Source organism: Wolffia australiana, chromosome 3 (assembly GCF_029677425.1).
Source record: "Wolffia australiana isolate 7733 chromosome 3, ASM2967742v1".
Lineage (NCBI taxonomy): Eukaryota > Viridiplantae > Streptophyta > Magnoliopsida > Alismatales > Araceae > Wolffia > Wolffia australiana.
The window spans coordinates 5,514,118-5,586,206 of record NC_135837.1 but is presented as its reverse complement, the minus strand read 5'-3'; the positions used below and the strand labels follow the sequence as shown (position 1 = coordinate 5,586,206).

General features: G+C 36.6%; 3 protein-coding genes and 1 non-coding gene across 5 annotated transcripts; 1 reads left to right on the top strand and 3 right to left on the bottom strand.

Annotated features, from left to right (window-relative positions):
- Window positions 1-29,943: 29,943 nt before the first annotated feature.
- LOC144700741 (GDSL esterase/lipase At5g62930-like) lies at window positions 29,944-34,469 on the bottom strand. 2 transcript variants are annotated; one of them, XM_078572233.1, is made up of 6 exons: window positions 34,259-34,468; window positions 32,461-32,538; window positions 31,956-32,096; window positions 31,608-31,684; window positions 31,367-31,531; window positions 29,944-30,385 (listed from the first exon to the last, which is right to left on the bottom strand). In XM_078572233.1, the coding sequence occupies exons 1-6, from the start codon at window positions 34,379-34,381 to the stop codon at window positions 30,034-30,036; spliced, it is 936 nt and encodes a 311-aa protein (XP_078428359.1). In that variant the 5' UTR covers window positions 34,382-34,468; the 3' UTR covers window positions 29,944-30,033. The 2 variants fall into 2 exon arrangements, with proteins under 2 accessions (XP_078428359.1, XP_078428360.1); XM_078572234.1 differs by lacking the exon at window positions 29,944-30,385 and adding an exon at window positions 30,792-31,128 and having other exon boundaries at window positions 34,259-34,469.
- Window positions 34,470-42,185: 7,716 nt separating this feature from the next.
- TRNAS-GCU (transfer RNA serine (anticodon GCU)) lies at window positions 42,186-42,267 on the bottom strand. Its single transcript has one exon. It is a non-coding gene; the product is annotated as a tRNA-Ser (tRNA).
- Window positions 42,268-42,363: 96 nt separating this feature from the next.
- LOC144700566 (pentatricopeptide repeat-containing protein At3g09040, mitochondrial-like) lies at window positions 42,364-44,046 on the top strand. The gene has a single exon (XM_078572001.1). It carries the CDS (start codon window positions 42,364-42,366, stop codon window positions 44,044-44,046), a length of 1,683 nt encoding a protein of 560 aa, XP_078428127.1.
- A 6,613-nt stretch (window positions 44,047-50,659) lies between these two features.
- PDF1B (peptide deformylase 1B) lies at window positions 50,660-54,199 on the bottom strand. The gene is made up of 6 exons (XM_078572231.1): window positions 53,975-54,199; window positions 53,046-53,184; window positions 52,262-52,454; window positions 51,542-51,652; window positions 51,330-51,392; window positions 50,660-50,869 (listed from the first exon to the last, which is right to left on the bottom strand). The coding sequence occupies exons 1-6, from the start codon at window positions 54,174-54,176 to the stop codon at window positions 50,774-50,776; spliced, it is 804 nt and encodes a 267-aa protein (XP_078428357.1). The 5' UTR covers window positions 54,177-54,199; the 3' UTR covers window positions 50,660-50,773.
- Window positions 54,200-72,089: the final 17,890 nt, after the last annotated feature.

Here is a 72,089-nt window from a genome sequence, read left to right as displayed (position 1 = left end):
GTTTCTCTAAATCCTTCTCTCCTCTTTATCTTGTTCACCTTCTATCTCACCAGTCACCCCGTGAATTTCCCTGTAATCTTCTTATTTACATTCCTATTCTTCTTGTTTCTTCTCTTATGCCCATTAATTCATCGTCTTCTTCTTTTGTTTCTCATCTTCCTCTTCTTTATTTACTTATTCTACCTTTTTAGTATGTTCTCTTCTCTCTTCCTCCTTTTTCTATTCTTTGTTTTTTTTTGTCTTCTTCCTCTTCTCTATTTATTTTCTCTTCTTCTTTTTCTTCATTTACCTACTCTACGGTTTTATTCTCTTCTTTTTTCTCATCCTCGTTTTTCTCTTCTTCCTTTTCTTTAACCTCTTCCTCTACCCAACTCTTCCCTTCTTCCCCATATGCTTCTTTTTTCTTCACTTCTGGCTATTAATTTATCTGCTTTGTCTTCTTTTTCTCTTCTTCTTATTCTTTTTTCATATTCTATATTTTTATTCTCTTATTTTTTATCTTCTTTGTTTTATCCTCTTTTTTCACTTTTCCTTCTTCTACAATTTCATATTCTACGTTATTTTCCCCAATTCTTTTCTCTCCCTCCATTTTTCTCTCCTTCTTCATCTTTAATCTCCTCCTCTACCCCTTTCTTACCTTCTTCCCCATATTCTTCTTCTACTTTCTTATCTTATGATTATTAATTTCTCGTCCTCTTCTTTCTTTCTCCCTTTCTTCTTCTTTGATTTCCTACTCTACCGTTTTAGTCTCTTCTTTTTTTTCTTCCTCATTTTTGTCTTCTTCATTTTTCCCTCTTACTCTATCCCTTCTTCTTCATCGTCTTCGGTTTTTCTCTCTTTTCCTTCTTCTGTACTTCAATTTTCCACGTTTTTTTCCCCTCTTTTCTCTCCCTCGATTTTTCGCTCCTTCTTCTTCTTAAGTCTCCTCCTCTACGTCTTTCTTCCTTTCTTCTCCACATTCTTCTTCTTCATTTTTCTCTTTCCCTTCTTCTACAATTTCATATTCCACGTTCTTTTCGTCTTTTTTTTCTCCCCCTCGATTTTTCTCACCTTCTTCATCTTTAATCTCCTCCTCTACCCCTTTATCTTTTCCTCTTACTCTATCCCTTCTTCTTCATCTTCTTTGGTTTTTCTCTCTTTTCCTTCTTCTGTACTTTAGTTTTCTATGTTTTTCTCCCCTCTTCTTTTATCTCCCTCGATTTTTCTCTCCTTCTTCTTCTTTAATCTCCTCCTCTACTGCTTTCTTCCTTTCTTCTCCACATTCTTCTTCTTCTTTTTCCTCTTTTCCTTCTTCTACAATTTCATATTCCACGTTCTTTTTGTCTGTTTTTCCTCCCCCTCGATTTTTCTCACCTTCTTCATCTTTAATCTCCTCCTCTACCCCTTTATCTTTTCCGCTTACTCTATCCCTTCTTCTTCATCTTGTACTTCGTTCTTTTGTACTTTAATTCTCTACGTTTTTTACCCCTCTTCTTTTTTCTCCCTCGATTTTTCTCTCCTTTGTCTTCTTTAATCTCCTCCTCTACATTCTTTCTTCCTTTCTTCTCCTCATTCTTCCTCTTCTTTTTTCTCGTATCCTTCTTCTACAATTTCATATTCCAGGTTCTTTTTGTCCTTTTTCTTTCGCCCCCTCTATATTTCTCACCTTCTTCATCTTTAATCTCCTCCTCTAACCCTTTATCTTTTCCTCTTACTCTATCCCTTCTTCTTACTCTTCTTCCATTTTTCTCTCTTTTCCTTCTTCTGTACTTTAATTTTCTACGTTTTTTTCCCCTCTTCTTTTCTCTCCCTCGGTTTTTCTCTCCTTCTTCTTTAATCTTCTCCTCTACCGCTTTCTTTCTTTCTTCTCCACATTCTTCTTCTTCTTTTTTCTCTTTTCCTTCTTCTACAATTTCATATTCCACGTTCTTTTTGTCCTTTTTTTTTCACCCCCTCTATTTTTCTCACCTTCTTCATCATTAAACTCGTCCTCTAGCCCTTTATCTTTTCCTCTTACTCTATCCCTTCTTCTTCATATTCTTCGGTTTTCCTCTTTTTTCGTTCTTCTGTACTTTATTTTTCTACGTTTTTCTCCCCTCTTCTTTTATCTCCCTCTATTTTTATCTCCTTTTTCTTCTTTAATCTCCTCCTCTACCGCTTTCTTCCTTTCTTCTCCACATTCTTCTTCTTCCTTTTCTCTTTTCCTTTTTCTACACTTTCATCTTCAACGTTCTTTTTGTCTTTTCTTTTCTCCCCCTCATTTTTCTCACCTTCTTCATCTTTAATCTCCTCTTGTACTCCTTTACTTTTTCCTCTTACTCTATCCCTTCTTCAACATCTTCTTCGATTTTTCTGTCTTTTCCTTCTTCTGTACTTTAATTTTCTACTTTTTTTTCCCATCTTCTTTTCTCTCCCAATATTTTTCTCTTCTACTTCTTCTTTAATCTCCTCCTCTACATCTTTCTTCCTTTCTTCTCCACATTCTTCTTCTTCTTTTCTCTCTTTTCCTTCTTCTACAATTTTATATTCCACGTTCTTTTTGTCCTTTTTTTTTCTCCACCTCGATTTTTCTCACCTTCTTCAACTTTATTCTCCTACTCTACCCCTTTATCTTTTCCTCTTACTCTATCCCTTATTCTTCATCTTCTTCGGTTTTTCTCTCTTTTCCTTCTTCTGTACTTTAGTTTTCTACGTTTTTCTCCCCTCTTCTTTTAGCTCCCTCTATTTTTTTCTCCTTTTTCTTCTTTAATCTCCTCGTCTACCGCTTTCTTCCTTTCTTCACCACATTCTTCTTCTTTTTCTCTTTTCCTTCTTCATTTTCATATTCCACGTTCTTTTTGTCTTTTTTTTTGTCCCCCTTGATTTTTCTCACCTTCTTCATCTTTAATCTCCTCCTCTACCACTTTACCTTTTCCTCTTACTCTATCCCTTCTTCTTAATCTCCTTCGGTTTTTCTCTCTTTTCCTTCTTCTGTACTTTAATATTCTAGCTTTTTTTCCACTCTTGTTTTCTCTCCCTCAATTTTTCTCTCGTTCTTCTTCTTTAATCTCCTCCTCTACCGCTTTCTTCCATTCTTCTCCACATTATTCTTCTTCCTTTTCTCTTTTTCTTCTTCTACAATTTCATCTTCCATTTTCTTTTTGTCTTTTCTTTTCTCTCCCTCGATTTTTCTCACCTTCTTCATCTTTAATCTCCTCTTGTACTCCTTTACTTTTTCCTCTTACTCTATCCCTTCTTCTACATCTTCTTCGATTTTTCTGTCTTTTCCTTCTTCTTTACTTTAATTTTCTACTTTTTTCCCATCTTCTTTTCTCTCCCAATATTTTTCTCTTCTACTTCTTCTTTAATCTCCTCCTCTACAGCTTTCTTCCTTTCTTCTCCACATTCTTCTTCTTCTTTTCTCTCTTTTCCTTCTTCTACAATTTCATATTCCACGTTCTTTTTGTCCTTTTTTTTTCTCCCCCTCGATTTTTCTCACCTTCTTCAACTTTAATCTCCTACTCTACCCCTTTATCTTTTCCTCTTACTCTATCCCTTATTCTTCATCTTCTTCGGTTTTTCTCTCTTTCCCTTCTCCTGTACTTTAGTTTTCTACGTTTTTCTCCTCTCTTCTTTTAGCTCCCTCTATTTTTCTCTCCTTTTTCTTCTTTAATCTCCTCCTCTACCGCTTTCTTCCTTTCTTCACTACATTCTTCTTCTTTTTCTCATTTCCTTCTTCTACAATTTCTTATTCCACGTTCTTTTTGTCTTCTCTTTTCTTCCCCACAATTTTTCTCACCTTCTTTATCTTTAACCTCCTCCTCTACCCCTTTATCTTTTCCTCTTACTCTATCCCTTCTTCTTCATCTCCTTCGGTTTTTCTCTCTTTTCCTTCTTCTGTACTTTAATATTCTAGCTTTTTTCCACTCTTGTTTTCTCTCCCTCGATTTTTCTCTGTTTCGTCTTCTTTAATCTCCTCCTCTACCGCTTTCTTCCTTTCTTCTCCACATTCTTCTTCTTCCTTTTCTTTTTTCCTTCTTCTACAATTTCATCTTCCATTTTCTTTTTGTCTTTTCTTTTCTCTCCCTCGATTTTTCTCACCTTCTTCATCTTTAATCTCCTCTTGTACTCCTTTACCTTTTCCTCTTACTCTATCCCTTCTTCTACATCTTCTTCGATTTTTCTGTCTTTTCCTTCTTCTGTACTTTAATTTTCTACCCTTTTTTCCCATCTTCTTTTCTCTCCCTTTATTTTTCTCTCCTACTTCTTTAATCTCCTCCTCTACATCCTTCTTCCTTTCTTCTCCACTTTCTTCTTCCTCTTTTTTCTCTTTCCCTTCTTCTACAATTTCATATTCCAGGTTTTTTTTTGTTTTTTTTTTGTCCCCCTTGATTTTTCTCACCTTCTTCATCTTTAATCTCCTCCTCTACCGCTTTACCTTTTCCTCTTACTCTATCCCTTCTTCTTCATCTCCTTCGGTTTTTCTCTCTTTTCCTTCTTCTGTACTTTAATATTCTAGCTTTTTTTCCACTCTTGTTTTCTCTCCCTCGATTTTTCTCTCGTTCTTCTTCTTTAATCTCCTCGTCTACCGCTTTCTTCCTTTCTTCTCTACATTCTTCTTCTACTTTTTTCTCTTTTCCATCTTCTACAATTTCATATTCTACCATTTTTTTGTCTTCTGTTTTCTCCCCCTCGATTTTTCTCACCTTCATCAGCTTTAATCTCCTCCTGTACTCCTTTACCTTTTCCTCTTACTCTATCCCTTCTTCTACATCTTCTTCTATTTTTCTCTCTTTTCCCTCTTCTGTACTTTAATTTTCTACATTTTTTTCCCGTCTTCTTTTCTCTCCCTCTATTTTTCTCTCCTACTTCTTTAATCTCCTACTCTACGTCTTTCTTCCTTTCTTCTCCACATTCTTCTTCTTCTTTTTTCTCTTTTCCTTCGTCTACAATTTCATATTCCACGTTCTTTTTTTCTTTTTTGTTGTCCCCCTTGATTTTTCTTACCTTCTTCATCTTTAATCTCCTCCTCTAACGCTTTACATTTTCCTCTTACTGTATCCCTTCTTCTTCATCTCCTTCAGTTTTTTTCCCTTTTCCTTCTTCTGTACTTTAATTTTCTACGTTTTTTCTACTCTTCTTTTGTCTCCCTCGATTTTTCTCTCTTTCGTCTATTTTATCTACTCTTCTATGGCTTTCTTCTTTTCTTGTCCACATTCTTCTTCTTCTTCTTTCTCTTTTCCTTCTTCAACAATTTCATTTTCGACGTTCTTTTTGTCTTTTCTTTTCTTCCCCACAATTTTTCTCACCTTCTTTATCTTTAATTTCCTCCTCTACCCCTTTCTCTTTTCCTTCTTCTGTACTTTAGTTTTCTACCTTTTTTTCCCCTCTTCTTTTATCTCCCTCGATTTTTCTCTCCTTCGTTTTCTTTACTCTCCTCCTCTACCGCTTTCTTCCTTTCTTCTCCACATTCTTCTTCTTCTTTTCTCTCTTATCCTGCTTCTACAATTTCATATTCCAGGTTCTTTTTGTCCTTTTTTTTCGCCCCCTCGATTTTCTCACCTTCTTCATCCTTTATCTTATCCTCGATCGCTTTATCTTTTCCTCTTACTCTCTCCCTTCTTCTTCATCTTCTTCCGTTTTTCTCTCTTTTCCTTTTTCTGTACTTTAATTTTCCATGTTTTTTCCCACTCTTCTTTTATCTCCCTCGATTTTTCTCTCCTTCTTGTTCTTTAATCTTCTCCTCTAGCGCTTTCTTCGTTTCTTCTCCACATTTTTCTTCTTCTTTTTTCTCTTTTCCTTCTTGTACAATTTCATATTCCACGTTCTTTTTTCCTTTTCTTTTATCCCCCTCGATTTTTCTCACCTTCTTCATTCTTCATCTTCTCCTCAACCGTTTTATCTTTTCCTCTTACTTTATCCCTTTTTCTTCATCTTCTTCGGTTATTCTCACTTTTCGTTCTTTTGTACTTTAATTTTCTACGTTTTTTCCCCTCTTTTTTTTTCTCCCTCGAGTTTTCTCTCCTTTGTCTTCTTTAATCTCGTCCTCTACATTCTTCCTTCCTTTCTTCTCCACATTCTTCTTCTTCTTTTTTCTCTTATCCTTCTTCTTCAATTTCATATTCCAGGTTTTTTTTGTCCTTTTTTTCCTCCCCCTTGATTTTTCTCACCTTCTTCATCTTTAATCTCCTCCTCTACCCCTTTATCTTTTCCTCTTACTCTATCCCTTCTTCTACATCTTCTTCGATTTTTCTCTCTTTTCCTTCTTCTGTACTTTAATTTTCTACCCTTTTTTCCCATCTTCTTTTCTCTCCCTTTATTTTTCTCTCCTACTTCTTTAATCTCCTCCTCTACATCCTTCTTCCTTTCTTCTCCACTTTCTTCTTCCTCTTTTTTCTCTTTCCCTTCTTCTACAATTTCATATTCCAGGTTTTTTTTTTTTGTCCCCCTTGATTTTTCTCACCTTCTTCATCTTTAATCTCCTCCTCTACCGCTTTACCTTTTCCTCTTACTCTATCCCTTTTTCTTCATCTCCTTCAGTTTTTCTCTCTTTTCCTTCTTCTGTACTTTAATATTCTATTTTTTTTTCCACTCTTGTTTTCTCTCCCTCGATTTTCCTCTCGTTCTTCTTCTTTAATCTCCTCCTCTACCACTTTCTTCCTTTCTTCTCCACATTCTTCTTCTTCATTTTTCTCTTTTCCTTCTTCTACAATGTCATATTCCACATTCTTTTTTTCTTTTTTTTTTCTCCCCCTCGATTTTTTTCACCTTCTTCATCTTTAATCTCCTCCTCTGTCCCTTTACCTTTTCCTCTTACTCGATCCCTTCTTCTACATCTTCTTCGATTTTTCTCTCTTTTCCTTCTTCTGCACTTTAATTTTCTACGTTTTTCCCCCTCTTGTTTTCTCTCCCTCTATTTTTTCTTCTACTTCTTCTTTAATCTCCTCCTCTACATCTTTCTCCCTTTCTTCTCTACATTCTTCTTCTTCTTTTCTCTCTTTTCCTTCTTCTACAATTTCATATTCAATGTTCTTTTTGTCCTTTTTTTTTCTCCCCCTTGATTTTTTTCACCTTCTTCATCTTTAATCTCCTCCTCTACCGCTTTACCTTTTCCTCTTACTCTATCCCTTCTTCTTCATCACCTTCGGTTTTTCTCTCTTTTCCTTCTTCTGTACTTTAGTTTTCTACGTTTTTCTCCCCTCTTCTTTTATCTCCTTCTATTTTTCTCTCCTTTTTCTTCTTTAATCTCCTCCTCTACCGCTTCCTTCCTTTCTTTTCCACATTCTTCTTCTTTTTCTCTTTTCCTTCTTCTACAATTTCATATTCCACGTTCTTTTTGTCTTCTGTTTTCTTCCCCACGATTTTCTCACCTTCTTTATCTATAATCTCCTCCTTTACCCCTTTATCTTTTCCTCTACTCTATCCCTTCTTCTTCATCTTCTTCGGTTTTTCTCTCTTTTCCTTCTTCTGTACGTTAATTTATATGTTCTTTTCCCCTATTCTTTTCTCTCCCTCGATTCTTCTCTGTTTCGTCTTCTTTAATCTCCTCCTCTACCGCTTTCTTCCTTTCTTCTCCACATTCTTCTTCTTCCTTTTCTCTTTTCCTTCTTCTACAATTTCATCTTCCACGTTCTTTTTGTATTAGCTTTTCTCGCCCTCGATTTTTCTCACCTTCTTCATCTTTAATCTCTTCTTGTACTCCTTTCTCTTTTCCTCTTACTCTATCCCTTCTTCTACATCTTCTTCGATTTTTCTGTCTTTTCCACCTTCTGTAATTTAATTTTCTGCCCTTTTTTCGCATCTCCTTTTCTCTCCCTCTATTTTTCTCTCCTACTTCTTTAATCTCCTCCTCTACATCTTTCTTCCTTTCTTCTCCACATTCTTCTTCTTCTTTTTTCTCTTTTCCTTCTTCTACAATTTCATATTCCACATTCTTTTTTTTGTCTTTTTTTTCGTCCCCCTTGATTTTTCTCACCTTCTTCATCTTAAATCTCCTCCTCTACCACTTTACCTTTTCCTCTTACTCTATCCCTTCTTCTTCATCTCCTTCGGTTTTTCTCTCTTTTCCTTCTTCTGTACTTTAATATTCTAGCTTTTTTCCACTCTTGTTTTTTCTCCCTCGATTTTTCTCTCGTTCTTCATCTTTAATCTCCTCCTCTACCGCTTTCTTCCTTTCTTGTCCACATTCTTCTTCTTCTTTTTCTCTTTTCCTTCTTCTACAATTTCATATTCCACGTTCTTTTTGTCTTCTCTTTTCTTCCCTTCGATTTTTCTCACCTTCTTTATCTATAATCTCCTCCTCTACCCCTTTATCTTTTCCTCTTATCCTATCCCATGTTCTACATCCTCTTCGGTTTTTCTATCTTTTCTTCTTCTGTACTTTAATTTTTTTACGTTTTTTTCTGTCTTCTTTTATCTCCCTCGATTTTTCTCTCCTTCGTCTTGTTTAATCTTCTCTTCAACCGCTTTCTTCCTTTCTTGTCCACATTCTTCTTCTTCTTCTTTCTCTTTTCCTTCTTCTACAATTTCATATCCCACGTTGTTTTTGAACTTTTTTTTGTCCCCCTTGATTTTTCTCACCTTCTTCATCTTTAATCTCCTCCTCTACCCCTTTATCTTTTCCTCTTACTCTATCCCTTCTTCTTCATCTTCTTCGGTTTTTCTGTCTTTTCCTTCTTCGGTACTTTAGTTTTCTACGTTTTTCTCCCCTCTTCTTTTATCTCCCTCTATATTTCTCTCCTTCTTCTTCTTTAATCTCCTCCTCTACTGCTTTCTTCCTTTCTTCTCCACATTCTTCTTCTTCTTTCTCCTCTTTTCCTTCTTCTACAATTTCATATTCCACGTTCTTTTTGTCTGTTTTTCCTCCCCCTCGATTTTTCTCACCTTCTTCATCTTTAACCTCCTCCTCTACCCCTTTATCTTTTCCGCTTACTCTATCCCTTCTTCTTCATCTTGTTCGGTTTTTCTCTCTTTTCCTTGTTCTTTAATTTAATTTTCTACGTTTTTTTCCCCACTTCTTTTCTCTCCATTTATTTTTTTCTTCTTCTTCTTCTTTAATCTCCTCCTCTACGGCTTTCTTCTTTTTCCTCTTTTCGTTCTTCTACAATTTCATATTCCACGTTCTTTTTGTCTGTTTTTCCTCCCCCTAAATTTTTCTCACCTTCTTCATCTTTAATCTCCTCCTCTACCCCATTATCTTTTCTGCTTACTCTATTTCTTGTTCTTCATCTTGTTCGGTTTTTCTCTCTTTTCCTTATTCTTCACTTTAATTTTCTACGTTTTTTTCCCCTCTTGTTTTTTCTCCCTCGGATTTTTCTCTCTTTCGTCTTGGTTAATCTCCTCCTCTACCACTTTCTTCCTTTTTTCTCCACATTTGTCTTCTTCCTTTTTTCTCTTTTCCTTCGTCTACAATTTCATATTCCACGTTATTTTTGTGCTTTTCTTTTTCTCCTCCTCGATTTTTCTCACCTTCTTTATCTTTAATCTCCTCCTTTCCCCTTTATCTTTTCCTCTTACTCTCTCCCTTCTTCATCTTCTTCGGTTTTTCTCTCTTTTCCTTCTTTTGTACTTTAATTTTCTACATTTTTTTCCACTCTTCGTTTCTCTCCCTCGATTGTTCTCTCCTTCTTCTTCTTTAATCTCCTCCTCTACAGCTTTCTTCCTTTCTTCTCCACATTCTTCTTCTTCTTTTTCTCTTTTCCTTCTTCTACAATTTCATATTGCACGTTTTTTTTGTCTTCTCTTTTCTTCCCCTCGATTTTTCTCATCTTCTTCATCTTTAATCTCTTCCTCTACCCCTTTATCTTTTCCTCTTACTCTATCCCTTCTTCTTCATCTTCTTCCGTTTTTCTCTCTTTTCCTTCTTCTGTACTTTAATTTTCTACGTTTTTTACTCCTCTTCTTTTCTCTCCCTCGATTTTTCTCTCCTTCTTCCTCTTTAATCTCCTCCTCTACCGCTTTCTTTCTTTCTTCTCCACATTCTTCTTCTTCTTTTTCCTCTTTTCCTTCTTCTCCAATTTTATATTCCACGTTCTTTCTGTCTATTCTTTCTCCCCCTCGATTTTTCTCACCTTCTTCATCATTAATGTCCTCCTGTAGCCCTTTATCTTTTCCTCTTACTCTATCCCTTGTTCTTCATCTTGTTCAGTTTTTCTCTCTTTTCCTACTTCTGTACTTTAATTTTCTACGTTTTTTTCCCCTCTTCTTTTCTCTCCCTCTATTTTTCTCTCCTTCTTCTTCTTTCATCTCCTGCTCTACTGCTTTCTTCCTTTCTTCTCCACATTCTTCTTCTTCTTTTTCCTCTTATCCTTCTTCTACAGTTTCATATTCCACGTTCTTTTTGTCTTTTTTTTTTCCCCCTCGATTTTTCTCACCTTCTTCATTATTAATGTCCTCCTCTGGCCCTTTATCTTTTTCTCTTACTCTATACTTTTTTTTTCATCTTGTTCGGTTTTTCTCTCTTTTCCTTCTTCTGTACTTTACTTTTCCACGTGTTTTCCACTCTTCTTTTGTCTCCCTCTATTTTTCTTTGCTTGATCTTCTTTAATCTCCTCCTCTACGTCTTTCTTCCTTTCTTCTCCACATTCTTCTTCTTCTTTTTCCTCTTTTCCTTCTTCTACAATTTCATATTCCACGTTCTTTTTGTCCTTTTTTTTTCGCCCCCTCGATTTTTCTCACCTTCTTCATCTTTAATCTCCTCCTCTACCCCTTTATCTTTTCCTCTTACTCTACCACTTTTTCTTTATCTTCTTCCGTTTTTCTCTCTTTTCCTTCTTCTGTACTTTAATTTTTTACATTTTTTTCCCCTCTTCTTTTCTCTCCCTTGATTTTTCTCTTCTTCTTCTTTAATCTTCTCCTCTACTGCTTTCTTCCTTTCTTCTCCACATTCTTCGTCTTCTTTTCTCTCTTTTCTTTCTTCTAGAATTTGATATTCCACGTTCTTTTTGTCCTTTTTTTTCTCCCCCTCGATTTTTCTCACCTTTTTCATCTTTAATCTCCTCAGCTACCCCCTTATCTTTTCCTCTTACTCTATCCCTTCCTCTTCATCTTATTTGGTTTTTCTCTCTTTTCCTTCTTCTGTACTTTAATTTTCTACGTTTTTGCCCCTCTTCTTTTGTTGCCCCGATTTTTCTCTCTTTCGTTTTCTTTAATCTCCTCCTCTACCGCTTTCTGCCTTTCTTCTGCACATTCTTCTTCTTCATCCTCTTCCGTTTTTCTCTCTTTTCCTTTTGCTTCTTCTACAATTTCATATTCCACGTTCTTTTTATCCTTTTTTTTTCACCCCATCGATTTTTCTCACCTTCTTCATCATTAATCTCCTCCTCTAGCCCTTTATCTTTTCCTCTTACTCTATCCCTTCTTCTTCATCTTCTTCGCTTTTTCTCTCTTTTTCTTCTTCTGTACTTTAACTTTCAACTTTTTTTTCCCTTCATCTTTTCTCTCCCTCGATTTTTCTCTCCTTCGTCTTCTTTAATCTCCTCCTCTACCGGTTTCTTCCTTTCTCCTCCACATTCTTCTTCTTCTTTTTCCTCTTTTCCTTCTTCTACAATTTCATATTCCACATTCTTTTTGTCTGTTTTTCCTCCCCCTCGATTTTTCTCTCCTTCTTCATCTTTACTCTCCTCCTCTACCCCATTATCTTTTCCGCTTACTCTATCCCTTCTTCTTCATCTTGTTCGGTTTTTCTCTCTTTTCCTTCTTCTTTACTTTAATTTTCTACGTTTTTTTCCCCTCTTCTTTTTTCTCCCTCGGATTTTTCTCTCTTTCGTCTTCGTTAATCTCCTCCTCTACCGCTTTCTTCCTTTCTTCTGCACATTCGTCTTCTTCATTTTTTCTCTTTTCCTTCTTCTACAATTTCATATTTCACGATATTTTTGTCCTTTTTTTTTTCTCCCCCTCGATTTTTCTCACTTTCTTTATCTTTAATCTCCTCCTTTACCCCTTTATCGTTTCCTCTTACTCTCTCCCTTCTTCTTCATCTTCTTCGGTTTTTCTCTCTTTTCCTTCTTCTTTACTTTAATTTTCTATGTTTTTTTCCCCTCTTCTTTTTTCTCCCTCGGATTTTTGTCTCCTTCTTCTTCTTTAATATCCTCCTCTACGGCTTTCTTCCTTTCTTCTCCACATTCTTCTTCTTCTTTTTTCTCTTTTCCTTCTTCTACAGTTTCATATTCCACGTTCTTTTTGTCTTTTTTTTTCTCCCCCTCAATTTTTCTCACCTTCTTCATCATTAATGTCCTCCTCTGGCCTTTTATCTTTTCCTCTTACTCTATCCCTTTTTCTTCATCTTTTTCGGTTTTTCTCTCTTTTCCTTCTTCTGTACTTTACTTTTCCACGTCTTTTCCACTCTTCTTTTGTCTCCCTCTATTTTTCTCTGCTTGTTCTTCTTTAATCTCCTCCTCTACGTCTTTCTTCCTTTCTTCTCCACATTCTTCTTCTTCTGTTTTCTCTTTTCCTTCTTCTACAATTTCATATTCCACATTCTTTTTGTCCTTTTTTTTCGCCCCCTCGATTTTTCTCACCTTCTTCATCTTTAATCTCCTCCTCTACCCCATTATCTTTTCCTCTTACTCTATCCCTTCTTCTTACTCTTCTTCCATTTTTCTCTCTTTTCCTTCTTCTGTACTTTAATTTTCTACGTTTTTTCCCCTCTTCTTTTCTCTCCCTCGGTTTTTCTCTCCTTCTTCTTTAATCTTCTCCTCTACCGCTTTCTTTCTTTCTTCTTTCTCTTTTCCTTCTTCTACAATTTCATATTCCACGTTCTTTTTGTCCTTTTTTTTTCACCCCCTCTATTTCTCTCACCTTCTTCATCATTAATCTCCTCCTCTACCCCTTTATCTTTTCCTCTTACTCTATCCCTTCTTCTTCATCTTCTTCGATTTTTCTCTCTTTTCCTTCTTCTGTACTTTAGTTTTCTATGTTTTTTTCCCCTCTTCTTTTCTCTCCCTCGATTTTTCTCTCCTTCTTCTTTACTCTCCTCCTCTACGGCTTTCTTTCGTTCTTCTCCACATTCTTCTTCTTCTTTTTCCTCATTTCCTTCTTCTACAATTTCATATTCCATGTTCTTTTTGCCTGTTTTTTCTCCCCCTCGATTTTTCTCACCTTCTTCATTATTAATCTCCTCCTCTAGCCCTTTATCTTTTCCTCTTACTCTATCCCTTCTTCTTCATCTTCTTCGGTTTTTCTCTCTTTTCCTTCTTCAGTACTTTAATTGCCTACGTTTTTCTTACCCCTTCTTTTCTCTCCCTCAATATTTCTCTCCTTCTTCTTCTTTAATCTCCTGCTCTACCGCTTTCTTTCTTTCTTCTCCACATTCTTCTTCTTCTTTTTTCTCTTTTCCTTCTTCTACAATTTCATATTCCACATTCTTTTTGTCTTTTCTTTTCTACCCCTCGAGTTTTCTGACCTTCTTTATCTTTAATCTCCTCCTCTACCCCTTTATCTTTTCCTCTTACTCTTGCCGTTTTTTCCTCTTCTTCGGTTTTTCTCTCTTTTTCTTCTTCAGTACTCTAATTTTCAACGTTTTTTCGCCTCTTCTTTTTTCTTCATCGATTTTTGTCTCCTTCGTCTTCTTTAATCTGCTCCTCTACATTCTTTCTTCCTTTCTTTGCACCTTCTTCTTCTTCTTTTTTCTGTTATCCTTATTCTACAACTTCATATTCCAGGTTCTTGTTCTCCTTTTTTTTCGCCCCTCGAAATTTTTCTCACCTTCTTCATCTTTTATCTTCTCCTGTACCCCTTCATCTTTTCCCCTTAATCTCTCCCTTCTTCATCATCTTCTTCGGTTTTTCTTTCTTTGCCTTCTTCTGTTCTTTAATTTTCTACGTTATTTTCCACACTTCTTTTCTCTACGTCAATTTTTCTCTCCTTCGTCTTCTTTAATCTCCTCATCTACTGCTTTCTTCCTTTCTTCTCCACATTCTTCTTCTTCTTTTTTATCTTTTCCTTCTTCTACGGTTTCATTTTCCACGTTCTTTTTGTCCTTTTTTTTCCCCCTCTACTTTTCTTACCTTCTTCATTTTTACTATCCTCCTCTACCCCTTTATCCTTTCCTCTTACTCTATCCCTTCTTCTTCATCTTCTTCGCTTTTTCTCTCTTTTCCTTCTTTTGTACTTCAACTTTCTACGTGTTTTTCCCTCTTCTTTTCTCTCCCTGGATTTTTCTCTCCTTCTTCTTCTTTAATCTCCTCCTCTACCGCTTTCTTCCTTTCTTCTCCACATTCTTCTTCTTCTTTTTCTTCTATTCCTTCTTCTACAATTTCATATTCCACGTTCTTTTTGTCCTTTCTATTTTGCCCCTCGATTTTTCTCACCTTCTTCATCATTAATGTCCTCCTCTAGCCCTTTATCTTTTCCTCTTACTCTCTCCCTTCTTCATCTTCTTCGGTTTTTCTTTCTTTTCCTTCTTCTGTACTTTAATTTTCTACGTTTTGTTCCCCCTTCTTTTCTTTCCCTCGATGTTTCTCTCCTTCTTCTTCTTTAATCTCCTCCTCTACCGCTTTTTCCTTTCTTCCCCACATTCTTCTTCTTCTTTTTCTCTTTTCCTTCTTCTACAATTTCATATACCACGTTCTTTTTGTCCTTTTTTTTTCACCCCCTCGATTATTCTCACCTTCTTCATCATTAATGTCCTCCTCTAGCCCTTTATCTTTTCCTCTTACTCTATCCCTTCTTCTTCATCTTGTTCGGTTTTTCTCTCTTTTACTTCTTCTGTACTTTAATTTTCTACATTTTTTATCCCTTTTCTTTTCTCTCCCTCGATTTTTCTCTCCTTCTTCTTCTTTAATCTCCTCCTCTACCGCTTTCTTCCTTTCTTCTCCACATTCTTCTTCTTCTTTTTCCTTTTTTCCTTCTTCTACAATTTCATATTCTACCTTTTTTTGTCTTCTCTTTTCTCCCCCTCGATTTTTCTCACCATCTATATCTTTAATCTCCTCCTCTATCCCTTCTTTTTCATTTTCTTCCGTTTTTCTCTCTTTTCCTTCTTCTGTACTTTAATTTTCTTCGTTTTTTTACCACTTCTTTTCCCTCCCTCGATTTTTCTCTCTTTCGTCTTCTTTAATCTCCTCCTCTACCGCTTTCTTCCTTTCTTCTCCACATTCTTCTTCTTCTTTTTCCTTTTTTCCTTCTTCTACAATTTCATATTCTACCTTTTTTTGTCTTCTCTTTTCTCCCCCTCGATTTTTCTCACCATCTATATCTTTAATCTCCTCCTCTATCCCTTCTTTTTCATTTTCTTCCGTTTTTCTCTCTTTTCCTTCTTCTGTACTTTAATTTTCTTCGTTTTTTTACCACTTCTTTTCCCTCCCTCGATTTTTCTCTCTTTCGTCTTCTTTAATCTCCTCCTCTACCGCTTTCTTCCTTTCTTCTCCACATTCTTCTTCTTCTTTTTTCTCTTTTCGTTCTTCTACAATTTCATATTCCACGTTCTTTTTGTCTTTTCTTTTCGCCCCCTCGATTCTTCTCACCTTCTTTATCTTCAATCTCCTCCTCTACCCCATTATCTTTTCCAATTACTCTATCCCTTCTTCTTCATCTTCTTCGGTTTTTCTCTCTTTTCCTTCTTCTGTACTTAAATTTTCTACATTTTTTTCCCCTCTTCTTTTATCTCCCTCAATTTTTCTCTCCTTCTTCTTTAATCTTCTCCTCTACGATTTTCTTCCTTTTCTCTCCACATTCTTCTTCTTCTTTTTTCTCTTTTCCTTCTACAATTTCATATTCTACCTTTTTTTGTCTTCTCCTTTCTCCCCCTCGATTTTTCTCACCTTCTTCATCTTTAATCTCCGCCTCTACCCCTTTATCTTTTCCTCTTACTCTATCCCTTCTTCTTCATATTCTTTCGTTTTTCTCTCTTTTTCTTCTTCTGTACTTTAATTTTCTACATTTTTTGTCCCCTCTTCTTTTCTCTCCCTCGATTTTTCTCTGCTTCTTCTTCTTTAATCTCCTCCTCTACCGCTTTCTTTCTTTCTTCGCACCATTTTTTTTCTTCTTTTTCCTCTTTTCCTTCTTCTACAATTTTATATTCCACGTTCTTTTTGTCTGTTTTTCCTCCCCCTCGATTTTTCTCACCTTCTTCATCATTAATCTCCTCCTCTAGCCCTTTATCTTTTCCTCTTACTCTATCCCTTCTTCTTTATCTTCTTCGGTTTTTCTCTCTTCTTTTGTCTCCCTCGATTTTTCTCTCTTTCGTCTTATTTAATCTCCTCTTCTACCGCTTTCTTCCTTTCTTCTCCACATTCTTCTTCTTCTTTTTTCTCTTTCCATCTTCTACAATTTCATATTCCACATTCTTTTAGTCTTTTCTTCTCTCCCCCTCGATTTTTCTCACCTTCTTCATCTTTAATCTCCTCCTCTGTCCCTTTACCTTTTCCTCTTACACTATCCCTTGTTCTACATCTTCTTCGATTTTTCTCTCTTTTCCTTCTTCTGTACTTTAATTTTCTATGTTTTTCCCCCTCTTCTTTTCTCTCCCTCTATTTTTCTCTTCTACTTCTTCTTTAATCTCCTTCTCTACATCTTTCTTCCTTTCTTCTCCACATTCTTCTTCTTCTTTTTTCTCTTTTCCTTCTTCTACAATTTCATATTCCACGTTCTTTTTGTCCTTTTTTTTCCTCCCCCTCGATTTTTCACACCTTCTTTATCTTTAATCTCCTCCTTTACCCCTTTATCTTTTCCTCTTAATCTCTCCCTTCTTCTTCATCTTCTTCGGTTTTTCTCTCTTCTCCTTTTTGTTTACTTTAATTTTCTACGTTTTTTTCCCTTCATCTTTTCTCTCCCTCAATTTTTCTCTTCTACTTCTTCTTTAATCTCCTCGTCTACCGCTTTCTTCCTTTCTTCTCCATATTCTTCTTCTTCTTTTATCTCTTTTTCTTCTTCTACAATTTCATATTCCACGTTCTTTTTGTCCTTTTTTTTTCCTCCCCCTCGATTTTTCTCACCTTCTTTATCTTTAGTCTCTTCCTTTACCCCTTTATCTTTTCCTCTTAATCTCTCCCTTCTTCTTCATCTTCTTCGGTTTTTCCCTCTTTTCCTACTTTTTTGTTTTAATTTTCTACGTTTTTTTCCCCTCTTCTTTTTTCTCCCTCGGATTTTCTCTCCATCGTCCTCTTTAATCTCCTCCTCTACCGCTTTCTTCCTTTCTACTCCACATTTGTCTTCTTCCTTTTCTCTTTTCCTTCTTCTACAATTTCTTATTCCACGTTCTTTTTGTATTTTCTTTTCTTCCCCTCGATTTTTCTCGCCTTCTTCATCATGAATGTCCTCCTACAGCCCTTTATCTTTTCCTCTTACTCTATCCCTTCTTTATCATCTTCTTCGGTTTTTCTCTCCTTTCCTTCTTCTGTACTTTCAATTTCTACGTTTTTTTCCACTCTTCTTTTCTCCATCAATTTTATCTCCTTCTTCTACAATTTCGTATTCCAGGTTCTTTTTGTCATTATTTTTTTCGCCCCGTCGATTTTTCTCACCTTCTTCATCATTAATCTCGTCCTCTAGCCCTTTATCTTTTCCTCTTACTCTATCCCTTCTTCTTCATCTTCTTCCGTTTTTCTCTCTTTTCCTTTTTCAGTACATTAATTTTCTACATTTTTTTCCCCCTTCTTTTCTTTCCCTCGATTTTTCTCTCCTTCTTCTTCTTTAATCTCCTCCTCTACCGCTTTCTTCCTTTCTTCTCCACATTTTTCTTCTTGTTTTTTCTCTTTTCCTTCTTCTACAATTTCATATTCCACGTTCTTTTTGTCCTTTTTTTTTTCTCCCCCTCGATTTTTCTCACCTTCTTCAACTTTAATCTCCTACTCTACCCCTTTATCTTTTCCTCTTACTCGATCCCTTATTCTTCATCTTCTTCGGTTTTTCTCTCTTTTCCTTCTCCTGTACTTTAGTTTTCTACGTTTTTCTCCTCTCTTCTTTTAGCTCCCTCTATTTTTCTCTCCTTTTTCTTCTTTAATCTCCTCCTCTACCGCTTTCTTCCTTTCTTCACTACATTCTTCTTCTTCGTTTTTCTTCTATTCCTTCTTCTACAATTTTATATTCCACGTTGTTTTTGTCCTTTTTTCCTCCCCCTCAATTTTTCTCACCTTCTTCATCTTTAATATCCTCCTCTATTCCTTTATCCTTTCCTCTTACTCTTTCTTCTTCATCTTGTTCTGTTTTCCTTTCTTTTCCTTCTTCTGTACCTTAATTTTCTACGTTTTGTCCCCCCTTCTTTTATCTCCCTCGATTTTTCTCTCCTTCTTCTTCTTTAATCTCCTCCTCTACCGCTTTCTTCCTTTCTCCTCCACATTTTTCTTCTTCTTTTTTCTCTTTTCCTTCTTCTACAATTTCATATTCCACGTTCTTTTTGTCCTTTTTTTTTGCCACCTTGATTTTTCTCACCTCTTCATCTTTCATTTCCTCCTCTGCCCCTTTATCTTTTCCTCTTACTCTATCCCTTCTTCTTAATCTTCTTCTGTTTTACTATTCTTTCCTTGTTCTGTACTTTAATCTTCTATGTTTTTTTCCCCTCTTCTTTTATCTCCCTTGATTTTTCTATCCTTCTCCTTCTTTAATCTCCTCCTAACCGCTTTCTTCCTTTCTACTCCACATTCTTCTTCTTCTTTTTTCTCTTTTCCTTCTTCTACAATTTCATATTCCACGTTATTTTTGTCCTTTGTTTTTTTCTCCCCCTCGATTTTTCACCTTCTTTATCTTTCATCTCCTCCTTTACCCCTTTATCTTTTCCTCATAGTCTCTCCCTTCTTCTTAATCTTCTTCGGTTTTTCTCTCTTTTCCTTCTTTTTTGTTTTAATTTACTTCGTTTTTTTCCCCTCTTCTTTTTTCTCCCTCGGATTTTCTCTCCATCGTCTTCTTTAATCTCCTCCTCTACGTCTTTCTTCCTTTCTTCTCCACATTCTTCTTCTTCTTTTTTCTCTTTTCGTTCTTCTACAATTTCATATTCCAGGTTCTTTTCGTCCTTTTTTTTTCACCCCCTCGATTTTTCTCACCTTCTTCATCTTTAATCTCCTCCTCTACCCCTTTATCTTTTTCTCTTACTCTATCCCTTCTTCTTCATCTTGTTCGGTTTTTCTCTCTTTTCCATCTTCTGTACTTTAATTTTCTACATTTTTTCCCCTTTTCTTTTCTCTCCCTCGATTTTTCTCTCCTTCTTCTTCTTTAATCTCCTCCTCTACCGCTTTCTTCGTTTCTTCTCCACATTCTTCTTCTTCTTTTTTCTCTTTTCCTTCTTCTAAATATTCATATTCCACGTTCTTTTTGTCCTTTCTATTTTGCCCCTCGATTTTTCTCACCTTCTTCATCATTAATGTCCTCCTCTACCCCTTTATCTTTTCTCTTACTCTATCCCTTCTTCTTCATCTTCTTCCGTTTTTCTCTCTTTTCCTTTTTCAGTACATTAATTTTCTACGTTTTTTTCCCTTCATCTTTTCTCTCCCTCGATTTTTGTCTCCTTCTTCTTCTTTAATCTCCTCCTCTACCGCTTTCTTTCTTTCTTCTCCACATTCTTCTTCTTCTTTTTTCTCTTTTCCTTCTTCTACAATTTCATATTCCACGTTCTTTTTGTCCTTTTTTTTTCACCCCCTCGATTTTTCTCACATTCTTCATCATTAATCTCCTCCTCTAGCCCTTTATCTTTTCCTCTTACTCTATCCCTTCTTCTTCATCTTCTTCGGTTTTTCTCTCTTTTCCTTCTTCTGTACTTTAATTTTCTACATTTCTTTCCCCTTTTCTTTTCTCTCCCTCGATTTTTCTCTCCTTCTTCTTCTTTACTCTCCTTCTCTACCGCTTTCTTTCTTTCTTCGCCACATTCTTCTTCTTCTTTTTTCTCTTCTCCTTCTTCTACAATTTCATATTCCACGTTCTTTTGGTCATTTTTTTTCTCTCCCTCGATTTTTCTCACATTCTTTATCTTTAATCTCCTCCTTTACCCCTTTATCTTTTCCTCTTACTCTATCCCTTCTTCTTCATCTTCTTCGGTTTTTCTCTCTTTTCCTTCTTCTGTACTTTAATTTTCTACGTTTTTTTTCCCTCTTCTTTTATCTGCCTCTATTTTTCTCCCATTCTTCTTCTTTAATATCCTCCTCTACCGCTTTCTTCCTTTCTTCTCCACATTCTTCTTCTTCGTTTTTCTCTTTTCCTTCTTCTAGAATTTTATATTCCATGTTCTTTTTGTCTTTTTTTTCTCCTCCTTAATTTTCTCACCTTCTTCATCTTTAATCTCGTCCTGTATTTCTTAATGTTTGCCTCTTACTCTTTCTTCTTCATCTTGTTCTGTTTTTCTCTCTTTTCCTTCTTTTGTACCTTAGTTTTCTATGTTTTGTCCCCCCTTCTTTTATCTCCCTCGATTTTTCTCTCCTTGTTCTTCTTTAATCTCCTCCTCTAGCCCTTTATCTTTTCCTCTTACTCTATCCCTTCTTCTTCATCTTCTTCGGTTTCATTCCTCTTTTTTGCTATGTTCTCTCCCCGCTCTTTAATTATATTATTCTGCTTTCTTCTTCTCACCTCATTCTTATGCTCTGTGACTCAATAATTCTTGCTTGAATATCTGTCGTTCTTCCTTTACTTGTGTATTCCATTCTCCGTTTTTCACTATCTATTAAATTGTTGTATTCATTGCACCCGTTACGTAATTCATTGCTTATATCACAGGTTGGCATCATGTGATGACGTTGTGTTGACTTTTTGCTTACCAAAATATGCCATCAGAAACATGAACCCACTCGGAGGCAATGATCCAGCCCAAGAAAGATCTGGGTCAGGAGCTGTAGGCCCCGAATGTATGGAGGTGGGAACTTCTCGAGCCGTAATGAGTCAGCCTCGTTTGAATCGTTCAGTCATCATTGACTACTTCGAACAGATGGAAGATGGATACTATACATGTTTACTGTGCCAGGAGTTGAACCCGCACAATAAGAGGAAACCCATAAAGAGTCAAGCCGACAAAAGCACAAACGTATTTTGGCGTCACTTCAAATCCTGCCATCCAGCTCATCACGTGGAACTGAAGGGCGAAGCCCTTGGAGACCCTGGTCAGACACGCATCACTAACAGAATGCAGAGCAAACAATAGGGAGAGCCTAGCTGACGGGGGCCGATTAGAGGGCACACTCCAGATGAGACGAAGAATTTCATTACACGATTTGTATGCCTGACAGATTCACCCTGGAGCATTGTTGACAATGTCACCTTCAAGGATATGTGGCGTTACGTGATGCTTATCGACTTGGATCCTCCAAATGCGAAGGTCATAAAGAGGTGGACCATCCGAATGCACGGCCAAATGAAACTTGGTGTGAGGAAGCTCTGGGGGAGTGTGGCCTGAGTGTCACTCACCGTAGATGCGTGGACTACGGAGAATGGGACTAGATTGCTAGGCATCACCGTCCACTGGGTGGACGACACATGGACGCATAGAGAGCGGATACTTGCCATCTGAGAAATTGTTGGCAAGCACGATGGGGAGAACATGGCGTCCATTGTTCTCCAAGCACTAGATGAGTTCTCGCTACGGACGAAGGTCATAACTCAGCGTCTATCTCATTTTATTAGTTGAACTTGTGCCTTTAAATGTGTAACGTAATTATGCAGGTCTATGCCGTTACTACTGACAATGCCTCGGCGAATAAGAGGATGTTGGCATTCATGGCGAGAAAGTTGAAGAGCGTAAACCTGACATTTACCGCCAGGAGGCACATCCCATGTGGGGCACAGATTCTGAATATTGTCGTGCAAACGGCGTTAAAAAGCTTAGGTATTCCTTCGGCCCAAGGTGTGGAACCCGAAGAAGGCGACGTGACGAGGACAATAGAGCACTACGATAGCAACCACGACAATGATCTCGGTGATGTATACTCAGTGTCTGATGACAATGAGGGACCACGCAAGCTGCTATGTTTGGGTGATGCAATTGCAAAGGTACGCACCCCAGTGCGAAGTATTCGGAGCTCTACGCAACGGAGAGATCTCTATACACAGGCCTGTGAAGACGACCCCGAAGTCGGGGACTCCAACATGATCGTCTTAGACTGTCCAACCCGATGGAACAGCACGTACACTATGTTGGCGGCCGCCGTGAAGAAGCGTGATGTACTTGACAAAGTCTCGACGGCTTTTGGCCAGAAGGTAACGTCGTTGAAGTTGTCGAAGGATGAGTGGGAGTTGGTAAAAGAGTTCTGCCGCATCCTTGGCCGTTTCGCCGTATCAACTAATCATGTTTGCAAGACAGTGACGCCGGCGATCTGCAATGTCCTATATCTCATAGACGGCCTCAAGGTTCACATGGAGGAAGTGGTCCAGCAAATTGAAGATGGGACATTCTTCACATTCGTTTGACGCTTGCACGAAGGAGATCGTTCGAACATGGCACATGCGTGTAGAGCGATGCATTGCAAGCTTGCACAGTATGCTGAGATACTATTGGCGAATGAGGCGATCACGGCCGCGGCATTGATGGATCCAATCCACAAAGGGGCAATGCTCCGCCCGGGCGTCCGAGACGCGACCATCGCATACGTACGGTCATTGTTACCTGGTGACTGGTTGAGCCATGGACTGAGAGGGGCCGCTGACGAGGGGCATCCATGAGGTGAAGAGTTGGACGAGTGGCTTAGCAGCACTATGCGGCACGTGCAACCGGCACCGGTGACAACGAGGTCGGCATGGGACGAGTTCAACCAGTTCCTTGCAGAGATTGTGCCAAATGAGGGTGTGTTCACTCCATTATCTTGGTGGGCCACGACGGGGTCGAAGCGTTTCCCCTTGCTTGCGGCCGTTGCGAGGGACCTATTATCCATATGTGCGACGAGCGCCCCTGCCGAGCGCATGTTCTCGGTTGGCAATGCTATTGTCACGTACAAGCGATCGCGTCTGTTGCCAATAAGCATCGAGACACTAGTCATTGTGAAGTGTTGGCTCCGTGCAGACAACAAACGGTGGTACAATGACGTTGAGCTAGATGACGATGCTGACGACGGAGAAGATGGTGTGGTCACATGTGCTCGAGGTACACATCACATAACTCAACTAGATGTTCTTATTTCTACGTAATTATCGTTACTGATCTCTTATCGTCTGCAAAGCAAGTGATGATCAAGTGAGCACAAATCTCTGACAGAGCCGTTGGGACTACATTTTTTTGACAGAGCCACAGTCATAGCGTACATATGAATTTTGCTACAAATGTCAAATTAACGACGTGTACGGATTCCTTTGAATTTATTTAAATTTTGATACATTTTCCAAAAACTCCATTGAATATCCCTAAATTGCTACACCGATTCAAATGAATCCATAATATTAAACTCTATATCAATTGAAATAGACACTTTCAGTTCTTATTATAAATTTATATCCGGCATTACTATATTCCTCTAACTATCCAATAAAAAAATCAAAAATGTATCAATCAAAAAAATTAATCCCTGTAATTAAATTTACTGCCAAGAAGTATACTTACTCGTCTATTAAATTTACTAACTATATTACACAATTTTATTCTCTTAAAATAACAGTATAGTAACTTCTTCATAACATTAGTTGTTAGTTCAAAATAACACTTCTGCGACTATCTGGCTATGGTATTACATATTTTCTGCAGTTTTATTCACATAAAAATATATTGAACTAATTTCACTAAAACATTAGTTGTCACTTGTCAGGCATTAGTTGTTATGTAAGATTAAATTTATTGTTATTTACATTTACTATATTACGCAACTTTATTTCCTTAAAATGAAAATATATTAATTACCTAATAACATTAGTTGTTAGGTCATATTAAATTTATCATTCCATTTCTTAACTATATAACGCAATTTATTTTTCTTAAAATAACAATATATTAATTTCTTAATAACATTAATTGTTATGTAAGATTAAATGTATTGTTATTTATATTTACTATATTAGCAACTTTATTTCCTTAAAATGACAATATGTTAATTATCGAATAACATTAGTTGTTTGGTCATATTAAATTTATTATTCCGTTTATTAACTACATAACGCAATTTAGTTTTCTTAAAATAACAATATATTAATTTCTTAATAACATTAGTTGTTATGTAAGATTAAATTTATTGTTATTGTTATTTACTATATTAGCAACTTTATTTCCTTAAAATGACAATATGTTAATTATCGAATAACATTAGTTGTTTGGTCATATTAAATTTATTATTCTGTTTATTAACTACATAACGCAATTTAGTTTTTTTAAAACAACAATATATTAATTTCTTAATAATATTAGTTGTTATGTAAGATTAAATTTATTGTTATTTATATTTACTATATTAGCAACTTTATTTCCTTAAAATGACAATATATTAATTACCTAATAACATTAGTTGTTAGGTCATATTAGAATTATTATTCCATTTATTAACTATATAACGCAATTTTGTTCTCTTAAAATAACAATTTATTAATTTCTTAATAACATTAGTTGTTATGTAAGATTAAATTTATTGTTATTTATATTTACTATATTAGCAACTTTATTTCCTTAAAATGACAATATATTAATTACCTAATAACATTAGTTGTTAGGTCATATTAGAATTATTATTCCATTTATTAACTATATAACGCAATTTTGTTCTCTTAAAATAACAATTTATTAATTTCTTAATAACATTAGTTGTTATGTAAGATTAAATTTATTGTTATTTATATTTACTATATTAGCAACTTTATTTCCTTAAAATGGCAATATATTAATTACCTAATAACATTAGTTGTTAGGTCATATTAGAATTATTATTCCATTTATTAACTATATAACGCAATTTTGTTCTCTTAAAATAACAATTTATTAATTTCTTAATAACATTAGTTGTTATGTAAGATTAAATTTATTGTTATTTATATTTACTATATTAGCAACTTTATTTCCTTAAAATGACAATATATTAATTACCTAATAACATTAGTTGTTAGGTCATATTAGAATTATTATTCCATTTATTAACTATATAACGCAATTTTGTTCTCTTAAAATAACAATTTATTAATTTCTTAATAACATTAGTTGTTATGTAAGATTAAATTTATTGTTATTTTTATTTACTATATTAGCAACTTTATTTCTTAAAATGACAATATATTAATTACCTAATAACATTAGTTGTTAGGTCATATTAAATTTATTATTCCATTTATTAACTATATAACGCAATTTAGTTTTCTTAAAATAACAATATATTAATTTCTTAATAACATTAGTTGTTAGGTCATATTAAATTTATTATTTCATTTATTAACTATATGACGCAATTTTATTTTCTCCAAATAACAATATACTAATTTCTCAATAACATTAGATGTTATGTAATATTAAATTTATTGTTATTTTTATTAACTATATTACGCAACTCTACCCTGGTTATCGTGATATTTTAAAATTACATGAGGTATTATCTGTGGGCGGCAAGCTGACGAAGATGAGAACTAACTGGAAGATGGCTGGGGAGAATATAAAGTCTCAAGGAAATTAGAATTTTCCCATATGGGATTGCAGACGACTGAAAAAAAATTGCCGGATATCAGTTTTCGATATCCGGGTATCAAAAACCAATATCCGGATATCGAAAACCGATATCCGACGTCCGATATCTGCCTCGTCCCTCCCCCTCCGATATCCGGTACCGATATCCGTCTAACCACTGATCGACGGATATCGCCCGATATCCAACATCCAATATCCGGAACCGTCCCATTTTTTTCCGGATATCAGATATTGGTTGTCCGATACCGGATATCGGACGGATATTGGGACGGCGAACACTAACAGTGATGTACTCCATTCTCATTGTCAAGTTTTAATTCAACCTACTTCAAAAATTTCCAATAGGTCACTTCCATATTATAAAAGCAAACTTCAAATGTAGACTTTCTATCATTTGAAAATTATTCAAAACTATATTTTATAAGCCCTTATGTTTCAACCCATCTTCTCCATGAACTCAAACATTTTCTTTAGTCTTCTCAAGACATCTAGAACACATCTCATATTGTTTTTGTGTTCATAACTATTAGAGCTTAGGCCACTTTAGGCCTTGCACATAGAATGATGTGCATGATTAATCTTATTATCTTGGCACAATGAATCTCTGTGAGTTCCTCATCCCAAAATTTCTTTTGGTGATGATATCTATGTTTGTGGATTTGGAGAGTAGTGATAACCTTAATTGACCTATCTCTATAGATTGGTATTCTCAATATGTAGGTTACTTATCCAAAATTGCTTCATGGAGAAGATATTTGACAGTCATTCTTTTATCGAGTATAAAATTCCTACATCATTCTCAATGAGTAAAATGTACACTACATAAAAGAATATGATAATTATGATTGTATCCGTGCTTCCACTGATTGTCATGTATACTCGCATGGCTCATTCTTCATTCTCAATGAAGACATGAGAATTGATCACTCTATCAAAACTCATATTCTAACTTAAGAATGCACGCTTCAATCCATAATTGGACTCTGGCAGGTTACACACTTAGATGTATAATTATAGGTTGTATCAAATACACCTTCATCCATTTCTTGATTCCATAATGATAGTGTGCTTCTATGGCGAGAACGATTCCGGTGGACTATATCATGGCAGCTAGTGTGAACCCTTCCTCCATGAACTTTTCCTTTGATAAATTTCAATTTATCCATCAACACCTAATCTTTATCAAAATATTCACTCATAATGGGTACCATACCCTTTAGATTTTTGACCAAGTTAAAACTTGGTTGAGATGTGTGGACCAAATTCCAGAATTCATATGTTCTCGATCATTCCAACAGGTAGAATAGCCTCTTCATATGCTAGAGATCACCATCTCTTAAATAGAGTATTTTGACATTAACTCAAAATCACGATGTCCAATATCATGATAGAGTTATCTAGTCCCTTCTACCAAACATATGAACTTCTTCGGTATACTTTTGAACAAGTTTAGGACTAACTCCGCATCCAATGAAGTTATGATATTTATGGATCTGGAATTCTTTTCGAAACTACTTTTTCTCCCACTATCTTCTCATAGAAGATATGTGTCTTTCAACAAGACAATTCTTAGCCAACAAATACTTTTGCTCCTTGGGATGGTAAAAGTAGTATCCAAAATTTTCGATTTGGATATCCATAAATTCCATATCTCATAGTCCTCAACTCCATCTTATCTGAGTCAAGACTCATCTTATGGGCTAGACTTCACATTTCATAAAGTTGGGCTTTGTTCTCTTTCCACAACTCTTATGGAATAGAATTCAAATATTAAATGGTCAACAAGTTCAGCATTCATGCAACTGCAATGAGTGCATGTACACATGGGTTCACTAGAAGCCTTAAGTTGCTCGTCATTGACTCCACTATGTCCAACACAGCGTGAATCTATCTATTTGATGAACCATTCATCTCATAAGTAAGTGGATGCGTAAGTTGAGATAGGTAACATTATCATGCATGAACTATACGAACTCCTTAAGTATTATTATCTTTGATCTGATTGAAAAGTTTTAATACTCTTTCAGGTATGTAAAATCATACATCTTTATATATCGACTTTAATAGGTCATTGGCATGTTCTCCACTTTGTAAGCTTAGAGGCATGGGTATTTTACCCATACGGAATGGTTAGCATCTAGCATATGATTCAAAATCAAATGCATTAACTATGCATCCCATGCATCTTAAGTTCTCTTCCTTTTCCCAATGCTATCTATGTATGCTCATAAAGATGAGCTTTCTTAACATAGTTCTTGCTCTTCTAGAATTATTCCCTAGAATTATTCCCTCCCTATCGATGACAAAGAAATCAACTTATTTCTCAAATAAATGGAACAACTATTGTTCTCAATAATTAGGGAGTATCCAAATCTGTTTATAACAGATGTGATGTTATTCTTCATGCTAGGAACATGATTATCTTCTAAAAATACCATATCTCCCGAGTGAAATTTGAGGTTCACTATCCATATAGTGATCATCGTAACCTTTACGATACTTCCTAGCCTCAAGTCATGTTTCCTTTTCCTCAACTTTCTGCAATGTTTTAAGCAATTAAAACATCCATATGTTTCAATTTTCTCTGAGCTATCTTAACGAGTCACTATGCATAGTTCCTCTTCTAGTGACCTTTCAGACAGTAGTGTAAATATTTGTTGCTGCTTATATCCTTGTGTGATAGAGACACCTTAACATGATTTGTTCCTTTTTCCTTTTCAAGGACATTGAACACCTTCCCAATGGTCATACCAAATAAGGTGTCTCGAGATGTTACCTTCCAAAAGGTTCACCTTTGACATTCTTAAGCAAGTTAAGTTCAAGTCAGGAAGGAATTGAATGATGAGATCAGTAATAAATTGAACGGAGAACCATTCTCCGTGTAGATATCATTTTCTTGTCATTTCAATCATCTTCAGCATATATTCATATGCAGAAGATCCCTCGACCATGTGAGCCTTGAATAGACTCTTGGATCGCACATCCATAAGTCCTACTCTACAATTGAAATAACTATCATATAGTGTTACGTGGTCTTTGGTCCGTTGTCTTCATGCTACCTCAAAAGCTAGCAACTCATTGACGGTGCGTTAACATTGAACCATGTCATAATGAACTCTTCACTTCTAACTTCTTACTTGTATCCCATTATCGACATCGGCATCGTTCGTATGAACATAAGCTAACCTTTTGTACTTGAAGACTTTCATCTAGTTCTTGAGCACATCATAAGTTATCGACTTGTCAATGAATTACTCTTTTCACGACTCAATAAATTACTCTTTTCTCTTGGAAAATTTACATAATTTTTAACCAACCATTACAGGTCAGAAAATTCAACAGTGGCATATTCTTCATCACAAGGATGCTACACAAACCCAATGACACTCTTTACATAATATTGTAAACATAAAAACCATCTTGTTGTATTTTTTAACATCGTGGTGCGAACGACACTAGCATCATCACAAGATCCTTTAAATGTTCTTGAATTTGTGATCAAATGAGTGAATTTTTTTCTCAGTATTGATGCAACATTGATATGTGCTTGATGTGAAACAAAACAGAAGAGATATCTTCAAGGAGGACTTTGTGAGAAGTGGTAAACTAAGGTTAGGATTTGGTGATTAATAAGTATGTATTAGAGAAAAATTGATAAGTTCTCCTGATTTTGCTGTCAAGTGTGTCAGGAATACATGTTATTGCAACATATTTAAATCTAAAAACATTTTTCTTCTCACTTTTATATTAGATCTATGTCTTGCTATATTAATATCATTTTCATATTATCTACCTTTTATCTTCTTGATATCTTCCACATTTACCTTCAACGGATCTCCCCACTATATTCTTATTATATTTTTCCTCTCAGCTTCTTATCTTCCATCTACATTTGCCTTATGCCTTCCCATCTTCACATTATATTCCTCTCATCACCTTCAACTCTTCTCCATTTATTCTTTCTATCTAATTAGCATACTCTTACTGTCAACCTATGACTACCTAAATATTAGTATCTTCTTACTCTCATATCATTCTTCTTTTCTTACTCACTCAGCTTTATCTTATACGTAACATATAATTTTTTGCTCGTATTTCTAGAAGTAATCGATGTTCATCATTTCTACCTCTTTTCATTTTGTACTTATTTCCCTCATTTCCCTCCAATCTCGTAGGAGGCTTTCTCTGGTGTATTATCCTCCAAATCTATCCATCATATTTTCTCTGTATCTACTGAATATCTACATAATTTACTTATCTCATTCCATTATCTTCATCTTATTATGTAACTATTTTCTTAATCTCTCCTAATCTCTTGATCCTATCTTACTATTGTCTATTAGTATATTATTTATCGTCTGCTACTGTAAAATAACTATCTTCTTTTTATCGTACTCTCTTATTTCTAAATTGCTATTATTCTTTCATTATCCTCTTTTCTGCTTCTACAAATAAATCCTGAAATAAACATATTTTCAATACCCAAACCCTGAGGAGACGATCATAGCATTGCTATAAACCTGAGTTAAAGTGTTGAGATTAAAATACAATGACATGATTACACACATAATTTAGGTTCATCATATGTGGGCGATTGAGAGTTGACTGCTGCTTATGCCCTTCAACTCGTCATGAACCTTGCGATGGACATACTGAAGATGTCTCCAAAACACATTTGTGCTGCCGTCTCTGTTCCTTTTATATGCGTTCTTCGGGGAAGTGGGGTTGAGCTTGCGACAGAGCTCGCAAGCGTATTTGTCTGGCCCAATTCTGGTGAAGTATTCCATGATCTTTGCCTTTGGGGTTCGCCTCTTGCGTGAACTGCCACTTGGACTCTGTGGAATCTCTTGTACATCACGAGGTGATGATGCCCCCGGGTTTCGGCGAAAACAAATTGGTGTGTTTTCTACACCAGACACCATGTGTGTTTCTCTACAGTCAACAAAAAAAAAAGGATTTGATTAAGGAATGGAATGTAGGACCCTTTTCATTCTTTCTGATTTGTCTTCTCTTCTCCAATTTATATTTACTTGGGCAGAGGATTCTACCCTTCTATGCAGTAAGTATTTTTTTTAAATCTAAAAAATTAATCTGTTGTAAGGGTTATGACTCTTTACACAGAATGATGCAATATTCCTTCTTTTTCAAAGGTTCACTAAAAGAATGACTAAAAGATATGGCAGTAAAAACCATAAAAACCAAAAAAGAGATGAAAGCAAAATTATAATCGAGCCTAAAAATAGTTAGATCAAAAAATCTCAAAGATGAGGAAATAAAGATCCACAGAATGTTATTCGGTCAAGTACATTATTATCAAAGAACAAAGAGGCAACCGGCATAACTAAAATCAAATGATGGAATAAATCTATGATACAAAGTTAACAAAGTCTTGCCAAGTCACAACACAGGTATACCAGACACAGTTGAATGAAATCTTATTTAGAAAAACTGATGAGTGATAACCATGATAAGAAAACATAAACTTAACGCAACTATAAAACAGAAAGGTTCAAGGATCATCCTTGAAAGCTAGCTCCGGTTTGTCCCCACAGATGACTGAATGATGGGGGAAGTCATAAGACATACTGTCAGTGCTAAGTCCTGATTCTCTGAAAACTCTCATAACTTCCTTAAAAACAGCTCCATTTCCTTCCTCTGTGAGGTGAAGGCCGTCGCTGTCAAAGATTTGGAGAATGGAACCAATGGCAAACAAGTAATGTGAAAACCCCAAAAAATGGCATAAAATTTCGTATGAAATGATCTAAAGTCTGAAACCCTGAATCAAGTAAATTGGGTCGACCAAGAAGAATAAATTTTCTGGGTGGGCCCTATATCAGAAGACCCAGAACAGAGTGGGCTCAGTTGGTCTGTGAAGTATCTGGATTAATGCAAGTTATGAACGATCATACTAACCGTAGGAATTTTTCTTGCCATCCATCCGTTTTCTGCATCTGAGACCATAAATCTATGCATGGAACTCGCAAAGTGGACGCCAAACTGACACACTCTTTAGCATAAAGGCCTGTTATTTTGTTTGTTCTCTCTGGAAGTTCCATGACTTTTGCGCCATACTTCAACCTATGGCAAAAATATTGATCGGTAATTATAATTGAACCAAAAAAAGTTGCTAAATTAGCATTAGAATAAATCAAACCGGGCAAATTTCATCCTTCCGTCCTCGTCTACAGGAGGTGGAGAGATAAGTACAATCAGCATGGTTGGAGATAAATTCTGCGAGTAGAAAAACCTTAGTAAGCATAGTTATACCCACATGCAAGTTGTTTATTAATTTAGTAGAATCGTCCAATTGTTAATTTGTGCAGAAACTATCATTCCAACGACATAGAAAAGTCTGAATTTGGCCCTCTAACTTGGAAAATGGGAACCCTACAACAAATGATTTTATCTGAAGTAATATGAATTCAGGGATTCACTTAAAAGGGAAATCGCAGGAGAGTCGTACAGTTTTCCCAAATAGAGGATACGGGTGTTAAAGTTTAACCTTAAGATGCTGGACAATCAACTTGAGATTATCCTTGTACTCTTCAAGAGGCACATGCTGCCGTTCACTGTGTCTTTCCAGAAGAGCTGCATCATTAGCGCCAAAAAAAATTGTTGCAGCAACTGGGGGTTGCGCATCATCCTGTGAGCAGAAGATTTTCATAAAAATCGTTTCTTAGTCGAAATTTTTTTCCTGAGGTTAACATCCATTCAAAAACTACATCAATGGGACAAAAATTCATTCTAAATGGAGAACAAACAAAATTCCTACGGTTCTAGCATGTATCATTCTGAATCTGCTCAGCAAATTGAATAATTTCTAGCATTCCTGATGTGATTTCTGAAGAACTGTTAGTTTCTCTTCGATAAAATAAACCCACGCTGCGACAAGTAATGGCTGTTAGTTTCTCTAGACCTTGATCTTTCATCGTAGTATTTAATTTGAAAAAGTTTACCATGAAAAAAAAAATTGACAGCCTGATTATTCCAAAAACCAAAAAGCTTACAGGAGGAAAGATATTGCCAAGAAGGTACAAGGCCCATCTTGAGTTATATCCACCGTATCCCCTGATGATTATATCAGCCTGAAGAAACAGAAGGAAGATGAAGGTAAGGTTTCTAACGCTATTTCAAAGAGCATCTAAAATAACTACCCAAAAAATACAAATAGCAAAAATACATCAGCACAAAGGCAACTAACAATCTTTAGTCGCAGAAAATAACAGGGTTTCAGTCACAGAAACTTCAAGGTACGGAGAAAATAACAATCTTCCCCAAATCAAGCCCGCAACATCGCACAAAATACAAGAATATTTCATTAAAAAAAACAAAATACAAGAGTATACATCGCGCCCAGTTAATAACAAATAAAAAAAATCTTAAAACACTGAAGAAGCCAAAAAAAATCAAAGAACTTGGTTTTGACCCGGCGGGGAGGAATTGACCTTGGTGGAAAAGACCTAGGCAGGTACGTGTAACAACATTCATTCAAAGATCATCTAAAACTGCTTCTACAAAGATCAACAGTTCACAAAATCATAGAATACCCATCTCGCCCAGTCCATTACAAAACGAAAAAGAATCTAAAAACAATGAAGAAGCCAAAAAAAACAAAACAAAGAACTCGGGTCTGACCTTGCGGGAAGGGTTTGACCTAGACAGGAAAGTGTTACAACATTATTGCAAAAAGCATCTAAAAAAACCACCCCAAAAATACCCGTCCAGCAGAAATCAACCAGCAAGATTTGAGATCCACGCAGAAGAACTCGAAAACAGGATTTCAATCGCAGAAACTTCAAGATCCAGAGAAATAGAACGATCTTCAATAAACCCGCACAAAATCTCAGCATACCCATCTCGCCCAGTAAACAAAAAACCAAAAAAACCAAAAAACAACGAAGAAGCCAAAAAAAACAAATCAAAGAACTCGGCTTTGACCTTGCGGGAAGGGTTTGACGTTGGGTAAGAGGACCTAGACAAGAAAGTTTCATGACGTTATTGCAAAGAACATCTAAAAAAACATCTATACAGCCCAATAATTCGAAAACAGGAATACAGCCGCAGAAATCTCAAGATCCAGAGAAATAGAACAATCTTCAACAAACCAGCACAAAATTTCAGCATACCCTCTTCGCCCAGTAAACAAACAACCAAAAAAAACCCACAAACAAAGAAGAAGATCAAAAAAAAAATCAAAGAACTCGGGTTTGACCTCGCGGGAACGGTTTGACCTTGGGTAAGAGGACCTAGACAAGAAAGTTTCATGACATTATTACAAAGAGCATCTAAAAAAACTGCCCCAAACCACCTATACAGCACAAATCCATCAGCTCAAGAACGCAGCCGCAGAAACTTCAAGATCCAGAGAAATAAAACAATCTTCAACAAACCCGCACAAAATCTCAGCACACCCATTTCGCCCAGTAAACAAAAAACCAAAAAAACCCAAAAACAAAGAATAAGATCAAAAAACACAAATCAAAGAACTCGGGTTTGACCTTGCGGGAAGTGTTTGACCTTGGGTAAGAGGACCTAGAAATGAAACTGCTACAACGTTATCGCCAAGAGCATCTAAAAAAACCACCCCCAAACATCTATACAACCCAAGAATTCGAAAACAGGAATACAGCCGCAGAAATTTCAAGATCCAGAGAAACACAACAATCTTCAACAAACCCGCACAAAATCCCAGAATACTCATCTCGCCCAGCAAACAAACAACCAAAAACACCCTAAAAAACAACGAAGAAGATAAAAAAAAAAGAAGAAAATCAAAAGAAAACAAAGAAATTGGGCTCGTAGGACCTTGCGGGAGTAAGCATCGGCGAGAGAAGCGCCCCATCCGCCTGGCCTGAACGATTGCTCGGTGATGGAGTCTCCGAAGAGGACGATCCGAGACCGCCTGCCGCGCGTCTCCGGCGATCCCATCTCTCCGATCGCTCCACTCCGGCTTGCGCGAGCAGACCAGTCTAGGGCTCGCTCGATCGAGGACGGACGTGACGGGACGACTCTCCTCCCGTCTCAACTCTTTTGACGGTGACGGCTACGGGATGACGGATGGCCCACTCGGCTTATTCCTCTTTATTTTTTATCAACTTATTCAAAATAAAATATGCTATTTTGTTTATTTTTATTTGCGGGCCCCACCCATACATTTGAATTTTAAGATAAGTATGTTTGCGTTTAATCGGGTTCATATATTTAGATATATGGGTGGGGTCCTGGGTGGGGCCCACTCGTTTAATTAAACTTTTACGAGAAATATGTTTTATATTTCATTTTTAGTTCTGAAAATCTTCATTGTGTCACTTTGATGCCCCCTCAGGTGGGACCAAAAAACAAATAGATTTAAAATTTTCATTTTTTCAATGGGCCATCTGGGTGGGGCCCACACATATATTTAAATTTTATGAGAAATATGGTTTATATTTCATTTTTCAGTTCTCAAAGTCTTCAACGTGCCACTCTGAGCCCCCCCCCCAGTGGGGCCAACAAATAGATATAAAAATTACGATAAAAAATTTTATATATCTTTTTAATTGGGCCACCCGGATGGGGCCACCCATATATTTAAATTTTATGAGAAATATGGTTTATATTTCATTTTTCAGTTCTCAAAGTCTTCAACGTGCCACTCTGAGCCCCCCCCCTCCGTGGGGCCAACAAATAGATATAAAAATTATGATAAAAAATTTATATATCTTTTTAATTGGGCCACCCCGGATGGGGCCCACCCATATATTTAAATTTTATGAGAAATATGGTTTATATTTCATTTTTCAGTTCTCAAAGTCTTCAACGTGCAACTCTAAGCCCCCCCCCCTCCTGGGGCCAACAAATAGATATATAAATTATGATAAAAAAATTTATATATCTTTTTAATTGGGCCACCCGGATGGGCCCACACATATATTTAAATTTTAGGAGAAATATGGTTTATATTTCATTTTTCAGCTCTCAAAGTCTTCAACGTGCCACTCTAAGCCCCCCCCCTCCTGGGGCCAACAAATAGATATATAAATTATGATAAAAAATTTTATATATCTTTTTAATTGGACCACCCGGATGGGCCCACACATATATTTAAATTTCATGGGAAATATGGTTTATATTTCATTTTTCAGTTCTCAAAGTCTTCAACGTGCCACTTTGAGCCCCTCCGCCCCCGTGGAGCCAACAAATAGATATATAAATTATGATAAAAAATTTATATATCTTTTTAATTGGGCCACCCGGATGGGGCCCACACATATATTTAAATTTTATGAGAAATATGGTTTATATTTCATTTTTCAGTTCTAAAAATCTTCAACGCGCCACTTTAAGCCCCCAGGTGATTCTGTTTACGATAAATTTATTTTAATTTTACAATACATTTTGTTTATATTTCATTTTTATTTCTAAAAATCTTTAATGTGTCACCGACGGTCCAGAACATGGGACCCACAAATAATATTTAGGTAGTAAAAATATTCTCTATAAATAGAGAATTACATTTTGGATGGCCCACTAGGCCCATTAACTGCCTTTTCATTATTTAGTTTATTTAGTTGAATTGGTGGGTCACACACAAAGATTTCAATTTTACTTCAAATATGTTTTATATTTCATTTTTTATATCTAAATAAATCTTCAGCGTATCATTGTAGGCCAATATATTGAAAAAGCTACGACAATGTTGTTTATAATTCATTTTCAGTTCTAAAAATCATCAGTGTGTTACCGTGGGTCCAGCAAGTGGGGCCCAGAAATATATTTACATTCTAAAAATATTTAACAAACGTGGTGAATTAGAATGGCCCACTAGGCCCACTAAATTTATTGTCATTATTTTATACAGTTTCAACCAAGGTGGGCCCACAAATATATTATATAATTGTCAATAAATATGTTTGACTTTCTTTTTTAGACCTCGACATGTTGATGTGTCGCCATAAATATATTTAAAGTTTATAATCAGTACGCTTGAATTTCATTTTTAGTTATCAATTTTTCAGTGGACAATGATAAGACCTTGGCTACAGCTGCCTTATAAATATATTTAGGAGAAGAAACAATATGATATTTTAAAGTATAAAATAGGAATATACATGGTCAAAATGATTAGAACATGTGGCAACATTTCAAATTAAAATAAAAATAGGAATGCCATTTTAAGTTTACGTCATTGAAGTCTTATAAGGACATAAAGCATTGTGCTCAATCAACTTGTATCAAAGCAGATGTAGAGGACTACTTTGCAGTTTGTTTTTGTCTAAAATTAGAACATTATGCTTGTTATTTTTATCAACTTAGAAAAATTATTCAGAAAATTATTATACGGGAATACATCATGATATTTTAAAATAGAAATAAAAATAAAATTTAAACATGTAATGTTGTTTAAATTAGAATGTCATTCTTTGACTTATGTCATATTTGATCATGTTAGTGAAATTTTATTAAATGTGTTTGCTTGGTGAAAGCAGACATATATATCATTGTATTCCAAATTAAAAAGCAGACACAGATATCATTGTATTCCAAATTAGAAAGGCTGTGAGGAAAGATTGGGGAGATTATGTGTTTGGTTTCCCTTTTTAAAAAGCAAGATTTTTGGAAAGCAAATGAAGGAATAAAAAAGATAGGCATCCAAACTAGCAGGTCAAGATATGAATATCTAGGATAGGAAAAACATTTCAACTATTTCATAATAGTATTTTGTGCATTGGTTATCTGAACATTAATCACAGAATCCAATAGTTAGAAATAGGAAACATAAGATAATTCAATTAACATCAGAAAACTGGGTGGTACTGATGGTAATTGATTGGTGCCAGACTTCATTTCAGGACAAGCAGAATTGAATAATATGATATCCCATGAAGTGGTTATGTGGAACCAAACATAAAACCACCCAAAGATTTAAAGGGAGAAAAACAGATGGTGCCGAATGGGAGGCTTTCATGGTCGTTTCTCGCTCAGGACTTGAGGTTATTTTATAATTAACACAGTTCTTTGTGGAAGCACAATAATTTTATGATTAGGAGTTTAGGTAATAAATATACAATCCCAATAGCCATTTATTAATTAAACCAATTAATTGACTTCATCTAACAGACAGATATAATAATTATGAATCAATTTTACTCACTCTTTCGATCAAGGAATGGCCAACTTTTTATGAAATATTTCCACTACCTCGACCAATGATTTCAAAGCATCTTCTTATTAGAGTCTGTCTCCTCTTATACCAATGGTAAGCAGTCTCATATCAACCGATTGATCACCATAATAGACTTGTTTCTGCATCAGAGCTGAGACCATTTGAAATCAATTTATTATGGACTCATAGATCAGAGTCATAATAGAATTATACATCCACAACCCATCCCTTCATTTTATCTCAGGTCTAAGATCACTTAACCATCACATGAATCAACCTGATTAATAATTGCACATAAAACCACCCAGAGATTCATACAGATCAACAATGCAAAGTCTTTACTTAAATTGCATCCACTATCCTTTCGCGTGCCCACATGAAAATCTATGCAATCAACCATACTCATTGTATGAGTGGTTGTTCTATCTGGATTTTTTAATGTCATTGTTGAATACAGTATGAATATGAATATAAGGGTTAGATTATATGTTTAAAACTAAGTGACCACTATGCTATGAACTCAATATAATCCAGTAATTGTTGTGTATATTCGTTGGGGTTCATACATAAAAAACAGTGAACATAATTTGTCTTGATTAATTTAAATAAGAGAAAGTATGATTGACTTGTAAGCCATACTATTCCATTGGATATACATCCAAAAACTAATAATCTAGACACAATTATATAGAAAAAATTCATTGATATAGACATTCATGTATCAGTTTAGGTTCGTACATGCACATAATTTTTTGTATGTCTTTTTATTTAATACATTTTTTGTACGTCTTATGTTTGTGCATCGCCCAATTTCATTTGCTTTTGAATTGTCTTCTGCTAGTTGATAAGTCCGAATTTAGGGGTTTTATGTCATTGTTTTGATTCAGACTTAGCCAACAATATTTATGAAACTTTTCCACTTAAATACTCTATAATTAATATAGGGAAAGTAAGGGGTCGATCCATAGAGAGGCAGAAATTTAATTTCAGAATTTTTCTCAAGCTTGGGATGAAGAAAATGATTTTAAACGTAAAAAATACAATTTTGTGGGATTTTTCTAGATTTTTAGGTATTTTTCATAATTCCCTATGATTTAAGTTAAGCCAAAATACACGCAGGAACACAAAATCATATTTTTAAACTACTTTTTTTATTTTCTCTTAGAAAATTAATCAGAAATAAATATTTTTAGAATTTTCTGGATTTAATTTACATAAAAAACAACTATAAATATTAAAAATGAGAGATAGAGATTTTTTAAGAATTTTTTTAGGTTTTAAAATGACTTTAAATAGATTATATGAATTTTATAGATTTTTTATAATTTTTTTTCGGATTTTTTCAATGCAGAAAATAATTTTTCCGATTTTTTATATTTTTTAATAATTTTTAAATACTCAAAATATGGTATTTACCTACTCCGGCGGCCGCGGCCGCGGCGGCGGCGGCGGCGGCAGGCCAGATGGGCCGGCGGGCCTGGTGTGTCCCGTATAGGGCTGGCCTTACTGGGTCAGCTCACTAAGGTTAGCCCAATTTGGCTAAGTGAAGACTTAAGCCCTCTGCCTAAATTGGCTTAAGCCTTATTGGGCTTAACCCAATGGTCAGGAGTTAGCCGATTTGGCTGGGTCAGCTCACTAAGGTTAGCCCAATTTGGCTAAGTGAAGACTTAAGCCCTCGGCCTAAATTGGCTTAAGCCTTATTGGGCTTAACCCAATGGTCAGGAGTTAGCCGATTTGGCTAAGTCCTGCACAGGGCTACCCTGTGTCCTGCGGTCGTGTGCGCTGGCTGCGCGCAGACCAGTGGGCAGAGGGCTGTCCTTGCTGCACGGGCACCGCACGGTGGCCGCTAGAAGATAGAAATTTTGAGTTTTGAAATGATTAAAAATGATATTTTAATGCGATTTTTTTGGGGTTCGAATTAGGGCATGCTTAGGATCTAGAGAGATATAGGGAAATGTTTTGGAGGGAGAAAACAACATTTTTAGAGAGATAAAATGTCGAAATGAGAGGATAGAGAGAGAAAATGAAGAGATAGAGAGTGAAAATGTAGAGATGGTGTAGAAAAAGTTTGAGAGGGAATTTGAAGGCGTAGATGAAGGAGATTTTTTATGGAATTTTTAGGGGGTGAACTATGGATATAGATTAAGGTATAGAGAGAGAAATAACAGATTCTAGAGAGAGAAATAAATGAGGAGATAGAGAGAGAAAATGAAGAGAGAGTGTAGGAGTTTGAGATAGAATTTTGATGTGCAAATGAAGAAGATTTTTATGAAATTTCTAGGGGAGTAACTATGGATATAGATGAAGGTCTAGTGAGATAAAAACCTATTTTAGAGAGAGAAAGTGGGAAAGTGATGGATTTTAAGGGTAAATGGATGGGAAGTGATGGAGAAAGTAGAAATCTAAGATCCTAAAGCCTCAATGCAAGTTTACTGAGCCCTCAATGCTGCCTCTCAAGTATGGATCCTTATATTTTGCCAGGATCAGGAGTTTTTCAATGCAAACAGGAGACGCGATTAAGAGAAAACTTCAATAAACTTACATTAAGCAGGTTGAACAACCTGGATTCTGAAAAATGCCTTGTCCTGCTGGACGCACGTCTAAAATGAGAGAAAATGAGGGAGAAAAAGTCTATTTATACATAGTGAGAATTACTAAAATACCCCTTTGGGCATTATCGATTCTCTTTTCTTGCCATTGTGCCTCTTTTTCTCCATTGGTTGAGAGCTTTGCCTTGTAATTTCCAGTTTGTTTCTTTTTGTAATCTGTTTGCAGGCCCAATAGGTAGGTCAGGTCGTGGTCCAAGCCCCTCTGATCTCTCCTTTAAAAGCCCACAATACCATTTCATCATTTGCAGCCCATTTTGATAATCACTAAGCTCCCAAAAGTCCTCCAATTTTGCTCAGAATGATATCTTCTAATTCCTGTAAATTTCTACACATTTGGAACTATAAAATACTCATCAGAAATCAAACTGATTGACTTCATAGAATTCAATGAAGTTAGTGAAAAATAATCATAATGTGAAAAAGTTGGAATTTCTAGCTAATGCATAAATATTTGGTTAATTCAAATAATAACATGATAAATTATAAATTAATAATACTAAAAACATCTAAAATGTATACAAATATAGGTTCATTTATCATGTTATCACTAGTATCAATCACATGAGGTTCTAGTCTACACTCCGGCTGACCATTGTCATGAACCTTTATCATATGACTAGTGACCGTCCATAGTCCTCAAGCCCAAATTGTACTAGATGGAACATACATTTAGTAACATTATGAATTAGAATTTTAGACTTGGGATATGCAGAATTTTATTATAAATATGGATTTGGGAATAGGAGATTTATAATTAGGTCATTTGGATATTATTTCCTACTTTGGTATACCTCAACTTTTACCGCGTTGACCTGAGTGATGGGAGTATGAAACACAGATTAAAACGCCATTACACAATAGCATCATATATTGTATAATAAGCATATTGTAATATAATATATATATATATATTAATAATGGATAATACACCCAACTTTATCACCCAGACCAAATTATAGGTTACGTCAAGAACCATTTGCTTTTTTGGATTTCACTTAATTGGTAAAGAACCATTTAATCTAAACATGCCATTATTAAAAGAAAAAACTATTTGATTTTTGCATTTTACCTAGTGCTACATTTTGCTTGCTCAATACATACTGCTATTAAAAAAGAATGAATGAAATTTTTTTTGTTTATATTTCACTTACACAAGAACCTTTGATGAACCAAACCATATTGTTACTAATCACAAAACATGAACAAAATTTTGGTGTTTTATAATTCACTCAGACAATAAGTTTTGCTGAATCGAAATGGAAAATCTTGCTTAATCAAAAAATACTATTATTAATAATAACCAAAAATAAAGAAAAGTTACTTTTTTATATTTCACATAATCAAGATTTTTTTCTCGATGAGAAGGGAAATTTTCTTACTCAGAACATACAGCTGTCTTGTTTAAGCAAATTTTCCAAAACGGGATTTGTATTTTAACAAGAAACAAAAATACAACCATTTTGTTGTTTAAATTACAAAAAACAGCGGTATGTACAGTGCACGGATGGGACGGTATTTTTGTCAGTCAACGTCGGGGATGTCCTGTCGAGGAGTTCGGACGATGGACGGAACAAAGAATCGTCTGCGGGTCTCGGGACGGGACTATTGTTTCATCCATCCAGTGCCTTGGACGGACGTGACAGTTTCTGAGTCCTGTGGGACAGTGGGAGTCAAGTATCTGCCTGAGAGCTCCAGCTGGAATTCGACACGTGTCGAATTCTGAGTGCCCCAATGCACTGTTTCGTCCCAGACGTGGGACGGGATGAGAGTATCTTGGATGGAACGGGACGAACATATTTGGGACGGCACAAAATTCTCGACGGGACGATTTGAACAAGCTTCTAAAAATTGGGACGTATGACGGGACGGTCTTTCTCTCCTGGATGTATGCCGGTATATCATGTTTTTTTAATAACATAAAAATAAAATTCTCTTTTCTAAAATTCCCATAACGGGGATTCCAAAAACAAAAAACCACCGTCGCCTGAGAGATTCGAACTCTCGCGGGGAAACCCCATGTACTTAGCAGGCACACGCCTTAACCACTCGGCCAAAGCGACTTGTTATCAAACGTCTCAAACTATTTTATTATATTTATAATATTTTCATCGTCTTCTTCCCCATCTTCTTCAATTCTCCTTTCAGCGGAGCTCCGAATGTTCAGCAATGGCGCGGTCCCATGGAACGCGGCCATCGCCGTGCTCGCGAAGCTCGGCCTGCACAGCAAAGCTCTCCGCCTCTACCTCGGCATGCTCTCCCGCGGCCTCACCGAAACCCCCCGCACCTTCCCCTCTCTCATGGCGGCCTGCTCCCCCTCCTCCGCCCCCCAACTCCACGCCCGCGCCTTCCTCCTCGGCTTCCTCCCCAACCCCTTCGTCTCCTCCTCCCTCGTCTCCCTCTACTCCCTCTCCTCCCCCAATCTCGCCCTCTCCCTTTTCCGCCATCTCCCCTCTCCCCCCACCCCCGCCTTCAATTCCCTCCTCTCCGCCCTCCCCTCCCCCCAAAATCTCTCCTTCTTCGCCGAATTCTCCCCCAATCCGCGAATCCCCAACTGGGTCTCCCTCAGCTTCGCCCTCCGAAGCTGCTCCCATGGCGGGTTCCTCCCCGAAGGCCGCCAGACCCACTGCTTCGCCCTCAAATTAGGGTTCTTCCCCAGCCTCTTCGTCTCCAACGCGCTGGTGGATTTCTACTCCAATTGCGGGCTCCGCGAGGACGCCGCCTCGGCTTTTGCTTCGATCCCCGCCGTTGAAATCATCTCCTGGAACTCCATCGTCGCCATCACCGCCGTTGATGGGCTGATCGCTGATGCTGTGGGTCTCTTCAACGCCATGATAAGCTCCGGGAAGAAGCCTTCCGTTCGCTCCCTCGTCTCCCTCCTCCGTTCTTGTGGCCGGAACAGGGGGAATTTCAAGCTCGGAGCTTCCTTCCATGGCGTGGCGGTCAAGCTGGGGTTTGATCTCAGCGACGTCTTCGTCGTCTCCGCTCTGATCAAGTTCTACGGGAGCTTCGGCCATGGCGGAAGCTCCGTCTCTCTCTGGGAGAATTTTGAGGGGGAGAAGAGCTTGGAAGGCTGGAATTCTCTCATCACCTCCCTTGTTCAGTGCGGCCACATGGATGATGCAAGGAAGGTGTTCGAGGAAATGTCTAGCAGAGGAATTACGCCGGATTCCATCACTTTGTCGTCGGTTCTGCGGGCCGTGTCGTCGTCGTCGTGGCCGAGCCTTGCGGGCGTGAGCCTGATCCACGGGTTGGCCGAGAAGCTCGGGCTGGCGGCGGAGGCGGCGGTGGCGGGGTCGATGATGTGCGCTTACTCGAGGTCCGGCGGCGGCGCCGTCGTGCCGAGGGTGTTTGAACACGTCAAGGATCCTGGTCTGGTCTGCTGCACCGCTGCCGTGACGGCGCTCGGCAGGGCCGGGGACGGCGGCGGTGCGGTCGAGCAGATGGAGGGGATGATGGAGAGAGGGATAATGCCAGATGGAGTGAGCTTTGTGGCGGCGATGGCGGGATGTGATCATGCAGGGATGGTGGAGGAGGGGAGGAAGATGATGGAGAGGATGGAGGAGGTTGGATTGGTGCCTGACAGACGGCATTACTGTGCCATGGTGAGTCTGCTTGGCAGGGCTGGGATGGTGGGGGAGGCGGCGGAGATGGCGGCGAGAGCGCCGCCGGATATGGCATCTTGGATGGCGGTGTTGCGGAGCTCCGTTGTCCATGGTGAGGAGGCGGTGGGGAAGGTGGCGGCGAAGGCTATCTCTGATCTCGGGGCGTGGTCACTGATGAAGAAGGATGTTGGACTCAGCTCGGTAGAGATCAAGGAAAAGCCATGGAGTTGTCTGTGATGATGATGATGATGACGATGGGAGTTGCAAATTTTGGGACAAGAACCAGTTAAAGAAATGTTGAATGACGTTGTTGCAACTGTCTTGCTTGACTCAGAAGGTAAAACCATGGATTGAATGGGGATGATGATGATGATGACGATGACAACAACGGTGATGATGATGGGAGTTGCAAATTTTGGGACAAGAACCAGTTCAAGAAATGTTGAATGATGTTGTTGCAACTGTCTTGCTCTCAGAAGGTAAACCATGGATTGAATGGGGATGATGATGATGATGATGATGATGACGACGGTGATGATGATGGGAGTTGCAAATTTTAGGACATCAGAAGGTAAACCATGGATTGAATGGGGATGATGATGATGATGATGACGTCAATGGTGATGATGATGGGAGTTGCAAATTTTGGGTTGATAAGTAGATTTTAAGTGTTTATAATGTGTCGTTTTAGGCAAATCAACTTATACAAAAAATTTATAACTCCTTAATCACTAAATAACCTAATATATAGTGAGCAAGGATTGATCCACAGGGAGGAAAGGTATCTAGATTTAAATTCGAATTTCTTTAAGAATATGGAAAGATGAGAAGGTTGATGGAATTATCTTTATGTATTTTTCATAGATCAAAAACATAGAGCTCTAAGTGGTAGTTTAAATTAGGGATATTTATCTAAATCTAAATTTATTATTATAAAATTATTAAAACAAAATCTATTATTTATCTTACCTTGCTTTCACCTCTGTGCGAGTGATGCTCTCTTCACGTTCATCTCTTCATGGACCAGTACATTTTGCCCAGTGCCTTGGCGTCTTACCCAATCATGAATCAACAAATGAGAAGAGAAGAAATTCACTAACCTTTTGATGAAAACACAATTCTTCACGTCTCCTTGGGATTTGTTTCTCTCCGGCTAGCCATTTGCTAGATGCCACACAAAAATGGAAGAACTAGATGCTTTGAAAACTCTTTCCTTTCACAGCTATTCAGAATTCTGAGTACATACAAAACATAATTTTTAAAATTACTTCGAGGCCTTTTAATAGGTATTCTAGACCAGAAAATAGGTAGTTATCAGAGGAAACAACCAAAAAAATTCCGAGTCAAAAAACCATCCGGGTGAATCATTATGGCCCCTTGAAATATGCCCTTTTTAAGGATTTTTTCAATTCTAGACACTTTTCTGATTTTTTAATGATTTTTATGGCATTTTTCTTGATTTTCTTATGATCGGAACAATCCTCAGCCGTCGGATCATCTGATAATCCGGATCAGGATCGCTTTCCAGCATTGGATCTTCTCTTAATTTTCAGATTGCTTCTCAATTGTCAGATCTGGATAAAAAATAGTCAGATTAGCCACCAACCGTCTGATTGATGCACCCTGGGAACACTATATCTTCTTCTTTAAAATCAGATTCTTTTTTGGCCATTGGATCTAGCTCCTTTATATTCCGATTGCTCGTGACCTGTCTGATCGATAGACCCCTGGACCACTGGATCTTCTCTTTAAAGTCGGGTTCCTTCCTGGCTGTTAGATCTGTGTCCATAATAGCCACAATGTTTGTGGACCGTCCGATCGATGCACCTTTGACCTGTAAAAAAAAACAGAAGAAAAGGAGGTATGCTTACCTCTTAAACGAGTTAGAACGTTAATACCATATGGAAGCTTTTAAGATTATTTTTTGTTATAAATAACGAGGCATATATTAACTATTGAAAAATTTTCTTTGCCCATTGCTCCTGTAACTTTTGCGTATGCGTGCACCCATGCGTGCCCCATCAGAGCCATTTGTTCCCTTAGTTGCTGACATGGTGCACCACGCAGATGCGCCTGCCATGGCCTTCTTTTTGCACTTTTAGCCTAAAATTTCCATATAAATTCTGAAAAATCAAATATATTTTCATTTAGTCATGAAACTTTCACCAAATTTTATCTTTTAAAATTCTATTTTCCATTAGAACAACTTAAAACATCAAATTATATTCAAATTAATTCAAAATAGCTATTTTATATTTTTAGGAAAATTGGAATAATAAAATGATAATATGCAATATAACTTACCAATTATGCCTAAGAAATGTCACTCAACATTTCTTGAACTGGTTTGTTGACTCGAGCAACTGCCTTGCTCGAGTCAAAAGGTAAAACCATGGATTGAATGGGGATAATGAGGATGATGATGACGATGACGACAACAACGGTGATGATGATGGGAGGTGCAAATTTTGGGACAAGAACCAGTTCAAGTAATGTTGAATGATGTTGTTGCAACTGTCTTGCTTGAGTTAGAAGGTAAAACCATGGATTGAATGGGGATGATGATGATGGCGACGACAACGACGACAACAACGTTGATGATGATGGCAGTTTCAAATTTTGGGACAAGAACCAGTTCAAGAAATGTTGAATGACATTGTTGCAACTGTCTTGCTCGAGTCAGAAGGTAAAACCATGGATTGAATGGGGATGATGATGATGATGATGATGATGATGACGACGACAATGTTGATGATGACGGGGGTTGCAATTTTTGGGATAAGAGCTGGTTCAAGATATGTTGAATGAATTTTAGTGCAACTTTCTTGCTTGAGTAAGAAGGAAAACCCATGGATTTGATGATGATGGTGATGCTCACTGGGCTTGGGAACTGGGGTGGATTTACTGGAACCTCCTTGGTCTAGTGGGAAGGAAGAAACCATGGATTTGATGTTGATGACTATGAAGATGATGAGGCTTGTAAATTTTGGGACAAGAGGCAGTTCAAGAGATGTGGAATGAATTTACTGCAGCTTTCTTGGTCTAATGCGAAGGAAAAACCATTGATTTGACAATGATGAAAATTTTTTATTGAAGATAGTGATGGTTCTGGAGATTGCAAATATGATACAAGGACCAGTCCTAAAGATGAAATGAATTTCCTCCACCTTTTCGAGTCTAGCCAAACATATATCTGCAGAGGATAAAGGTCAAGGGAAAACCATGGATTTGATGATGATGATGATGATGAGGCTTGCATATATTGGGACGAGAGCCAGTTCAAGAAAAGTTAATGAATTTTCTGTCTCTCTCTTTGCCTATTTTAACATCACTCCTTGGGATTGGTGAGATCTTGATGAATTAAAAATATTATACGCATCATTTGGTCAATCCTTATACGTTTTCATCAATTTGCATTTAGAAATCACTGATATGATAAACTGTTGGTGTGCAACCAATGAGAAGGATATCGACTTTTATTCATTTTTTTGAAGAAAGATTGAGGAGATCACACAAAATCGGTGAGCCTTCCCATGGTCAACTTTGATTCATGTTGCCATTATTTTCCATGCAAGTCCCAGTGACCAGCAAGATTCTGTTCATATTTTGCATCTCTGATTTTTTTCACATTTATGACGATTTCTATACCAATATAGCTTTTTGTTAGTGCTAAACAATCAAATTCCGAGCAATAACTTCGAAATATTTAACACATTCTGACAATTATGTGTGTTTCACAAAATTTTTTTTTTTGAACGAAGTGTTTCACAAAATTTTTTTTTTTGAACGAAGTGCTTCACAAAATTTTGTGTAGGGAGTGGTTATGATACGTTCCTGGAGATGCATGAAATGAACTCTGAAGTATTCAAAATTTTCAATGAAATTGGAATTCAAGGATTCAAATGCCCGTAAAGACGCCAGAGGAACAGAAAGAGAGGTATTATTGATATATTTATTTCTTGTCAACATTTTTTTTTGATAATGGGCCTTCCTGATAGAATCAAATAAATACATAAATCTCTCACTTGATGGTAAAAAATAAAGAACAAGACAAGTTCTACTCTAACTCTCTCGGTCTTACGCGCACACAAAATGTTCCTTGATTAAGTGCCAACACAAGAATCAGTCCAAATTTATCCATCTAGTGGGTACCATTGATTGAATTGACCGACTCAAACCGATCTAGGCCAATCCATCTGTTCTCTATCCAATAATTGATCCTTCTAGATTACACCACAATTTTATCCAACCTCTTCACTGCTAAGAAATGAAAAATAAGATGATGACAGTGATGGTGGGATTTGCACATTTGGTACAAGAACCATGTCAAGAAAGGTTGAATGAACTTTCTGCAACTTGTTTTAATTCGACATTTTAATCCAATCTCTAACTACTTGTGACGTATGTTTTCATCATTTCTTCCCATTTAGGGTATTTCCTATCATTTCCCCTATAACTCTTGGCTCTCTTTAGGGGAGAAAATCCTCATTCCCTAACATGCCGGGGTAAAAAACATATATTAAAAAAAACAAAACCATGAACATGTCATTTTTTACAATGAATCGCATCAACCTTCGAGCGATTAAAATAAGAGGAGGCTATCGCTCTCTCCGAGCGATTAAGAAATGCGAAGTTATTAACTTTTCAGGAAAAAACATTCATAATCTTTTTAGAACGGTTTGTTCTAACGGGTATTCATTCATTGGAATAGGACTGAGAAAGGAGTTGATTGACTTGAAGTGCATGACATTAAATCAAAATAGAAATAATTTTAGAAGGGCGTATTCGTCTATCCATAATTATGGTTACTGGGAATGATTACTAAATTCTATTGGGACTTCAAGATGGAAGAATAGCTTTCCTGGTAAGATATATGCTTATATGCACTTCATAGAACCCTACCCTAGAATTACTGATTTTGAAGTGCTTACATTCGGATTTCTACTCTTGCTAGAGCAGTATGCTTATAATATTAAGTCAAATTACGTCAAATTTACTATGGGTTATACCATGAAATTACCTAATATTAATGATATCGTATGTACTTTAGGGAAGGCTATTCCATTGTATGATACTTTAAATAATAAAATACCCAAACAAATGATCTATTTTAATGTTGAACAACTTGTGAGGTTATACGGTGAAAAACATCAGGATGCTGTGATCAAAGGTATCTTCATAAATATATATTATGAATTTGATAAAACCGACTCTCTTAAATCAGACTTTATATGATAATATGATAATATGATAATATGATAATAAGATTACTTTATATGATAATATGATTGCAAATATTATCAAAGTTATGTATTCTGATATTAGAAATGCTAATCTACCTGATGTTAAATCACTTAACTATAAAAAGAGTCATATATCATATCAGATAAACGCACTTAAAGCCAAATATAAACAGAAATGTAGGCCTTTCATTGTTGCCGATATGGAGACTGTAATGTTAAATGAAATTCATGTCCCTTATGCGGCTGGTTACTTAGTGGTTAATCCTGGTGATGATCTAACTTCTATCCCTTACTATTCGATTAATACATTCTTTAGTGAGGATCACATATTTTTCTATCCCAAGTTTGAAGAAAGAAGTGAGAAAATGTTATCTGATTTTATCTATAATTTGGAAGAATATGTAAAATCAAATAGGAATTTCGCACTGTTTATTTTCACAATTTTTCAAGATTTGATGGCATTTTTATTATGAAGTATTATACGGATCGTGGTGATAAGTATAAAATAAAAACCTTGATGAGGAATCATAGACTGTACGAGTTGAAATACCTATAATCTCTTCATCCTTATATCTCTCCATAACATTAGTAATAACTTTCATAACCTCATTAATTATATCTCTCTTAGGTCTTATATTACCTTTTACATCATGTAAAGGAATAGCATTTGTAATGGTAAATGGTATATATCCAAATTCACATTTCATATCAAACCCTATAGTAAATTTAATATACTCAGACTGAATATAATACACATATTTCATTAATAACATCATAACAGCCAATGCTAAAATATTTACAGAAACAATTCCTGGACCTTTTACATATTTTTCCTCTGATTCCTGAAACTTAATTCTAGCTATAACTAACCCTCTATGCGCAACATAACAATCTTCACTAACAATACAAGACACTAATAGATTAAATATAGATAAAACTATCATAAGTAAAATTTTTTGAATAAAATCTAACCTTCATCCCCCTCTTATACCTCACTCTCTGGATTATCTCAATAGTATAATAGTGCTTCATGTAATAACACTCCCTTCTCAAGCTTCTCAAGCTTCTCAAGCAATCGTCTACCTATTTCAAATTCTTTACCTTTTTTATGACTGATATCACCTTCGTTACTACTATCAACTCGATTACTTTTCATTTTATTCTTATTAATTATATTAGCCTGTGTTATAACAATTCTATCTATTAGTCCCAAAAATGTAGACACCCTCACAACCGAGTTCTCTTGAATACTGTGGAAGGCCACACTTAGGGCACATATAAGAATAGCTTCTAGTGTATATTCACCAAATTGAACAATAGTGCTATCATAAAGTTCTTTAGTAATGTATTCCTTCAAATAGTATTTAGCGCTAATAATGTTATTTCCTATCAATCGTTTGATTAAATTGGGAGTTTCAGTAAATATATTATTTTCATCGAATTTTCTAGTTATATCTTCAATCTGCATTTGTAATTTTATTAAATCCAACTCATTCCATTTATCACTTATTTTCTTATTCTTGTACCTATCCTGCATGTTTCCTTATATAGGGCAGTCAAGAAGAATCAAGTTGTGTTCGTTTCTAGATAATTTTACTCTCAACAGAGATAATTTCCTGCGACTTTTTTTTGTCTAAATCTTTTCTGAAAGAAACTTTTTTTTGTCTAATTGACCATTTCTCCGAAGGAGAGTAAATACAATTATCAATGAGTACTGTGGCTTAAGCAAATCCGAGGGCTTCTTTCTTTCTGGTGTAATTAGCGATTCTTTCTGGCGCAGGAAGTCCTGTTCTCTCTTCATATTTCTTCTCCAAGTCCTACAATAGATGTTCGAAATAATTGAGAAGAAATTAAAATAGACGGTAAAATTAAAGCACATGAAATATTATTCTCTATCTGTCTCTATCTTCATCACAAACATTTTATCTTCATCTTTTTCTCTCAATATCGGACTTCATCCCTATCTCTACACCATCTGTCTCTGTTGCTATCTCTTTTATCTATACGTTCCATTACCAATGAACAGCTTGATCTATCTATTTTTCTCACCACTAATGCCATCTCCATCTTTATCTCTATTTCTATATTCTCATTATCTAAATTTCTATCTCTATCTCCATCTTTATCCCTTTATATGTTTTCATTATCTCCATCTCTATCTCTTCATCTCTACTTCCCCATGACAATCTTTATTTCTGTCTCCCTTTCGGAAAAAGAGAGAGAAAATAAATAATGGAGAGAAACAGAATCAAAGGATGGATGAGAGAAGGAAAGAACCTGCAGTTGGGGACGAATGGAGTCAAGAACTTCATCGCTCATTCTGTCAAAGAACAAAGTTCCCTGAAAAGTCGCAGCATAAATTATCTTGTCACCTTAGAAACAGCATGCTAAACCAAATCCATGACAATAATAATTCACAACAGAGATTTTGAAGGTTAAAAAAACGAGCCAAGAAAAAAGAGAAACAATAATTATTTTAAAAGAAAGACCTGCAGATGATCAAATTCGTGCTGGAAGATACGAGCTGGAAGTTCAGACAAGTTAGCCGTGAACCTCGCTCCATTAACATCTCGGGCATCAATCTTGATTGATGATGGTCTCTGCAAAAAGGTTATAATATGTTACTTGCCATTGTTCCATAATTATTCATTAAGACGCTGCATTAAATCTTCCCAAAACAATTAAATCTCTTAATTTATGGAATATTAGTTTAATTTTCTGACACAAACTACATCTCATCATTGATCATCACAAGCATCTGAAGAACTAGATTAATCGTCAAGGAAAAAATACTGAGCTGAGGACTTTCGTTATTTAAAGGGAATCATTCTAGAAAAGTGGCCAACACTCCCTTTGGGGGTTAAATGAAGGAAATACCTCTTGAGCGATCAGCATCGTCTTAATGTACTTGAAAGATAAATATGGATTCTTAATTATGGTAGTGATTCAAACAAAACATTATATAAGCCTAATATTATGCATAGAGACTCCCACAAAACAATATATTTTTGGGACAAATGATCTTTTTCAGTTGTGACTTTTGGTGGAAATCATGAAATATCCGCATAAGGCAGCTTCCTCATACAATTAAGTCCCATCCAGTGCATTAGATGTTCTTTGTTATTAATGTATAAATAAATTGAAGAATGAACATCGAAAAGAAAAATTCTGGTAATTTCACATGCTTATAATCAGGGAGTTCTCCCAACCTCAACATCTGCATAGATTCCTGGGAATGATAAGCAACCCTCGTTGAAGAAATAACTTTTCTTCGAGTACTTGTAAATTTTTGGATTCACGAGGACAATTTCATCCCCTTGGCCGCGTTCACCATCAGCATTGAATACCATGAGTAGCACGTTGATGCCAACTTGTGGTGCTGACAGTCCAATGCCATCAGTTCTTTGCAGAAGAAAAAATTGGAAGAAAAAAATGAGATGAAACATCCCACACATGATAATAACAAAATAAACATTTCTAAATGTTAAAAACGATGTGACCCTGATAATTTGCAGGAAAAATTATAAAGACATGATGAATATGTGATAAATCGATGTAAGACACAAATTTCAAAGGGCGCAGGGTTGATTTGGAAATACGAATAAAAACTACTTCATACCAAACACTTCAACGGGAAAGATGATCGTAGACATTTAACATAGAAAAACAATTTTCTCAACAGGAAGGTACAGACCCCAGTCTTGTGAAGAAACGAGACATATGTCATATCTTTTATATTTACATGGCGATGACATGAAACTAATTGCCTTTACTTGTTTGTTCAGTTTGAATCAATGCCTCCTGATTTTTTTTTGAAAGAAATCAATGCCCATTGATAGAAATTATTTGTTAAATAGAGAGTATTTTTTTTCTAAAGGAGGATCACTCGATGAGTTGGTGACCATCTCGGTCTATCCAAACATGTCAAGATAATCCTCTTTCCATCCACTAAATAGAGAGTATTTCACATAAACAAAAGAGAGCAGAACTTACTTGTACATAATATCAAACATCTCCTCAACCAGTCGCTTCAGATTTTCATCAAAAGTGGCGATGCTTTTGTTCTTAGCCCTAAGCCTTGGATCAGGATACTCCACAATCTTCAAGGGTGATTCAAACTGAAGGTCGGCCGCTGAGGAGAAACATCAACATGATATTCTCACGAAATTAAATAAGTTTCTATTTCCATTGGGAGAGAGAAAGAAACGATATATTCTTTGAAGATTTCATTGGGTCAATTATGGGAAGTCAAAACCAGACACTTGGGAACGATCCATTAGTTTGTATGAGTTATGGAACACGGAGTTCTTTGAAGAAATGAAAAAATCAACATTTTTATGGAAAATTCAACTTTCGGAATTTGGAGTATAGTTAGACTAAATGGCATAAAACTGTCCACCGACACAAAGACTATTAATTTTTCCCTTAACCATATTTCAAACTTACACAATAGTTATTTATATATACGGAGAATTCCAACGCTGACCAAAACAGATCGAATTCATAATTTGCTCGCAGTTAAGTTTTTGCAGACTGGCAACAAGAACACTTACGTTTCAGTAAAAATGCATTGGAAGAGCACTCACTCAGAAAACTCCCGTTACTCCCCACCAATTGAACTCTACGATTCATGAAGCTATATTTTATACGAGTGATCATCGCATACCTCCACGATTCAAACCCCATCGATTACCCCTCAACTGGCGCGTAAAATTACTCACAGAAATCCCTAGCAGACCCAAACGGATTCAATTTCACAAAATCTTCCCATATTCTACTTCTCACTTCAATTTTTCCCACACCAGCAACAACAACAAGTTCAAGTTCTTCCATTTCAAAAAACCCGGATAAAACCCAACGACCAAATCCCCGTCAATTCATCAAATACCCCAAAGAAAAGAAAAAAAGGTCGAAGAACTAACCAGTGGCGAACTCGGGGACGGAAAAAACCCGACGCTTGGCCATAGCCAGTACCTTGAAACAGCCTCTGCGCTGGTTTTCTTGAATGCGATTGAAAGGCCATACGCTGGTTGCAGAAGATTTGTGAATTCCTCGTCGGGGATGGAGCTTGGGAGCGAAGAGAGAGTAGTGGGAGAGCGGCCTCGATTGCAATCGCGCCGCCATACTGCAAATTATCTGCTCTGTTTCGCATCATCGGCACAGAAGAAATAGTCCAGAAGATAACGTCTGGAAGCCGGTTTGAACCGCCTTGAACCGGGATGAACCGGGTTCAGCAGGGTGGCCGGTTCACCCTGAACATGTTTCTTCCTGAGTAGAGGGACTAGAATTAGAACCCAACCCATACTAGATCTCACACACTCTCTGTCTGTCTGTCTGTCTGTCTGTCTGTCTCTCTCTCTCTCTCTCTCTCTCTCTCTCTTCCTGTCTGGTTAGTGTAGTTCATTGGAGAATGTCTGAACTAGAGATGATGAAAGCAGTATACGATTATTTACTGAAGAAATAATTTCATAACACAGTTTAGATTTTTTAGTATCTAGAGATATAGATTTGACTTCTTACCGTCGTCGCTTCTGCTCATAAATCGCTCCGTCAGTCGCGTCTGAATCTTCATCTTCACGCTCCGTCAGTCGCATCTGAATCTTAATATGAACCGCTTCCGTGCCTTATTAAATATGGATTCTAGTCTTTCTTTTTCAAGTTAGCACCGGTTCCTTGTGCCTTTTCTCATATGAAATTATTTTACCCAATTCATGACGCTCCCGCTCCTAAAGTCGCGCGTCCGCTCGTAAACTAGCGCCTGAAGATTAATATTCACGCTCGTAAACTCGCGCCTGAAACTCAACTCATACTAGATCTCTCTCTATCTCTCTCTGTCTCTCTCTATTTCTTTCTCTCTCCATGTCTGGTTAGAAGTAGATCATTGAAGAACGTTTGAACTAGAGATAATGAAAGCATTATACAATTATTTACAGAAGACATGATCTGATAGAACAGTTTAGAATTTTTAGTATCTAGAGATATTGAAACCCAACCCATTCTAGATCTCTCTCTCTCTCTCCATGTCTGGTTAGTCATAGCTCATTGGAGAATGTCTGAACTAACAATAGAAAATTATTTACCTAAGAAAGTTCTAAATTAAGATTGTGAAGTATCTAGGGATATTGCAACTCAGACCATACTGGATATATATCTCTCTATCTCCATGTCTTGTTAGTAATATTTTACTTGAGAATGTCTGAACTAGAGATAATGAGAGAATCATACAACTATTTACCTAAGAAATGATCAGTTAAGAATTTTTAGTATCTAGAGATATTGAAACTCAAACTGTACTAGATCTCTCTCTCTCTCTGTCTCCATGTATGGTTAGTAATAGCTCATTGGAGAATGTCTTAACTAGAGATAATGAAAGCATTAGAAAATTATTTACCTAAGAAATGATCTAAATTAAGATTGTGAAGTATCTAGAGATATTGAAACTCAGACCATACTGGATATATATCTCTCTATCTCCATGTCTTGTTAGTAATAGTTTACTTGAGAATGTCTGAACTAGAGATATGAGAGCATCAGACAACTATTTACCTAAGAAATGATCAGTTAAGAATTTTTAGTATCTAGAGATATTGAAACTCAAACTGTACTAGGTCTCTCTCTCTCTCTGTCTCCATGTATGGTTAGTAATAGCTCATTGGAGAATGTCTTAACTAGAGATAATGAAAGCATTAGAAAATTATTTACCTAAGAAATGATCTGATAGAACAGTTAAGATTTTTTGTATCTAGAGAATTTGAAACCCAACACATACTAGATCTCTCTTTCTCTCTCTCTCTCTCTCTCTCTCTCTTATATTCTGCTTAGTAATAGCTCATTGGAGAATGTCCAAACTAGCGATAATGAAACCATTATACAATAATTTACCTCACATTTCAGATTTTTTATTACAATCCAGGCAGAAGATTATTTCTGAAGATGTCTTGATCAAATTAGGAGACTATAAAATAACAATGTCTCTTTCTCAATCAATCTTTCCTCCTTTTTATTGTGTTTATTCTGCATATGATGACAAAAGTGTGTATGTGGATGTGAGAACGTGCTGATGGCAATGAAGAATATTTCCTCAACCTTTGGTTTTACCTTAATTCCTTATGGTTACTGTTCATTCACTGTAATTAAGCATCTATTCTCTCTCTCTCTCAAAATATTGCTCATATACCTATTCACCAATCACTCTATTTGTCTGTCCCTCTCTCATTATTTCTTGATCTATTGAACCGTTCCACTAGCCAATCCTGAAACCAAAGTTAACTTTGAATCGAAGTCAAAATAATTGCTGGAGGTAGGGATTGTAAAAATAATAAAAATAAAATAAACATTACATAAGTTATAACTAAAAAACACAAAGACTGGTTAAATGTAATTGAACTAGACTGGCCAAAACTCAAAATAGATTTAAATTAAAACATATAGCATAAAATAGTAGAAATACAAATTTGATAAAAAATTAATTGCACACATTCAATCTAACAACACAAAACTTGGAATCTCTTATACAAATGCGACTTTCACTAACTCTATATCTAATTATCTTCATTCTCTTTTCTCTCTTTCTATTCTCTTCTATGTATCTATTTATTTATTCTTCCCTCTTGAAAATTGTTTATTATCTGAGTCCTGGTTCTCTAAATCTTGTCAAAGCCAATATCTAACACCTCACATAGTGTCCAACTCGAGAGCTGTTTTTCTGATCCAAGAATCCTAAGAAGACTCTACTAGAACCACCATTGTGTCACAAGCACTGTCCCAAAACATACACCATTACCTCTCAGCTAGGTAAATAAAAAATATTTAACTGAAATATTTCAGGAAAACATATTTACTTCTCAGTTTTTCTGATACGTAAGATATAATTTCTTTCATTCACTGAAACATAGTTGATAGACTAAATATGTATAAATTTTTTGAGGCTTCAAACTTTTATCCAATAAGTTTATTTCTCAAAATCATATATAGAAATTAGGATCTCTATAACGATGTGTTTGAAGATGTTCCACATACATGGGTGCTTTAACTTTTTTTTTCATGAAAATTTGAGACTAGAAAAAACTCTAAAAAAACTGGAGCTATGTTTTTTCAATTTCTTGAAATATTGACCATTTGAACAGCTAAAATATAAAACAGGTATAAAGTTTTCTACAAAATTAATCACATGAAAGTCAACGAAAGAACATTGATGGATCTCAACTTCCCATATAATTTTCATTACATCAAAGCCCTTACTCCAAGTTCTGATCTCTCCCTTATCTCCATATTGACAGAAATTCATGTGGTCCAAAAGCTAATCACACGTTTGACATCTCATTCAGTGTTCATTATGTTGTCTTATCATATTGCATGTGTGATGCTTATGATGAATTCCATTAATATACGATATGAGTTAATGAATTTTGACAAGATCATAATATAAAGATCACTTGTCCTCAAGCTTGTGCTCTAAATATTACAATTAGAAGGATACAATAACACTCAAGAATGACATCAAATTATCTGGATATAATAACACTATCTAGTTTTACTCTTATGACACATATAGTTGGTCTCATAGCCATTACTATGGAGACACAAATAATAGATTATGAGTGCTCTTTAGCAAAAATAGTTCATTGAGTTGATACGTACGAATCCCTGAAAGATATTATACCAAAATATCTATCATGTTGATTCATGTCACAATTGTGTAAGTTGTCCTTAGACCTGAGACATAAAAGTTGTATTGTGGATGGACAATTGTAGTTTGACAATGGCCTACAAGTTCCTAACCATGGCATTTTGAATAGTCTTAGTTCAAGTGTGGCAACAAGTTCACGAAGATAATTGAGCGGTCAAGATGGGATTGTCCATCCTCAGTACACAAGGATAAAACTTAAGGAATATGAAGTAATGAAGTCTTTGACTAATGTAAATGGATATCAGAGAATAGTTGTCCAATGATTTTTGAACGGATCAATACTGACTTTGTTGATCAATTAGGGTTTGACAAATCCATCTTTCATCCTTGTTGGGCTCTAGAAGCCTTGATCTAGATAAACACGAGGATATGCAGCGGAAGACACATAACATAATCATAATGACATCAATAAAACATGAAATGAAGAACTTGTGCACATATCGCATCCTTGATTTCTTAGATACTAGAGCGAGAGGATTCAAGTTGAGCTGCTCATGTGTGTGGCCCCTACATGTATCCATGTAATCCCCAACAGATCAAATCTTCTCCTTCTACTTGGCAAGCTATGTTCAACCTCTGCCTTCTTTGTTATGCCATCCCGATCGCATTGGTAATGTAGAGGAGTCATGGGGAGAAAGGAGAATAATGGGAAGGCCCTCAAACAAATCTGACTTGGGCGAATTTTGTTTAGGACCTTCCCCTATTTATAATAAATGGGTATTTTTCATAAAAAAACCCCAAATTCAAGTATATCTTCTGACGTCCAAAAGACCATTTGTGCGTAATATACTAGGCCCATGTATCAGTCTAGTTAACCACTCCAACAAACTAATAACCTTTATTTGTCTTCTAAATTAATTAAATATATCATCATAGAGATTAATTAATGTCAGATCAATTTTACCCAATCAATAGGTTGAGTCTCTAATAAGTGGGGTGCCAAGCTACACCTCGTGGTCTAGCAGATACAAAGGAGTGAGTATCAACTCACTCATGCAACCTGTTGGTCATCAATTATCATGTATGTATAGTTCTTCATCCACTTCACGCTTCTAGGATGACTTATGCTATGGTCAACAATCAAACCCTAATCGGTCATTTGAGTTAGTAATAATGTGTTGTATGATATTTCACTACCTGGGCTAAGGACTTCACCACAATGTCTTCCTTGAGCTGTCACCTCTTATAACAAGGGTGCATTGATGTCGGACATCGTCGGGAACATAGTGCGATGGGGTAACGAGAGGATGCTCTGATACCAAGATGATGCCAGACGTCATCGGGGACATCATTTAATGGGGTACCGAGACGATGCTCTGATATCAAGATGATGCCGAACATCATCAGTGATGTCGTCCAATGGGTAATTCCCTAAGGGCAATGTAACTACATGATGACGTGTCCTAGGCGGATTCATGTGCAGGCCCTGACTCGTGGGGTATCGGCAAATTCCGAGCTCCGGGGCGGGCAACTGGTGACGGTGAAAGTGACCTTCTGACCTTCGTTGAAGCGATGACATCAATTACGGCGTCGAACGGAATAACTCCGTTGGCACTTGCACATAACAAACGGGCTCAACCTGTACCAAAGAACTCACTCAAGTTGTACTTTTTAAGATATAAGCTCTCACCTACTCTAACAAGAGCGCGGTGGAGTGCAGTCGGCAATATAATAAAAGAGAACGACATACCTCATCGGTGGTATCGCTCATCGTTGGCGTAGTTGTTGGTGCAACAGTGATGCGGGTAGGTGCGGTGGAGGCGTGCCAGTGGCAAGCAAGGTGTCGCTCAACATGCGGTAGAGATGCGGCACATGAACATGGTGAAGGAGATAGTCGAGAAGGAGGAGGGCTGGATGAGCGATGGCGAGGTCGCTTGAACGATCTGCCGAGTCTGGCGGGCGCAATTTGGAGATGGGTCAGCACGACGGGATCAAGCGGCAGATGTGAGCGGCAACTGGCAACCAGGCATTGCAGGTACGGAGGATGGGGCCGTAGTGGGGCAGCTTGCTGGTCAACGCCGGCGGCGCTGGGCAGTGTGTTCGGGGCCAGGTCAATGAACATAGGGTCAAACGCAAGCGTGGGACACGTTGACCTGGAGAAGAATCGTTCCCATGGCGGATACCGTCCGCGATGTTGGGCAGTGCATTTGGGTCAGGGGTCTGTGGACGTAGGGTAAAATGCGAGCGTGAGCCGCGTTGACCCGGAGAAAGAACGTACCCACGGCAGGTTCCATCCACGTCTAAATGACAACATTGCACGTGGTGCGAGGTAGTATGGTGGCATCTTCGGCATTGCAGGGTGGCGATCGATGGACGTCAGACACCACGCAGGTGCAGTGGAACGAGACTGCACAGTGGCAACCCATGGTGGGCAACTGGCGACATCAACGGTGCAACAACAATGGAGGAAGCATCATAGATGACTCAGGGTGGTTGCGGCGGCGTTCGGTGAACAGGGATGGCACTCGACGCTCAACCGGCGAGGGGCAAGCACAGTGTGAGCTGGTGTGGGCTCACTCACAAGTGACTCACGACGGGGCCGATGATGTTGCAGCGGCAATTATCGCGGGCGCGGTCATGCACGTCGAGCGCTCGGTGCACCTTTTGAGGGTGGGGGAAGGGGAGTCGCGAGCAGTCTGGCCACTGCCGGAGTCAAGAGCTTCTCCCTTACCCTCCTTCCTCTTTTTCTCTCCTCTCCTCTCCTTCTTCCTCTTCTCCTTCTCCAATCTTCTCGGTGAGACCAGTGATGACATGATAAATGAACATATATTTTCATACATTTTTGATGTTTTTTGTATTATTAATTTATAATTTATCATGTTATTATTTGAATTAACCAAATATTTATGCATTAGCTAGAAATTCAAACTTTTGCGCATTATGACTATTTTTCACTAACTTCATTGACTTCTATGAAGTCAATCAGTTTGATTACTTATGAGTCTTTTATAGTTCCAAATGTGCAGAAATTTACAGGAATTAGAAGATACAATTCTTAGGAAATTGGAGGATTTTTGGGAGCTTAGTGATTATCAAAATGGGCTGCAAATGATGAAATGGTGTTGTGGGCTTTTAAAGGAGAGATCAGAGGGGCTCGGGCCATGACCTGACCTACCCATTGGGCCTTCAAAAACCTGACAAAAGAAACAAACTGGAAGTTACAAGGCAAAGCTCTCAATCAATGGAGAAAAAGAGGCAAAATGGCAAGAAAAGAGAATAGATAATGCCCAAAGGGGTATTTAGTAATTCTCCCAATGTATAAATAGACTTTTTCTCCCTCATTTTCCATCGTTCTGGACGTGCTCTAGCAAGTGGCTGGCCAGCAGAACAAGGCATTTTTCAGAATCCAGGTTGTTCAACCTGCTTAATGTGAGTTTATTGAAGTTTTCTTTTAATCTTGTCTCTTGTTTGCATTGAAAAACGCTTGATCCTGGTGAAATATAAGGATCCATACTTGAGAGGAAGCATTGAGGGCTCAGTAAAATTACATTGAGGCTTTAGGATCTTAGATTTCTACTTTCTCCACCACTTCCCATCCATTTACCCTTAAAATCCATCACTTTCCCACTCTAAACACTCATTTTCTCTACTTTCTCTCTCTAAAATAGGTTTTTTCTCTCCCTAGACCTTCATCTATATCCATAGTTCACCCCCTAAAAATTCCATAAAAATCTCCATCATCTACACCTTCAAATTCACTCTCAAACTCTCTCTACACCATCTCTACACTTTCTCTCTCTATCTCTTCATTTTCTCTCTCTATCCTCTCATTTCGACATTTTTTCTCTCTAAAAATGTTTGTTTCTCCCTCTATAATATCTCCCTATATCTCTCTAAAATATCTCCCTCTAAAAGCATGCCCTAATTCGAACCCCAAAAAAATCGTATTAAAATATCATTTTTAATCATTTCAAAACTCAAAATTTCTGTCTTCTAGCTGCCACTGTGTGGTGCCGTGCGGTGCCCGTGCAGCAGGGACAGCCCTCTGCACGCCGGTCTGCGTGCAGCCAGCGCACACGACCACAGGGCACAGGGTAGCCCTGTGCAGGACTTAGCCAAATCGGCTAAGTCCTGACCATTGGGTTAAGGCCAATAAGGCTTAAGCCCAATTTGGCTAAGTCTTCACATAGCCAAATCGGGCTAACCTTAGTGGGCTGACCCACTAAGGCCAGCCCTATACGGGCCGCACCAGGCCCGTCGGCCCATCTGGCCTGCCGCAACTGCTGCCGCCGCTCTGCCACAGGCGCAGCTCTGCCGCCGTCGCCGCCGCCGCCGCTCTGCCGCCACCTCCGCCGCCATTGTCGCCACCGCCGCCACCGTCGCTGACTCTGCTCTGCCGCCGCCGCCGCCGCCGTTCCGGCGATCGCCGGAGTAGGTAAATACCATATTTTTAATATTTAAAAATTATTAAAAAATATAAAAAAATCAGAAAAATTATTTTCTGCATTAAAAAAATCTGAAAAAATTTAGGAAAAAATCTATAAAATTCATATAATATATTTAAAGTCATTTTAACACCTAAAAAATTCTAAAAAAATCTCTATCTCTCGTTTTTAATATTTATAGTTGTTTTGTTTATGTAAATTAATTCCAGAAAATTCTAAAAATATTTATTTCTGATTAATTTGCTAAGAGAAAATAGAAAAATTAGTTTTAAAATATGATTTTGTGTTTCTCCTTGTATTTTGGCTTAACTTAAATCATAGGGAATTATGAAAATTATCTAAAAATCTAGAAAAATCCCAAAAATTTGTATTTTTCATGTTTAAAATCATTTTCTTCATCCCAATCTTGAGAAAAATTCTGAAATTAATTTTCTGCCTCTATGTGGATCGACCCCTTAGTTGCCCTATATTTATTATAGAGTATTTAAGTGGATTAGTTTCATAAATATGGTTGGCTAAGTCTGAATCAAAACAACGACATAAAATCCCTAAATTTGGACTTATCAACCAGCGAGAATCAAACGTTCTTAACTAAAAAATAAACTGGTATGAGAGGTTAGGGCTCCATTGTGCCCCCTTATATAGGGGCACGATGGCCCTTACTAAGGACACAAGAGCCCTTGGTAAGGGCCCAAGTGCCCTTACCAAGGGAGGGCACTTTTAAACACAAAGATAGGGACCCCCCTTTGTTTTAAACACAAACCAAAGATAGATGACTACGACACGACGAGCGACACAAATACAAATACGACATGAATGATGCAACACACGACGATATGAACATGGCACGACAAACATGGACTCGACGAAGAAGGACACACGAATGTGATAAAACACTGAACAGAACGAGCAAATACTGACAAAAATCAAAACATTCGAATGCGCTGATGTGCTTTCACCCGGGTATTTGAACTCGGGTGTCTTCACCTTCACCTTGGCATGCCTGGCGGGCTGGACGCAAACTGGTAGGGCCATCGATGACAATGATGGCGGCTCCGAAGATGCCTTTGATGGAGTGGGCTGGCATGCTCCATAATGGATGATCCCATCTTGACCACTCAATCATCTTCGTGAACTTGTTGATGCACATGAACTAAGACTATTTAGAATCCCATGATAAGAGACTCGTAGGTCATAGTCAAAGTACACTTGTCCATACACAAAATGTCTTTGGTGTCTCAGGTTTAAGGACCACTTACAGAACTGTGACGTGAATCAACCTGATTGACAGTTTGGTATAATACCATTTAAGAATTCGTACGGATCAACTCAGCAAACTCTTTCCACTAAAAGTACCCACTATCTATCCATAGTGTCTCCACACTAAGGGCTACAGAAATGACCATACTCATCATATGAGTGAGGCTAGATAGAGTGATTCTATCCAAATGCTTTGACGAATTTAAGAGAAAAACTGAACAATAGCTTGACATAACAATTATTTGGTCAGTTTGATTCAAGTGTGTCCTTCTCCAGTATCCTTCAAAGAGGAATATTAGAGCACATGCTTAAAGAGTAATGATCTCCATATTACGATCTCATCATAATTCACTAAGTCTAATAATTTATTCACTGATTTCATTATAAGCATAACACGCGCAATATAATGAACAAGTTCTATTTATGAACATCGAACAAGATATGGAATGTGTGATTATCTTGCCGACCACATACATTTCCATAAATACTAGAAGTGACAAGCGAATGAGGTACATGGTAACCAATGACACTCCTTATCCATTTTGACAGCATTTCATTCCATGATAGAGTCTATATACTCTTTTGTATCTTTTAGAGCATAAGGTGGAGCTTGGCTCCCACATGCTGGAGACTCAACCCATCTATTGGGTTAAATTAATCTATCATTAATTTGGAAGGTCAAACTATTGAGAGTCACTAACTATAATGATACATGGGCCTTGAGGGTCGCACACAAATGGTCTTTTGGACATCAGAAGATATACTTACATTTTGGGGATTTTTATGAAAATTCCTACTTAGTATAAAAAGGAGAAGGCCTTGAATGAAATTCACCTAGGTTAACATTTTTTGTGGTCCTTCCCCTTCTTATCCCTTCTCATACGGCTATATCCATTCTTGATGTGATTGTGATGACTTAACAATGAAGGTGGAGCATGAACAGTGTTTGCTAAGGCAGAGGAGAATTGACATGCCAAGGATCACGTGGATACCTCTAGATACTGCACACTTGAGTAGCTTGACGCGTCTCAATCTAAGATCTATGAAATCACATATGTGATTTGTGCCCAAATGATTTGATCAACAGATTTGTAGATGTCATTTCAATTCCCTTCAATGTCCTCCTCTACAAGATTCCATTTTGCTTCATCTACGCCAAGGCCATAGAACCCAATGCCCTCGAGGCCATGGAATGCTTTTGTTTGTCCAATAATCTTGATCAATTTTGTATTCTATCTCCGAATCTTATATAAAAATAATGGATGAAAGAAATCTGATGCACTATGCTAGCAATAATAGATTGGGAGAAGAAATCCACAGTGAGATACAAACTAAGGGTTGAAGAGTCTAAATAGGGTTGAAGAGTCTAAATAGAAATACTTTTGTTTGTCCACTAATCTGATCAATATTTTATTCTATCTCCGAATCTTATATAAAAAGAATGGATGAAAGAAATCTGATGCACTACGCTAGCAACAATAGATTGGGAGAAGAAATCCACAATGAGATACAAACTAAGTTGAAGAGTCTAAATAAGAGGGCCTTAACTCTAAAAGCTTTTGATTTAGTTCTAGGGTTATGAAGGGCTTGGATTCCTTGATTTCTAGCCTAGATCCACTTGTTTTCCATTCCATACATGAAACTGGACTTTTTGAATTCAAATTATGGGTTAATTCCACTATTCTTGCCTTGGTTTGACGTAGTTCTTCAATTGGACTTAAATGCGTTTCAATAATTGATTTTTTTGTGTATTGGGACTCTTTTTATAATCCAATAGGATGCTTGGTGATAAACTCACAAATTGGGGTTTGAAGTCGTCGTTGGTGTTTTTGAGTTTAATCACTAAAATATAAACCTGTACTCTTTTAGGTGACCTAGCTAGTGATGATTACTGATCATCTCCACAAGGAATTGTATAAAAAAATAATAATTATTTAAATAGTTATTGGTGAGATGAGTTGAGGTGCATACAAAATATGGGGTGGATCAATGATAAAATGTAAGATGAGGCATGACTTATTCCAAGTAAAATTAAGATGATTACAATATATATTAGACAATCGATAGTATATTGTTTAAAATATATAGCAGATAATGACACTCAGAATATTAGAAGATCGAGTGAGAATGACAATGCAATGATGATAAACAGAATGTACATGGGGTCGACAAAATGAAAATAGCGCACCAAATAAGAGGGATGATGAGTGAAATGACAGTGATATGGTGGCATGAAAATGCTTGAACGTGAGTGGAGGGTATATGGATGTAATGTGATGGTAGCACGTAGAGTTCGCCCGTCCCGATGCCGGTATCTGGATGGATGCTGAACCGGATACCGGAAATGAATTTTCTGGTATCTGTTTTTTTCGATATCCGGATACCGGATATCGGTATCAGATATCGGTTGCTACAGTGCCGATATCCGATACCGGTATCCGTCCCATACCGGCATCCGTCTCCATCTCAGGGGGACAGATGACGGTACAAGATACCGGATGCGGATATCAGTTTTCGATATCCGCATCAAATTATTTATCTATCTCTCTTTCACTTGTTCTCGCTCTCGTTCTCTCTCTATCTCTCTCTCTCTTCTCCCCCTCCCTCCCTCCCGCTCGCTCTAACTTTTCATGTCTCTCTCTCTCTCTTAAAATTTGAGAAGCACATTTAAACCAGGTTTCTCTCTCCTAAATTTCGATCGGCTGGGATCTCATACATCTCAGAAATAACGTGGGCAAAGGGATACCACAGCATATTATTACTTAGTCATACAACTTAGTTATTATATACAAGCGACTATTTTTGATTTGTTCCATATGGGATAGAGGGATTCTGGTTTTGTGTTAAATTCGGAATCCCTTTATCCCATATGGAAGAAAAAAAAATTTGCACACTATATAATGACAAGCATTGAATATATATCAAAATCGAATAATGCGATATAAAGTAACAAGCATAATGTCTGAAGGTTGATTATTTTATCGGTCGATATCGGATATCGGTTTTCCGATATCCGGATATCGAAAACCGGTATCCGGCATCCGGTATCCATCTCCAACATCCGGATATCGGAAAACCGATATCCGGTATCCGATATCGTATTCGTCCTCACCCCCCCGATATCCGGTACCGATATCCGTCTAACCCCTGATAGACGGATATCGCCCGATATCCGATATCCGGAACCATCCCATTTTTTTCCGGATATCAGATATCGGTTGTTCGATACCGGATATCGGACGGATATAAGGACGGGCGAACCCAAGTAGCACGTGATGATTAAATTGATATAAGCTAACAATGATGTTGAGAAGAACCAACGAAAGGCGAGGATACTTACAATAGATCCTTCCATTCATTGTTAGCTTAGGTTGTCACCTTTCAGCACACCACTGACTGTGCTTCTTGGAGATGTGTCAGCATCCATTTCTATTGCTACCAAAAATGGTGATTCCACATCTCTCTTTGCACTCTATCGCTTGCTGACACATATCTATCTCCATCTCCATCAAAATCAACGATGGTGAAACCTGCTCAACTTCACACACTTCCCACACACACACAAACACACACACACGCCAGATACACTCACCACAATCCATCGTCACACAATGTAACTGAAGTGCCAGCTAAGGTATTTAGCTTCGATTTAATTAGTATTTCCTCTATAAAATTCCATAAAATATACAAAATGATACAAAATTAGGTTAAATTTGATAACTATCTTCTCACTTCAGTGCCATTTTATGATATTTTTCACCAGTTTCTATTGACTAAATTATATTTAATTCCTAAAACAAATATGTAAAATATAAATTGACTCGAATTCATATTATCAATGCCAGTTCGATACGGATTTGACCCTTACTCTATACTTAGAAGCAAAATTATAAAGATCATCAGATGAATTAGAAACCTAAAATGACATATTAAACCCCAATTTCTGATTTATTAGCAATCTCGTAAAGAAAAGAATATCCAATGGCTCAAATTGGCTCAACTTCAACATTATCTAACAATCCCCATGAATTTCTTGGCTAAAGTTTTAGGGGAAAATTTGCATTTTAGCTTGTTTACATCCATATCAGAGGTTTTATAAGGGGATTCATTTTTTAAAAAGTGAAGAATACTCTTGAGATTTGCCTCCAAACATTGATTGACCATCATCAAAGAAGGCAGCTAAGAATAACTTTCTGTGTTCAAGCTTTGATTCTTGCAAATTTTTTCATTGACTTACTTGATTCTCATTTGACAGATGCAAAATGCCATGCCTGGGATGAACCTTAAAAGCCCTTGTTTTATTCAGTAAACAGAATTTTAAATATGTAGTAGTGTCTTCTGATTTTATCCACTGTTATAACTAAATCTTTAATCCCAATTTTATGACATCCAAATTCTTCATGTGATCTTGTATTTCCTGATCTTTTAAAGAAGACGAAGACTCTTTAAATCATCTCCACAACCTATCTCCATTCCTCTCATCTACTTCACTCCTACTTCTTTCCTCATTCATCTCTCTTTTAGTACGTTTTAAAATTTTATTAAATATTTTATGATTTTTAATATTCTAGGATAATATGATATTATCTCAAATAAAAGGATGAAAAATTTTAAAAAATTCCATCTACCAGGTGGAACAACCAAGATCTTGGAAAGCCTTGTCCTACTATTATTTTCCTTTTCCTCTCTCCATGCGATTTGTTTCTTTTTTTCTAATTGCTAATGAGTTTCATCTCATGAATTCTGTTCTCCTCTTTAGGTTGAAACTTGGAGGGATTAATGGTTGTGTCTAAAAATTTTTCCACAACTTTATAATTTCCACTTTCAAGCCCGAAAAATCTCCGGTCTGGCCCAATGCCCAAAGAAAAATAGTGTTTAAAATCACATGTGATAACCCAGATATTGACAACCATTTCATCTGATTCCTGGAAATTTCTACACACATGGGTTATGAAAATACACATCATTAATAGAGTCGCTTGATGTAGCAGTCAATCATGATTAGTTTATAATTCCCATAGTAATACTAAATAATATTCATATGAAATTCATAAATATGAAAGTAATCTAGTTAAGTAAATGATAAATTTACTCTTACATGATTGAATTCATATAAGATGCTTAGAATTATGGACACATCGTTAATTCTATTAAGGTCATTGAAACACTTCACTTTGTATACTTAATAGAGGGATAACCAATATATTGAAAATAATTATCCTTTTGAATTCTCATTAAAGAACTTCTCCTGGATCAAGAAGAACATTCAGGGACCAAAAATTTTAATATTTGGGATGATATTATGTCTAAAAAATAGGATTGAATCAATGATTCATTTGAATCCATGCAAACATATTTCACAAAATACATGGCGGAGATAACCAGAAATCAATCATTCCCCTTGGGGGCCATACTAGACATATGCCTGGAGATGTTGATGATTGAAATCTGCAACAACATTTGTCTTCTCATGATTATTTGGAGGCATAATGGATATTTTATGTTGGTGACAATAAAAATGTTGATTTTGGACGATGAATCACTATTGAGGAGCCTTCTTTGTCACACACGCCTACCAAGTTGATAGCTGTGTTTATGATTAACATAAGATAGCTATACCATCACAAGATTTGATCATCTAACCCACTGACCCATGCTTCAAGGATAAACTTGATTAACTGGTGTGGTGCAAGCTGATAGGACAGGGTACCTTTTTGCAAATTCAATCTTGGAGTACATGTTCATGAGCATGTGGCACAAACATATCAGGTGAGCACTTTTGGGAAAGTTATTTTGAACTACATGAACTTTTGGAACAATGACAGTATCATCAATATTCTATTGAATTTTAATTATTGGATTCCTGTTGAAAAACTAAATGATCAAACCTTGTAACTCATCATGAAGGTGCTTTGGATCTTCATGTATGGAGATGATATCACTTGACATTAAATTTATATCCATTTTATGTGTCATGGAGCAGGTGGACAATGAGAAACAAATACATTTTCCAAAAATATAATAAGAAAAAATTTCATTATTATTAATAGACTTAATAATCAAAGTAATTTTGTTTATCTCATTCAGCCTAGGGTGGCCTAGGGAATTGGTTTACATTAAGAATATTATATTTTTCAATGTAATGGAATAAATATAAATCAATTCAACCATTAAAAAAAAATAAACAGTCAATGATGGTGTCACATGATGCAGAGTCGAATTTGGTGCAGTTGTTTCCCCCAACAAAGTTACTTAAAGCTGTGCAGATTCCACCATCTAAACACAATCACACGATCCTTATCACATTATATCTTCCCTTCTTGTTAATCAAGGAAACTAGGGATCATAGATGATATTATCACCACTCTAATCAAACCAGGTGTGGAGGGAGAGCAAAGGGTGTGCACAAGACAAAAGTTACATGGGCGTCTATGACTTATAATGTAGGATCCTTTTACATTTAATAAATATTCCCATAAAACCCTTATGCATGTGAAATTCAGGGCATATGTACCAATATAAACAACAACTGAAATAACACTACGGATAGAGCCCTTATAATTAAGCATGTACATTGAAAATATATATTACTTTATCAAGATTTAATTTAGGCCAAAAAATGTGTTGAATTTCCAATACATGAGGTGCCCAGCTCCATTGTGTCTTCAGAAAAGGTACACTATTGTTCATCAAATATTTTATTGAACTAGTCTATCTCTTGATTATCATGGATATTTTCATATAATTACTCGGGGGATGGAAGGAAACAACCTATAAAATATTTTTTTATTATTTCATCATTTTGGAGAATGAATTCCTTGCATCATCTTCCTTGAGTTATTCTACTCTCACTCCAAGGGCTAATGATCCCACCTTGATTGCAAAATCATCTTCATGAAGTAGTTATTGTATCTGATCTAAGACTGTTTGGAAAAACAGGTGTCAAACGATACCATTTATCCAAAATATGCACATGTTGCCTTAGGTCTAAGGAATATTTAATTGTGAACTGAATCAGCACAGCTGATACTTAAGTGTAAAACTATACAGGGTTTTATATACATACGTACATACGTAGACACGTAAATACGTACGCACGTAAATACGTACGCACGTAAATACGTACGCACGTACATACGTACGCACATACATACACACATACATACATACACATACATACACACATACATACACACATATGTGTGTGTGTGAATACCAATTCAGTAAACTGTCTCCCTTAACAACATCAATTGCCACACATTCCCTACTCACATATTATAAGATCAACCATGCTCACCAAATGATTAACAGTAGTTAGTTCCATTTGTTTGAGATAATTTGATGTAATTCTTAAATGTTCTATAAATACATATCCAGGACACAAGTTTGAACATTAGTATCATCATAATTCAGTCACAATTATAAATATTAATAGGGTTCATTATAAACATTACAGGTGAATAATAAAATTTGAACAAGATGGAGAATGTGGGCAAGACACCATAATTCAATCATAACATTTTTTCCATGCTCCAAGAAGCTGCTTGTGAAAGTCAGATTCCATAGCACTTGTGCAAATGAGGCATGTCATTGGGGAAACATTTGATTAAAATCAAAGTGTCCAGATCTTCTTTGACAAGTCAAATCTGGTGGCCCCACAATGTGCACGATATGGCCACTCTCTTTGTTTGATGCACATGAGTTTACACCATTTGATTTCACTTAAATTAATGGACGACTCAGCTTTTAAAATTTCATCTAATTCTACTTAGATCTTTCTCTATCTTCACAAAAACTACAAGATAACACTGTGACATATAAATTAGCCATTTCTCTTTGGTCACTGTTGAGTAAATTAGATTTTATCAACTTGGTTATGCTCATCATGGTGTAAATATCTCACTTTTTCATATAGACAAGAGGGAGAATTATTCCTGAAAATATGATAATCTCTAAAACTAAAAGAGAAAGGTAATAAACAAGTTTTGAACTTTATTTGACTCTTAATATTGATCGATTATGACCAATGAAATATTATACATTCAAGTACACATATTCTATGATATTATATAATATTTACATTTATCAGTATGAATTTTACCTGTTGTACACACTGAATAACTGATAGACATAATATCATGAAGACTCATGTATCTTAACGTACATATTTTAACAGAAGGAGTAGATTTTGGGCCTAATCATTCTTCGAAGTTTATCATGTTTCAGGGATTAAATTGAAGACAATAATAAAAACATTTTAACAAAGAGGGCACATCAGCTCGCGACTAACAGGCAAAGAGAGCCCAAGGACTGTGGTTGATAAATCCTGTGCTTAAGAAGCTGGTGGCTGCACTTAGGGAACCACATCCAACAAGATTATGCTCAACAAAGGAGTGACATCAGGTCATCTCCACAACACACTCATTACTGATCCCAATAGGCTACCACAAAGAGACCAATTAGTATAATGCAGAGCCTCCCATAAGATGGGAAGGTTTTATCTTTGAAAGTGAACTGTTTCTGGTTTGGGACTTATATAGCGATCATGATTTAATATTTTTACCAAATGGAATTAATGAAATACTTTTTAGTCACAGTAGGGGATCGGATGATGAAGATAATAAGATGTGATCATGGTACACGGGATGCAACTTTAAATAACTAAGAGATAAAGGATGCCCAGGCTTCAAGCTAACTGAACGA

Coding starts and splice junctions, on each gene's coding strand:
- LOC144700741 (XM_078572233.1), bottom strand. CDS start 34,381: ATGGGATCGCCGGAGACGCGCGGCAGGCGGTCTCGGATCGTCCTCTTC. Junction 32,097..32,460: donor TTGGCAATATCTTTCCTCCT/GTAAGCTTTTTG, acceptor TTCTGCTCACAG/GATGATGCGCAACCCCCAGT. Junction 30,386..31,366: donor TGGCAAGAAAAATTCCTACG/GTTAGTATGATC, acceptor TGTTGACTGTAG/AGAAACACACATGGTGTCTG.
- PDF1B (XM_078572231.1), bottom strand. CDS start 54,176: ATGGCGGCGCGATTGCAATCGAGGCCGCTCTCCCACTACTCTCTCTTC. Junction 51,393..51,541: donor ACGAATTTGATCATCTGCAG/GTCTTTCTTTTA, acceptor GCGACTTTTCAG/GGAACTTTGTTCTTTGACAG. Junction 50,870..51,329: donor CCATTCGTCCCCAACTGCAG/GTTCTTTCCTTC, acceptor CATCTATTGTAG/GACTTGGAGAAGAAATATGA.
- LOC144700566 (XM_078572001.1), top strand. CDS start 42,364: ATGTTCAGCAATGGCGCGGTCCCATGGAACGCGGCCATCGCCGTGCTC.